Here is a 60,047-nt window from a genome sequence, read left to right as displayed (position 1 = left end):
TTTTATACGTGAAAGTGTCGCAGTTACTTCCCACATCTAAATTTAAATAAATTATAAAAGCCAGGCATTACAATTCTCTAGATAGCTACTTGCATTTCTAAATTGAGTCTGAGATGGGTTTGGTTTCTCAGATTGTCTTCAACTGGCAACAAGCACCAAAGATGTATCTCTTTGTAAGAGACATCTCGTATTTCATAAGAAAGTGTACTGCATTACATTTAGAAAAACAGCTCTAAAAGATCATTATTAGCATAATTTAACTGCAACAAAACCATCAGAGCACTTAAGGCTTCCCATAAATGAGCACCGTTTTATTTACCCCATTCTGAATATAAGGATGAATTACTTCAGCCTGCATTATTAATATTACAATCATGAAGGAACACTGTGGACCATACAGTGTAAAGCATAGTAAAAACACATCAGCACTGTTTGGAAAATACATATGTGCACACATGTGTATATGTGAATTCACAGATATGACACATTAGGTAGAATGCATTACATTTTTGTACATGATTGAGAAAACAATCATTTTGCACATGATTGAGAAAACGAAGCTGAAACAGTGTGTCCAAATAAATTGGAGATTTAATGGCTCCAGTGAAGGAAACAAGTCAATGGTGGACCGCATCCACATTTCCAGGCACAGAACAAAGCCACCTTCTTAATTTTAACTGTCATCTCACCTGCAGCCCTGTGAAAAGAGTAGAGGCTGGCACATACCTGGCACCTGTTTTAAACCTTGACATAGACATCTCAGAAATAACCCAAGGCAATTTGTATAGTGAGGAAGTTAGCATCCCCCTGCACCTCCCTTTTGGTCATGTTTGTCAGGTGAGGATTTTAACCTTCAGCTCCAAAAAGGCTAATCTGGCACACTGCATTGAGCATTAGACTGCAAGAGTTGTCTTCATTCCTGTTAAAACTGAAAAAGAAGACCTACAGCAAAACAACGAAACCCCAAGCCTCAACATCTCTCCCGAAGTTCAAAAGCATGAAAAAGTGTTCAGCATCACTCTGTCTCTTATAGTGGACTGGTTATTATGGGAAAGCTGAAACCTGTAGAGCTAAGCACATGGTACGCTTAGTAGCCCAGAATCTAAGGATTCTTCCAAACATTAATATCCCAGAGTGTAATATAAAGGTCAATAATGCATTAGGTGGCAAATGCCTAAAAAAATGCCTTGAGGCAAAACAAGAATACGCTTTCCACAAAACATGGGTGCCCACATTAGCACAATACAGGATCAGGCTTTTATTTGCTCCCCATCTACAGCTCAACAGATCTTGTGTTAAATATTTCACTCACAGAACATTAAATTTTTTCAAATTGCAAGAAGGTAGGTGATGGGGATTTGAATCTACATGAAAAAACATCATTTGAACATAGGTTTCTCACATCACAAATGAGTGCTTTTACTCAAAGCCCTGTAAGGCTGCTGCTTTAGCCATTTCAGAATAAACCACTGCTATTGCTGCCACCTTGCCTGCAGTGCCCTGCATGGGAAGCATTTCAGCTTGACCTGCTGAAACTTCCTTGGTTAGGTTAGGCATCTCAGGAACTCTTTACAAGAGAGTGGTTTTGGATTTGGGCATCTACTCTCTGGTGAAATTCACTACAGGCACTTCAAATCTCATTGAAATTCGTCTTATAGCACAGCTGAATTCTGAAGCAAAGATGTAAGTTTAAAAAAAAAAAATCAGTAACAGGTTTTTATTCTTCCCTTATCATAAAGCTTATTGATTATTCTATCATCAGTGCTTGTCCTGCTTAAGGAGACAGGAACTTCTCCCTTAACCAGGCCAAGGAGACCATAAAAATGACTTGGAAAGCTGAAGCTAACCTGTGACCCGGCAGAATGCAGGACACGGGCAGTGCTCCCCTATGTTCCCACAGGAAATCTGTACCATGCTTTCTAAGACACAGAGTCAAGCTTGACTTCCATGCAAAATATAACTCAAAATGCAGCTAGAGGAGGCATACAGTGTCAGCCTTCTGAGAGCTAACTCCATGATGAAAAGACTTGTGCAGAACCAGAGAGACCAAAGTTCAGTGTCCTCCTCCAAACTTTATGGGAAGCAACCTTCAGACGGAAAACAGAAGAACACTTCCCTGTTTCTCTGTAACTTCTCCTGGTTATTGGATAACAAAGTCCTTACCGTTTTCTGAGCCAATAAATATCAAAATAAAAAAAAAAAAAAAAAAAAAAAAAGGGGTAACTAAGTGCAACTAGTAGAACTATGTCAGAAAGGCTGGAGAATACAGAGCTTCATGACTCCACATTACTAATAACAACAGAGCTCCTGGAAGAAAGAGATGAGCGAACATGTTTTGACTAGATCAGGTGCAGAAGGGAACTGAAACCAATCTCTTCTTTCTGCCATGGCTGCTTTATTTCAAGAAAAAAGAGGTAAGAGATTAAAACCTGTTTGCCTGTGCATGGGAGTGTATAGGCAAGTGTAATATGCCTTCCAATAGCCATGTTTTAAAAGAAAATGACAAGCCATTCTCAGTTCTTCCCCCCAAAAAATCACTTATTCTCATAAGTGAGGTTCATTGCGGGGAGTTCAAGCTGACACTGTCCTGCAAAATGACAAGCGAAACTATAGCCAAGTTTTGCCCATGTGTCTTATCTGCCTCAGACAACAGGTATAAGCATTTCTTTGCCTCAGAGATGTTCCCTCAGGCAGTGGTATTTTGGATTGCATTCACTCCTAACTCTCCCTGGGCAATGGATACAGGGCTTAAATGTCTACCTCAGGACTCTGGGTTCCTCTGAAAAGGCAAGTACTTCCAGGTCTGATGCACCGCCCAAGCTCTTAACTGGATCCAACCCTGTAATTTTTTCCATAATAGGATGACCCAGCAGGATTATTTACGGCATAGCATGAAAGCAAATGCCAAAGTGAAAATGCAGCAGTACGAAGTTGCTGTATTGATTGTATAAATTGCCTCATTCAACAGCTTCAGGCTGACTATGAATATTTCAGTGTTGTACATCTCTCCAGTTTCACATCTAATGTGTTTCTTGAGTAAACAAGTGATGCTTGGAAAAGCCTTCCTCCCTTATAAACCAAATAAGACATGGGTTCCCAAAGAAAGCTCAGCAGCAATCAGAGATTTTAAAATGAACTGAGGTATAATGGAAGACTCTTAAAAAAAAACACCCTCAAAATAATTCTGTAATGGGTTTATTACACTGAATTTAAAGCTTGATGGGTTTATTACATTGAATTTAAAGGAGGTGGGTTTTTTCTTAACTATAATGCCACCAGTAAATGGAAAAAAAAACCAAAAAAAGTTACTGAAACTCCTGTGAAACTGAAAGAAAATGAAGCTTCCAAATGGCAGTGTTCAGACAGCACCAGGATTTTGTTGTTTTACTACTCTGCCCAAACGATCAACAACAGGTTCCAGAAAAGCTGTGGCAAAGTGATGCTGGATGTTTCAGCATGTTTCTCTATCACTTTTAATATTGTCCAATGGCGTCACATAGTTTTGAAAGCTAATTACTAGCAAGGACCTCTTTCACAGCTTGTGACTGGGGTAACAAGCAGGTGCCCACCCTAACAGCTCACTGGAGGAACAAAGTCTTGGGCAAGATGTGTATAACATGCTATCCATGTGTGTGCCTATCAGCCGTGACAGCATCTCTGCCATACAAATAGACTTCTCAGAACTTTAACACAACTTTTCGCATATTCAGATCAGCCGAGGATATGCAATGTGCAGAACTACTGGACAGTGTGACCGTAAGACAAAGTGCAACCTGGAGAAACTTACCAGGAACAAAACATTTTTAACAAACCTCCGTTTCAGGCTTGTTTTGTGAGAAACGATGAGAGCACAGATTATACATCCCAATATTCAGAAACCATTTCTGGAAATGTTTAACTGAAAAATTTCTATCTACCTCTGTCCACAGAACGGGCCTGACAATACTTAAAGAAAATCTTAAACCTTGTAGTCAAAAGCACACTATATAACCACCAGCTATTATCATGGGCGTGTCTGAAGCTGGTTTTACACTGTATGAACAGCAGATTACACACTGTCAAAAAAAAAACCAACCCAAAACTTCCCGAAGACAACATTCAACCCTGTCAGGAAAAGAGACAAGCTAGCTTCCTGCCACCTACAGGTGGAACACTAAAATCCTCATGGTCTATCAGCTACCTACAGCTCAGGCTCCAGGGTTTGGAAAACAAATTGCCCCAGAACTGACATAAACCAGCACTGGGATTCCAAACTTCGTGAAACTGATGGGATATTTTCTGGTTTTATTTTAAAAGTTTTGGGTTTTATAATCAGTCCACTTAACAAGGCTTTGTTTGGTTGTTTTTTTATGAAGAATACCTGAAAGATCTCTTTTGGGTTTTTTCCCCCTAGTCCCATGCCATGCTTCTGCTAATAGCCACTGATTAACAGCTTGCTAATTAACCCTGAGAAGATAGCTATCAGTTTGGCAGCACTGCATGTCATCCAAAAAGTAGGGAGAATTTATTTAGGTTCAGACAATTAGCAAGGGGCTGGCAGTGCTACCAACTGCCTAAAAGCTGTGTTCCACAATGGCTGAGATAAATAATTTAATCAATTAAAACACCTGATTTGATAACTGTAAGTATATTTAAAGCTAGCAAACAAGCTTGAACAGAAAACTTGTGGGAGGAGAGAGAGAGAATTTTCTGGGAAGTTTCTGAGTGGTGTGTTTGGGCTTTTTTAAGCTGCTGGAGTTTGTTCAGTTCTATTCTGCCATTAACTAGACCTACAAATTTAGACTTGGCTTAGGGTAAGATATAAAATGACTTTCCTTCCAAAATGGTTAATTTTTCTAAAAGGCAAAGAGGTTGTTATTGCTAATGCTATAATTGCAATAGTAACAATTGGTGGGCAGCAGCTTTTCTCTTTTTTTACATTCAGCTGTCCCTGTCATGTTGGGCAGAACCTTATCTATGGGCTGGCTTTCCTTGGAGTTCCTGCACTTATTCTTCTGATTGTTGGCTATGCGCTGAATAACCAGACTTGGAGGCTGGTTACAGGCAAAAGGTCTCTTGAGGGACAGACTAGACCAAACCAATCACTGCAATGCAAACTGGTCTGCTTTGTCTTATGCAGCATCACTGGGAGAGCACTGGTTGCTCCAGTAACCTGGCTGGCAGTCACCCTGATAAATGGTTCTTATTATGTGTGTGCTGTGAGTGAGTATGTCCCTGTGCATTATTATGAAGCTAATCCTAATATTACTGCCAGTGAACGTAGAAGGATACTGGCTGCATTTCCATGCAGTCAGTTAGTTTCTCCAGAGCTGACCCGGGCAAGAGATGAAGTTATTCTCCTACTCCGATACCAGTCACAGGTGAGTAATTCATGTTGCTTCTGTTGTTTGTATCTCTCATGATGAGAACTAGACTTAATCCAGCAGATAAAGTGTTAGAATAAAACAGGATCAGTATCCTCTGGAGTGCCAAATCTGTGTTTCAAAGCCTGCTTTGTTCCTGTAAGTGGAACTGAACTTTAGGCGTCTAAATTACTATGTTTGTTTGTCCTGGTTGTTATCTGCTACTGCAGAATATTTTTTTTTTTCATAGTATCTTGAAAAGTATGATTAAGTAAGACAAATACAAGTTCAAAAGCCAGGGAGGGTATGAAGTTTTTTATTCAAGGGTAAGAAACACATGATTAAGGTGCCTGCAAGAGCTCCACATAAACCAAACTTACCAGGCTTCTGTGTTGTTAACCTTATTCAGAAAAAACAAGTAAAGATCATCTTATGGATTTTCTGATTCTCAGAATTTACCACTGAGTATTTTCAGCTGTAACAGATTCCTTCTTCTTCTTTGTAAGGTGGCTGGCTGGCTTCTGATTGCTGTGGTAGTCATCACTGTCTTCCTGTCTTACTGCCTGGCAAGCTGCTTCTCCCCACTCAGCTTTCTACATTTCAGATACTGGAGCAGCTATGTCCACAATGAGCAGGAGCTCTTTGACGAAGCAACAGACCAGCACTCCAGGCTCTATGCCATGAAGCATGTAAGGAAGTTCTTTGGCTTTGCCCCAGGGAGTGAAAATGTAAAGGAAATCCGTATCCCATCTCTCAAGGAGTGGCAAGCCATTTCTGGACTAGCTTTTCTGAAACGAGTGGATGCAGAGCACTACGACTACAGTCTCCTCCACGACTGGGCACTCAAGGGGTCTGCAAATGGGAAATACTTGAAGACTGATGAAGACCCTGTGATCAGAACACAGGTCTGAGGGCCACACCTCCATGAACACCTTGCAGATAAGCAGGACATCAGCCAGATCTGATACTTTCCAGCGCCTTATTGCATTGCTATGTACAGTATGTGATCAAGTACATCTTGTTAATTTAGTCCTTTAGCACACACTTACAAATACCTTTCCTGATGGTGCCTAACTCCTGTGGGTCTGTTTGTCTAGATTAGGGTGGGCTGTTTAAAGCTGCAGCTCCCCGCCTTCTAATATTTGCACTAAAAGGATGTGTATGTACTAGGAGAGAAACTCATTCCTAAATGCTGCTTCTTTCCTACCATTAAAAAAAAATATATAAATTTTAAAAATTAATAGCTAGGCCCTGATTGAATCCTAGGAGTCAGTCCATTCTGTACAGAACAAAAGCAGTTATTCAGCGTTGTCTTAGTGCCCCCTAGCAGAAATGCCTTATTTTTTCTCTTCTGCATTTTTCTTGTATTGTGTGAATATACTGAGCTAACCAGAAGCAAAGCTTGTGCCTACAGCAACACAGAAGCAGGGGAAGCTTCTGCAATGAAGACTAAGCCTAGATACAGTGTTAAGCGAACTCCCAGTTCTGGTCAGGAGATAAAATGCCCACTAAGAAGCGCAGGATGAAGGAGTGTGACATATATCAGCTGTATGAACGCTTACATGTGGAAAATACAAGTTCAAATGTATTTCAGCTGAAAGCAGTAATAAGGTCAGCCTCCTAATCCTTCTAGATAGACTTGAAAACCTCTTTGGTACTTGTATACTTGCCTACTATACTAATAGCAAATCTGGATGGGATACAAATCTCACTCTCTGTGCAAGGTTTGCTTTGCCTGTGAAAAACTTGCAATGTAGTCACGCTACTGTGATTAAAACCTACTGAATTTAGCGAGAAGGTTTCATGATGTTCTGTTAATTCAGTATGGTATGATGTCATATTACTGCCTCTCATCTTCTTTCTAACTCCCTGTGCAGCTGTTTTGAACTCTAAAGGTGGAGGGGGGAAGGTGGAATCCATACACGGAGTTTTTCCTAATGCTTCCTGTGTTGCCTTGCCATGTGCACGTGTGTGCTACAAAGCCATATGCTAGACTGTATGATGCTATCTGCTGTTAATAAATGACTCAAGTACTCAAGTGCAAAAATAGAATTATTTACTACATCTTAGTAAAAAATGAAGAAGCCAAAGTATGTTAAATTGTAGATCTTGGTAAATGTGTTTAGTCATGAAGAATTAAACTTCTAAACAAAAACAAACACTAGCAATTGCAAATGATGTATGTACTGAATAATGAGAATGATGCATATTTTACATCACTAAAATTGTTACAAATTCCCACATATGTATTTCACGTGAATCCTAAACTTTCACGTATGTGGTGGGTTGATCCTTGCAGTAGAGCAGTTTATATGAACTCCATAGGAAGCAAAGTACCTTGGTTAGTAGACACAATCTCTAAGTTTTAAAATCCTTTGTGATTTTTTTATTCAAAATGGAAGACTGTGTATCTGGAAGACACGCAACTGATTTGTGTATCTGAACATTTGGCAAAAAAAAAACTATGCTGATGTCCAGATGCAAATGACAAATGACTGTCTTTATATGGGTTTGGGTTCTTTTCACTTCTTCCCTTATTTTCCAGGTGCAACATACCTGGATTTTTTTAAATTAAAATTACCCCTATAAAATGGTGCAATATTTTGCAGCTAAGAGTGAGCTGTCAAATTGTTTTAACTACTTTCTAAACAAATTAACTTTCAAATTCAACTTCATATTTTCCAATTTTGTCCCAATTACTATTTTCCCTGTGGCTTTTGTTGCTTTGTTTGGTTTTTTGTTGGTTTTTTTTGTGTGTGTGTGTGTTTGTTTGATTTCACTTAAAATGCTGACTGGAAGTACTGGCTGTTACCTATCATTTTGAAATCAACCTGCCAGCATACAAATAGCCTATCACCCTGTTAGCATATATTAATCTACTAAATAAAGCTGAGTATTGTAGGTGATTTGTTGTATTTCCCTTCACTCCCCTGCTCCCTGAAACATGCCATGGATTGAAAGTGATGGCACTGCTTTCAAAGGAATTTGTGATTACAGAAAAATCAATGAGTTGGTACTGAACAGTCTAACTGTGCCTGCTAAAACCTGAGTCATCTTACCCAAAATCAATTCAGAATTGCGGTCTGCTCACTTGAAGTGAAAATGATTATGTCCATGGTAAAAGTTTTCTGGAAACTCTGGCCTTGCAAAATGCACCTGAGGGAAAAGTGCTGGCCATATGCCCAGGGAACTGATGTACCTTAGAATTACTCTGTGTACCAAGCACCCATCAGCATCTGCTGTTGCTTAACCCTCACAACAGTCTTAAATTCATCCTTGTGGGTAATCTCCAAGTATGGGGGCTCCCACTATTGCTAGCCTTGATGACTTGGGTTCTGCTCAACCACCAACGCTGCTTATGCAGCAGAGACTTCAGAAATCACTGGGAACATTTCCTGGGAATATTTCCTGATTAAAAGCAGGTGTTTTTAACTCCAAGCTGTACCCTCAACTGTTTTTTTTCCCAGCTATGTTGACTTCAAATTTCAGGCTAAAACCACGTTCAGCTGCCTCCATGGCACGCTTACGCTATTTCTAGCGCAACGCTTTTGAATCCCCTTCAGGCTGCTAACCCCTATTAATTTTCTGTGAAACAATGGCAAAGAGCGAAGACCTGCCCGCCAGCAACGCACTTTTTACAGCAGCGCTGAAGCCTGTCTCTTCAGGCGGGAGCCCGCCCACCTCACCTACTGGAACCCCCGCTATTTCCACCAGGCGGCGGAAGCCCAGGGCACCCGTGGCGCAGGCGATGGAGGCAGGATGTTTGGGACACGCCACGTGCAAGCGGGTGAACACATCGAGCCCGCTCTGCCCACAGCTGAACCCAAGCAGCACGTACTGGAATCCGCTGACCAGAGAGAGGTCAACCTAAAAGCGGTAAAGACAACTGCCTAGACCCTCACGACAACCCTTCTCCTTTCACCTCACGCAAACACAACTCAACACCTCCTTCCTTCCTTTCAGCCCAAAGCCATCCACCACCGATCGAGCGGGACGGCGCGGCCAGACATGTCCAGCCGATGGCGGAGAGAAGTGCGCATGCGCGGCACCGGGGGGGCGGGTGTCGTTTCGCGGTGCGGACGGCCTATGGCCGGCGGCGGCAGGCGACGATGACCGACTACAGCGAGGAGCAGCGTAACGAGTTGGAGGCTTTGGAGTCCATCTATCCGGACTCGTTCACGGGTGAGCTGCGGCGGGGCCCGCGCCACGCGGAGCCCGCATGAGGGAGAAGTGGGAGGCCCCGCCGGGCGACAGCCGCTCCGTGCCTGCCTGGGCTACCCCCCTTGGGTGTCCACCGGCTTTTAGCTGCACGGGTCGAGTGGTTTGTGTTTTGGTTTTGCTTGCTTTCCGCTTCCTGTGCCGGTCTGAGCGGCTGCTGTGTGCGGTGCCCGAGGTGTGGCAGCCCGGCATTGGCACCCGTTCCGGTGTGCCGGCGCCGCTGCGGCTGGGGGAAGGATGCTCTTCGGACAAGCCTTTCAAAAGATGCGGCCCTAAGTGGGATTTGGGCTTGTGTGTCGGCCAGTTTCCCTCTCTGGTAGCAGCTTCTCACAGCCGTGACGCACCCGGTGTTTTGGGGTGCTTGGGGATGGTTTTCTCTTTTAAGTGCATTGCCAGTATCTGGCTTGTTCTGTTGCACATCTATGGTAGGACAAAGTCGAGCTCTAATTCCTAGGTGCAGTATGCTTTATTGCTAAAACTTCAAACTGATGGATATGTTTGGTCATTAGGTTTTCAGAGCTTCCTAGTCACTGTCACACAATTAGGAGTATCCACCATGCAAACTAATTCAAAGTGATTTGGGGTGCTCAACATGCAAGAATCTTAACAGTGACAAAATCTGTGTGTTTTTTGTTTCCTTCCTGTACTGTATCCACTGTGCATGAAGTCCCACAGTGTCTTGGTTAGCAATAACTTCATCACACAGATATTTGTCTATTGCTTTAATCTGAAAATCTTTTAGGTTCTTCAGTTTTATCTCAAAGGTATATGATTTGATCTTTGGTAGCTGGGGATGCTGCATCACTGATACTGATGTGGAAATAATATACTTTCATGTAGCCTCTGATGCTTACTCTATGTTACTATTTGTTCACATAATATTCTTATGTCTAAAAGAAGAGGGAGAAAAAATGTGGGACTAGTAGCAGTATATTAGCAATTAGGCAAAACTCAGTTAATACTGAGAGAGCATGTATACTTGAGTGGACGTATGTTGTAACAGTGATACAGAGCAGTCCTTATTTGAGGATGTGATCGGCAACCCACCATTGTGCAGTGAGGTTTCTGGTCTGAAACTTTAGATCACAAGACTTGCACTTTGAGTGTCTCTATAGAGCTGCTTGTTATCTGTCTTCTGGCTGCCTCATTCATGCAATTTCATGTAGTACATTCTTGAAAGGAAGCATTATGTATTCACTCTTTGTTTTAAATATAGAAGTAGGTGCAGGCATACTGTCAAAATAGTCCAGGGTTAAGAGTGCAGTGGATCCTCATCACACATATTATTAGCGCAGTAAAGCAAACTGGCTTGGGAGCTTTCTGCAGACATTGAGTGCACTAACATAGGTCTTTTGATGGTAAGTAAGTAGATTTGCACTTCTTGGAAAATTAAACTTCCAAAAGAGAACTTTCCAAACCAGGAACTTTACGGTATCATTATATGGTATCACTCAAAGAGCTCTCCAAACTCACACCATGTGAAAGATAACTGTTAATTAGAAAGTATTTATTAATAGAGTAAAAAGGCTGTTAACACTTTATCAGGAGCTTCCTTGCTTCATTAGTCCTTCAGAAGTTCAGGTTTAATGATGTGAAGAAGTAGTTGTCTGATTCAAGCAATCTGTCTTTTTTTTTTTTCTTCAAACAGTATTGTCAGAAAATCCAACAACTTTCACGATCACTGTGACATCTGAAGCAGGAGAAAATGGTGAAAGTAAGTTGACCATGTCTTAAATGTCTATAGGAGGGTTTCTGTGTAAGCCTAGTTCTATTGCCAGCAATAGGTATACCTCTGCAAGCACTCAGAAAATGTAGTTCAAGGATTCCAGCAGTCTGTGTTTAGTTTACAGGAAGGTTGTGCTCTCTCACTAGGGCTACTTTCTGACATGCTGAATCTCAAATGTTTTGTAAAGCTTTGTAAAGTGTGGGTTGTCATCATCCGCATAGCAGCTTACAGTCATGTTGTGAGGTGATTGTTGGGGTTTTTTCTTAGCAACTGTATGTATATCAGCTACATTGAATAGTTGAGTCTGTGTCCTGTGAATATGAAGCCCTTAAGGAAAAGTTCCAAAGCGAAGACCCAAAGGTCCCAAGTCCTGGTGTATTTGTTGGGTGTCAGTGGTTGTGTGGGCTCGTTGTAAGCAAGCCTTGCTTCAAGTAAGTTTGCAAGGTGCTGGTCTGTATCAGAAGGAAGAAACTGGTGTCATCTCCTTCAGTTTTAAAGGAGCAGGTTGTGCTCAGAGCAGGTGTCTGTGTTGAAGGGACTGCTGGCTCTCAGAATTGTGAGTCTAAAAGTAAAGGAAGAATACTCCATGATAGTCTGTCAGGATGCATGAAAGGACTTGGTTCTGTTTTGCCTTGTTTCCATGTTATCCTGGCTCTGAGAGTCTTCAGATTGAATGTGTTCTATTTAGGCAGTTCTCTGCTTAATAACTTATGCTGGACGTTGTCCTTGTCATATAGTTTATGTGGAGCCCTGGTTCTCAACACAGAGGTTGATAGTCCAGTCAGGTACACAGAATTTAAAGAATTAATATGTTGAGATTCTCTCTAGATCTCTTATTAGGACTCTTCCTTGTTTTCTCCAGCTTTAAGTGGAATATGAGGGGAGAAAGAAGATTACTGCTTTAGTACTTACCATACCACTGAAGGTTTTCCAGTCTTCAGAAAGACTTTTCAGACATTAATAGCCTGCAATAGCTTTATAAGGGTAAACTTTGTCTTAATTTCTCAGAACTCTTGCATTATGTTTGAATCTGTTCATGTAGCTTTAACATATCTGTAAGAGGATTGTTCCTTTAAGACAGGGGTATTTTATGTTTAAAAACATTTAAGCTGCTAATGCAGTAGCAAAATACACAAAGTTATATAGAGTTATCACCTTAAGAATGTGTTTTTTTTTTTATTTTGTAGCTGTCCAAACAACCCTTAAATTTACCTATAGAGAGAAATACCCTGATGAAACTCCGCTTTATGAAATAGTCTCACAGGAGAATCTTGATGATAATGATGTCACGGACATAATAAAACTACTACAGCAACAGGTAAGGAAAATGGAATATCTCAATCCAGCTTGGCATCATTGAAAACTTTGGCCTGAATTTCTCTACAAATTAGTTGTTTCCTGAGGTATGTGCTATTGATTTGAAACCTGTTCCTTCCTGTAGGGACTAACTTTGAGTTTGGTAAATGACATTATTGAGGTAAATTATTTTAACAGGCTAATATATAGGGCTAATTCAGTGTCTACAGGTGTGATAATGAAATGAAAATTCTCTAAGGTTTTCCTTCTTCTGCAGTTCTAGCTTAAGGTGAATTTGTTTAACTGTGTATATATATATTTGTATTAACAAGCCAGTATAATTTTACTTGGAAAGATTAAAAAATGCTGAATTGGCTCTTGATTCTTTTCAATAACATAATTACTTGGGGGAACTCTTCAGCCTTTGGGATCAGTGAGAGTGCATTGTGAAGGAATGAGAAGGAAACACTTACTTGGTTTCAGTAATCCTTGACAAGTCATCCCTGCATTAAAATTTCCATAGTATGTTCAATAAGCATTCTTTCTTTACGGTTTAATTCTTATGACCTTCCTTCCATCAAGTGATGGTTTTGGTTTTGTTTTTTTTTTTTTTTTCATGGGTAACTGTCCCGCTTCAAAGGGTCATATAATGGGATTAAGGAATAAATAAGCCATTGCAGGAGAGGAGAAGTTCTGAGTGACTGTTGTCTCTTGTGATTTTTGATAATCAAATCTTGAAGCCGTATTCTTACAATGGGCTTTGCCTTATTAGTGGAAAGGTGTTCCAGATGTCTGTAATATGTTTTCAACATATTATAGACAGGTGTTGTTCATTGGTGTTTTACTTCACACCCATTTCAGGGGTAACTTTAACTGGAGTAACTGACCAATTGATTTGAGTTTTACAGCAGGCTTTGAAGGCTGGTGCTGAGTGTCTCAGCTGTGTTATCTGCATTTGCACATCATACTGCTTCCTAAACATGTGTTCAACTGCTGAAGGTTTGAGGTTCTCCTATTTGAAGTTGCCTTCTTTGTGTTGTAGGTAGAAGAAAATTTAGGAATGGTAATGATCTTCACTCTAGTCTCAGCAGTACAGGAGAAATTAAATGAAATAGTGGATCAAATAAAAACACGAAGAGAAGAGGAAAAGAAACAGAAAGAAAGAGAAGCAGAAGAAGAAGAGAAAGTATGTAAAATAATGTTTTCAACTAAAAATTTCCTGCTTTTTTTGAATGTGGGTTTTGATGCAGGAGCAGTTTTCAGTTGCAGTGGGAGGGGAACATCAAAGTTGATATAGTTAAAACTTAAGGACTGAAAGATTCTTTAGTCCACTTAAGTTATTCCTTCTCCCCCATTTTCTAAAGCAGTCTTCTTGGAGATGTACTGAATGTCCACAATTCCTTCTAGCATTACTCTGTAAGGCAGGGGCAGGGATTTTTTGCAAATGAAATCAAAGTTGCTGTTGCCAGTTTTTTGAAGAGGCACAAGGGGATGTGGAGCAATAAAAGCCGGAATATGGCATGCTGCACACAGGCAGCAGGGTCTGAGGAAGTCTCTCTTTCTTGGTAGACTGAGTGGGCAAGGTGGAAGTGGGACCCGTTTGTCTTCCTTACACATGTCTTTTCTACCAGCCACTGTGGAATAATTTTTCCATTCATGGAATGTGCTGTAGTAAGACCAGCTACTGAGTCTTCACTTTCTTCCTCAGAAATAGGTAGAGGGTGGTGGGACTTGGAAAGTTCAGTATTTCTGAAAATGGCAGAAAAATAGCTGGAAAACAAAAATACTCCTTTCTGTCTCAGCAACACAGAAGGGGTAATGTACTTTAATGGAAAGTATTTCGGTGTAAATTGCAGTGAAGAGCTGGTAAGAAATGCTGCTTATGGGTAATCTGTATTAGTAGTATGTTGCTAACTGTGGCACTGTAGGTCCGAAAGTAGTACTTGGGTTTTTTCTGTGAGAATTTCTACCTCAGTACAGCTCTCTGAAGGGAGAGTCCTATGACAAAAACCAACAAGAATGTGTTCTTTGTGTATTCTCAGGGTTAGGATTAATTTCTCAGAATACTTCACAGCAAGCAGTGCTTCTGGAGTGTTGTAATTTAAATAATTAAGAGAATGCTCATCTTCATTCACAGCTTTGCAAATTATGTTTGCAGCCTTGTTTTCTGTTTGGTTTATTTTTCAGCAACGTTTTCATGGCACTCCTGTTACCATTGAGAATTTCCTAAACTGGAAAGCAAAGTTTGATGCAGAACTCCTAGAAATAAAAAGGAAAAAAATGAAAGAAGAGGAACAAGCAGGCAAAAATAAATTAAGCGGTATGATTTTAACTCTTCCTGAAACTGAACTGTCCAGGTAGGACAGAGCCTTGGGTGACATGGTTTAGTGGGAGGTGTCCCTGCCCATGGCAGGTGTGTTGGAACTAGATGATCTTAAGGTCCTTTCCAACCCTAACTATTCTGTGATTCTATGAACTTTTTGTAGTGTTACTGGACTAGAGTGACAAGCCTAGAAGTAACTTTTACATAGAAAGATGGTGGTAGTAAATAAACTCTTAATGTAATATTTTATTCTTGTCCCAGATGTCACATGAAGCCTTTCTGAGAGCTGGGTTTGGGCAAAATAAAAAGTTAATAGATTGAGAATTTCTGCTGGACTCATTACGGTTCCCAAAGCGTGTTTAAGCTGCTTTGGTTCTGTTCCAAACAGAACATACCACTTAGAGCTGCTACTGACAAACGTTGTTCTGGCAGAAATATCTGGTTTTTTTTAAGGAACAGGAAGAATCTGCATCAGTTTAGTGACTTGGCCTTTATTGCACCGAATTGTACAGTGACTGCAGAACTGCAGGTGAATCTAATAGTTAGGGATGCTGTTGCTGGACTGAAGCAACACAGAAGCTTGCTGCTGCATGTGATAAGCTTACGATGGCTCTGATATTTGGAGAATAATATAGCAGTGGTTTCAGGCTTTGTGTTTTGGCTATCACAGTTTGTCCAGCAGAAAGCAAACTCTCTAGCTAGCGGGGAAAATGTGGAGGAAATTATTAGGTAAGAATTAAATCTTGGGCATCCTCCTCCACACTCTCCACAGCTTAGCTTTGGACTAGTTCTCCTGTGATGTTGCATTTACTTTTTAACCTGATGTCCTCATGTTCTGTCACTGTTATCTTTTCTCCTTCCTTCTGAAAACTGAATCTTCTGGCTAATTTTGACTGAAATTTGACAGATGGAATTTATTGGTGGCAAGTTTAATGAAAAGCTGTACAGGGCAGGGGACATGCTGGATTCCCCTTTGAAGGGAATGTGTTTGGGAATCTGCAGAGATGAGAGAGTAGAAATTGGGGTTCTTCCAGTTTTCTTGGTCCTAAAAATATTGTTAGTGTGCTGTGCCTGTTTTCCTCTGTACAAGCCTAGTTTATTGAAACTCCCCTTTACAAAACTAAAACAAGGCTTCTTCTTGGACGCCAAGGGCATAACCCCAGTAGAAGTTAAAGATGTCTTAAAAGTTTTACGATGAACACTAGGCAGTCTGGTTAGCAGAAGACTGCATAAGCAACGCAAATATAGGTGGAAGATGAGTGGTTTATGTGGAAAAAGTCCTGAGCTTTTCTTTCCCTACGTCTAATTGGAAATGCTTTGCCTTGTGTGATGTTTCCTTCACACAGATGTGTGTGTAGGAGCTGGTGTCTTGTTTGTAGATCCAAGTTGTTTGTTGAATGGGGAGGATGTATGGACAAAGATGGAGGCAGCGAATTTCCTTTCCAGTTTCCACAGAGTCTTCCTTGTGGAATCAAGATGAGGACTAAAGCAGTAAGGACTGAGTAGAGGCTGTAGGGCAGTACTCTCTCCAATCCCAATTATTAAAGCCTTAGTAACATTAGAGTGACTAAGAAACTGACCCATTTCACATGTAGGAGGAGAAGCCTTTTGGCATGAAAGAATCCTGGATGAATAGTCAAAATATCAGAATGGGGAATTTACAGAAATGAGCAGCTTAAAAAAAAAGAAGAGACTACTTGTATTGGTTAAGTTGAAAAGCCTAAAATATATGTGCTAACTATTGTTGCCTTAGTTGATAGTTATTTCAGAATTTAACTTGCTTATATAGTATTTTGTCTTTTATTTCTAGGTAAACAGCTGTTTGAAATGGATCACAACCTTGACACTTCTGACATCCAGTTTTTGGAGGAAGGTAAATTTCTGTTTGTTTCCACAACTGAAAGACAGGGGCTTAAAAGAGGTCAAAATTCCTAAGCAAAATCTTTATTTCTGACTTAACATCTTACTTCAGTATCACTTTTACTTTGGAGCAACTCATAAGAAGTAGTTTTGCAGATTGAACAGACATGATTTTAACTTCTTTCAAAAACAAACGAACCATTTTCAAGATGCTAAAATGTATTCATTTGTGGTTTTGAGCTTTAGTTGATCTTATTTCTGTTGCTTCTATTCAGGTGTTTATAGACTGGAAGCAAAATCAAAAATAAGCAAAACAAAATAAAATAAACCACAACCAAACTGTGCTTTTTCTCTTTTTCCTAGTAGCCAGTCTTCTTACCCTAATTCTTAAGCACAGATCTTAAAGTTCTGTCTCCTTCTCTCTGAACCTTCACACCAGTAGTAAACATCTTGCTGGTCAGTTTGCTTCTATGCAACCCAGTTCTTCTTCATGCAGATTTGTCTATTATCTTACTGTGAATATCTGCTCTGGTGCCAGCTGAAAATTTATAAGCCTGTGCCAAAAGATGTTAAACTTGGAAAATCTATTGGAGATAAATAAATCTACTTGCAGTCATGTATTTGTTTAATTTTCTGTACTGAATCTTAGTTATCTTAGTTTAAAAGCCTGATTTTTTTATTTTTTTACTTAAGAGAATTCTTTAATGTAGCTGCATTATCTAATGCAGAAGAGAGTCAAGAATTTTCTGTGCAAGTAGCTTCTTTTTTATTAAAATGTTGTTTATGAACATCAGACCAGTGAGTATAAAGTTGAAATGGCAGTAATGGGGGAGTCGAGTTTCTTTTGGTTAGAAAGCATAACTTAACCTTGTCTTCCTTCAAAACGCATAAAGTGAAGAAGGGTTGTTGATGGAACATTTGGCTGTCACAGGGAGGAGCAGACTTTTATTTGGGTTCTTTGTCCAAACGTCTTGAGGTTAATGTGTTAACTTTCAATCCTGTTGCTATCTGTGATTAAAGCTCCTGTCCTTATTGCTGTTTGCATTTTATCATAAATGCAACAATTTACTAACTGCAATTTAATATTATGGTACAATGTAATAAGTAATACTAATTTTCACGTCTTAAATAGGATAATGTCATTATCTTTTAGATGGAAACGGTTATAAAGGCTCTTTCAAATCCAGTGGAAAAAATAGATACTTACCCAGTGGCCAGAAGATGTCGCTGCTGATGCACATAAATAAAACAGTGGTAGTTCCCAATTTTTATCCTTAGGTTAGCATCATCTCTTTCAGAAGGAAATGTGAAAGCATGCAAAGCTTCACCTTGCTTTTAAAATTGAAATCTGAAAGCAAATGTGTGTATGTAGGCATATAAATGGTGTGCACAGTTTGGTTTTTTTATAAACCCTATGTGTTCTTGTGGCTGATAGTTGCACATGTTCCAGCTGTGAGGTCCTGAGCTCCTACTTTGACAATACCTGGGAGAAAGGACCTCTGCTTCTGGGAATTGTAATTGTTAATTTCATTCTTCCAGTGCATTCTGAGGTCCTGTGTGACATTTCTCTTGTCTGGGTTTTGGTATGGGAAAAAAGCTGTGCTTTAGCTGTAAAGAGATAAAATGTGCTGTTTCCTTTTCTATATCCATTTGATATATAAAAGCCCAAGTAAGTTAATAGTTACTGACATTGCAGTCTGAGTATGAAAAAAACGTGTATTTTGTTGTTAAGGTGCTGTTTTCCTACTTGCATTAAAATAAATTATTTTTCTGTTCTTTGCAGCTGGAAACAGCGTGGAGGTTGATGAATCTTTATTCCAAGAAATGGATGATCTAGAGTTGGAGGATGAAGAGGATGACCCTGACTACAACCCTGTTAATTTAGATAGTGATTAGACTTTTCTGAACTGGCTCTGTCATCAGTATGGACATACGTAAGGAGAGAGGGGCAGGCAGGAAAACCACAGCATCTGTGGATTTAGTAATGTGGATCGGTTTTCTTTTTGTTTACTTTTTTTTCAAAGAAAAAAAATATTTTAAACCCAGAAGAATGGTCTTCTGATGACTCTCATCGTAAATAAATTTATAGTAATATTTCAAATGAGAACTTTGAGGGACATTGACATTTCTGAAAATGCTATCCTATTTTCCTGTATCTTTTCCTTCCCACTTCTGTACTTATCGTTTGAAGAGATTTGACAACAAGCAAGATAGAAAGATGTTATAGCAAGCACTAAACACACGTGCATCTGAAGGCTGAGCAGCTGTTCTGCTGTCTTCCACCCTGGGATATACATGGACAGCTTTGATGAATAAAAAGGGATTGCATACTATGCAGTTATTTTTTTTTTCTTTTTTTTTTTCTTCTGTGAAATTTTATAGAACTTACTTAAGTTCTGGTGCCCTCACCTATCAGCTGTAGCTAGGCAGCAGTAGTCACCGTTTAATAAGACATAGCCTTTAAAGTTTAATGGAAACTGTTTCCATACTACTAAAGTAAAATCTTTTGCCATAGTTGAGAGTAATAGTTTCAAAATGCTTAAGTTTAAAATGCTAACTTTAAGTCTGTAGGGGGGGGGGGGGAACCAGAATGAGATTAAGTCCTCTTATTGAGATTTTTGAACTTGTGCATCAGTGAACTTCATGGTGGGGCGAAATGCCTTAGGAAAGTTGATTTGCTTTTGGTAACAGACTGTGTTAAAATACCCGTTAGTGGAGTGCAGATTATGGTACCAGGATTTATGGGGTGCTTATAGATTTGAATGTAATGGATGTTTTAAAAGCATCTTGTTGTGCTAATCTTTACAGGTTGCCAATGTACAGTGAGGGTACTAAACAATTCAGCAATGTTAACCATCCTACTGAGTTGCTTATGGAGCTACTAGCTTGTTGTTAGACTCCTCCTCCCATCCCACGTCCAAAAAAACCCCCCAAACACTGCGAGAATTGTGTGTTTAAATGCTGTGTTTGAGGCTGCATCAGGTAGAAGGATTACGGCATGGATGAGGGTTTCAGAAGACAGCTTTCCATACAGAGAAGGACCACGCACCTCAATGATTAAACACTGTGCGCTGAATTTAAAATACTGTTTGTAGACTGCCTTAACTATGCCAGCTTCAACCATTGAAGAGGGTTGCACTAAAGTATCACAGTGCTTAGGGGAATAATAAATTTATGAACTTTAATATTTGGGAATTCCATATTCAAAACAAGGAATATTATTCTGGAAATAATGGTGTATAAGATCCTCTGCTCAGATAGCTGGAGAACACCCGTTTCGGATGATCTTCAACATGTTTCAGTAGTCTTTTCTCTTTGTATTCTAGTAGAGAGAAATAAATGTTAAAGTACCCTGTAAATACTTTTATAAATTAACCATGTGCCTTTGTTCCTACTGTCCTCTATTTTATCTTTTTAATTTTGGCTATGAAGAACTCTAGACAAGCATCTAGATTTCAGTGATAATGAATGTTTCAAAGCAATAAGCAGGATCTGTGTTCCAGCAGAGTTACCAAATATATTAAAATGTGAGCTAATGTGGTATTAAATCTGACTTTTCCAAAGATACAGTTGGTTTGAAAGCTTCATAGTGACTACATCCAGCTTCCTGTGTAATTGCTAGAATGCTTTAAAATGCTCTTCAGCACTGAAATTAATTTACTTCTGGTATGTCTCAATTCAGCTGCATAAAAAACATTCAGCTCCCAAGGCTGCTTTCCATTTTCAGCTATGTATGTTTAAAACTGGCATTTTTTTATAAAAAGGGTAAACTGATTCTCTTTATATCTAGACTGAATCCAAGAATGCTGTGTAATCTGTGCAAAATGTGATAATCTGAGAATATTTTTTGAGTGGGTCACGGACAAGAATCATCTATTTATGAAAGAAATTTTCTTGTTAATGGTATTTCTAGATTAATGAGATTTTTCTAGTCTGTTTTCACACTAACATATTTATTGAGTTTCATGCAGAGGATGTATAGCTTAAAACTTAAAATTACGTCAAACAAGTTAAAATCTGAAACTACGTTTTCACTGTTACATCTTGTATTTCAAAGCAGAGGAAATAACGGTTGAAGTGACAAAAAAAGATAAAAATGGGTAAACTCCATTCCTCCAAGTCTTTGGAAAAAGTTTCAATGACTGAATCTGAGCTTCAGATTTGTTTAGCTTTGTTAGCAATTAACATCTGTGAAATAAAAGTGAATTTAACTGAGAGTAAACTTGGCTGTAGTTGCGTGTTTTCGTTTGCTGTAGTGGACTGAGGGTTTTTGGTGGAAGAAGTTTAGGTGAAATATGTAAAGTTTACTCATGCACTTTGGATTAAAGTCAAATTCGTATTAATAAAATTACATTGATAATCTTTGATTGAATTTTAGTAATTCAAAATCATGATGCTGACAACTTTGCTTCTATCTTGCTTTTAACTCCCTGAGTCCAAAGCCTACGCTAGGGAGACTGTTTTGAGTTGCGACACTGCACTATGAGCAGAGCTTAGTTTTTGATCATGCTGAACTTTTGAATAGTCTGTGCCTAAACTCTACTAAATCCAGAGGATGGTGCCCATCATGTCAAGATGCTGTAGGAATACAATGTCAGGCATGCTGCAAAGCCTAGGATTTTACATCCAAATTAAGATTGCATTATGATCTGCTTTAAAAAAAGAAAACCTAAAGGTTATGTGCCTGATTTTGCTTTTTCCTTCCCTTCAGGTCTCTGGTCCCCTTGTGGGAAGTTATATAAGCCTTATGGGCTAAGTTACGTAAGTTATATAAGCACTGGTTATATAAGCCACATACGACAGGGGGGAAGGAGGGAATGGGGGATTGTAGCTTATTTTCTTGGTATGGGAGATGCATAGTTCCAAAAGGAAAGATGATCTGGCTGTATCGTTGAAGGACATGGAAACATTCTTACAGGCTAATCATATGAGATCACCTTTGCCTAATACAAGCAGCTAACTGTGCAATGCATGAAGTAATTCTGTCAAGGAAAAAAGCAAAATGTATCAGAAGGCTAAAATAGGTGGATTGACAATAAGGAAGAGCTGGCCCCTTAGGATCAGTGAAAGAAGCAAACAAGTTATGTTAACTGGAATGATACTTTACCCAATAAAAAATAAAAATGGGAAAGCCAAGGTTAGATGCCTTTTGTGAAATCAAAATGATTGTTTGAAACGTTTTTAAGTTAGGCATCATATCCTGCTGTGGCTGGTTGTAGGACACTGATTCAATACCAATCAAAAGTATTCAGTCTCACCATGGTTTGATCATGTAGACTACATAGCAGGAAACAGGGACAAGGGTTTAAAACTCACCTTCACCTTTCAGGAAAGTGCATTCAGTCCCTTTCAGAGCTGGAGAGTGCAGTGAAATCCACTGTCATATAGCCCAAGAGAATAATTAGCATGTGTTAAGACTTTCTGTGAGAAAAACCTAGGGTCACCAGAATACACATTTTTCACTGGAACCTTCAACTAAGAACATTTATAAAGCAATATGAATTAGAATTAAACACTAGAATTACTAGAATATGACTAGCATACTAGAAGTAGATGGATGACTTCAACAATGTTCACATTATAGTCCTTGTAAGTTAATATCATGGTATATATAAAAAAAGTATTTTGATAAATCACATATAAGTTAAATTGAATATAAATAGAAAAACAAAAGTGAAATATTTTATCCCTCAAATTTGAATTTACACAGCTGTGACACTGTTCCAAAGGAGAAATGAACACATTTTCAGAATCATGGTAGAACAGTTACGGCTTCTGGCAAACCCAAGTTTATTATTATCACAATAATCACCGGAAGCTTTTATCAGAGTTAATCCACATAAAGAATAAACTGCATCAGCACTCGCTATATAGCAGAATCAGAAGCTTTTCATTCATCAGTTTGTGCTCTGCCTTGTGTAGGGCTGCAGACACTCTTGCACTGTTTTCAGAAAATACAGCTTGCAGCTGAACACGAGCAGCTAGGAGCCCCAGCAATGACAAGTCTGTGATTTACTTCTGATTAGAAGTGTATTGCTCCTTCTCTTGGCCTGCCTGCTAGGAAGTCGATCAAAGTCCATCTTGGAATTTCATTACCACAGTCAGTGTCTTCACCCCTCAGTTAATCAAATATTCAGGATTTTGGGAATAGATCCAAACAGCATCCTGTTGTTTCTCTGACAAAGATTATGAAAAGTTCAGCTTCTGTGAACCCGGTCTGACAAGAGGCAACAGTTAATTTAGTTAGCATCAAGTCTAAATGCAATCTTGCTCAGGGCAAACTTTTGGTAGCAATGGAAGCGAAGTTCTGGGTCTCTTTCAGGTTATTTTGATGTTTCATTACCCTACTGCTTTCTTTCCAGTGGTGCCCAGCTGATGTTTGAAAGCTACCCCACTACCCTGCACCAGCTGCAATGCCCTAAAAGGGCTATTGCTTGTTATACCATGATTACCTTGGGTGTTTGGACCTTTACATGGCATTCCTGGGGTCAAGCTGAAAGAATAGAGACTCCATGAACTGACCTTTATAAATGTGTAATTAGGCCTGTGTTGCTCTGACACTCCCAAAGCACTTGTTAAGCAAATAAAACACAACAACCCACCAACCAACCAAAAAACATAAAACAAAAAGGAAAAAAAAAACCACAATAAAATTTATTAGGATTTTGGCATAAAGTCATGCTTACACAAAGAACCAAATATCTCAAGTGGTTGGTTTCTGTCCAGTAGGTGCCAGGAACTGCCATCACAACAGACCTTGTAATGGCATCTTCAGCTGGATCAAACAAGATTGTCACTCTCCTGCTCACTTACAGTCTACCTGCTCTGCGGTGATTACATAGGAATCAAACAGCATGCACAAGCCAGTACAAAGAGATTATTTCAAATTTGGCACATTATGGCATTTCATTGAAACACCAGCTAAGTCCCAATGGCAGGCTGTGAAGTGCTGAAATGAAGAGCTGGTGCTGAGCTACAATTCCTGCTTCTTAAGGCTTAAATATCTGGGCACAGTGTGAGATTAGTAAAGAGCACGCTTGGTATGGAATTAGCAGAGCCTTAGCCAGGTACAGACTCAGCCCCAGTCACAGGGGAGGTGAAGGAACAGTACAGAGAAGACTGAAGTCTATCTGCAAGACGTTAAATGATCACATGGCTGCCAAACTTGACATGGCCTAAGAACATATGCACATAGAGCAGGGCTAATATGGCAGCTAATGGTCCCCCAATTCCCAGAAACTATATTCCTAGTCTCAGCTCCTCTAGTGTTCTGAATATTTAATTCTTTCACAGGTTAAAGGCCACTTTTACATATCTACTGAAATTAATCCACTTTCATATTTTAATTTTTTCTTTCATGCATGTTTCAGAAAAATTGCTGATTTATGGGCTGTAATATCTTTATATGTTCATGTGTTTCATACTTTCAAAAACTACTGGTTCTTATTGCCAGATTATATTAAACATGGCAGAAGCAGGTTAATGGTAAGATTCCTACACCTACACCTAGATGTTAACATGCAAGAGTCTAAATGAAAAGGTAAGTATCTAAGCTCTAGTTACAGTAAACAGATGCTATGGCATGATTCAGTTGCTTACACAAAGGCATCCTGTACTATCTGCAACAGACTCAACCATCCTTCCCAGCCTCCAGCTGCCCTGCTGGTGAGGGATGATGCTTACAATCTGCCAGAGCAGCATGTCTTAGATATAGCAGGGTGCCTCAAATGCCCAAGATACTTGTTTCAGCAGATAGCTGCAGTCTCTTAAATGGCATTAACCCTGCACAATGAAGACCCTACTTGACAATCAGTTCACACATCCTTTTGAGATGTCCCTGAGACCTAGGGGGATGTACATTATAAAACATAAACCCAGAAATTAAAAAAGGATACTATACCCCACTATACCTCAGTGGATTGCCTTGTGCAGCCCCTAAAGCACATGTACCCCACATTTTGGACACCACTACCTTAGACCTCACAGCCAATGCGAACACTGATCCACCCCATAAGCACACATTCATGTTTACATGTGACACATGTATGCAGAGGAACCAGCTAACTAACTGAAAAGAAGTTCAGTAGCAAAGTAATCCTTTGTGGAACGTATTGTATTGTGAAATCTCTAAACTGTCTCTGTACTTGCAAATAGCTGCAGGAGAATTTGCTGAGGCATAATAGATATTTGTTGATCAAATTTGGTTAAGAAATAGAGCACTGGCCACAGAAGCAGCATAAATATATTTACAGAGGTAAACCACGACCTAGCACTCCAATAAAGTAGTTCCACAGTATCTACCCACTGCTTACTGGCAGTTACCTGTGGTGCATAGTCTGCTATGGAATGGTAGGTGTTGCTTGGTAATTTAAGCAACAAAGAAAATACCAAATTTTCTTTTAAGACAAGCAGTATTATACTTCAGAGTTACAGAGTCATCAAGAGGGCAGAGCTTTGACTGCAGATCAAAACAACAGGTCTGCTCCAGTGCTGTGCTTCTCCAGAGCCCCCAGGCATTTATGGAGACATAGTTTAAGTCTAAAATCATGGAGATAGGGTCACAGTCCAGAAGTTTCATGTTTTGCATCCAGCAAATTGCAGAAATACGTAATAAAGGCATCCTTTAAGGAATCTTCTCTGATGTTAAGACCTGAGAAGCATGGCAGCGGGCCTAAAAAAAGGTGGAAAGAGAATAGTTTAATGAACAGAAATACCGCTTTAAAGAACATTTTCCAAATTTTGTAAGCTTAACTAATATAAGAGGTTATATTTCATCATAATTAAATGGGAGCTTTCAAGACAAAATTCCAAAGAACTGATATTTTTAAATATAAATCAAATCTTTGAAAAGAGGAAAACACCAAAAACCAAACACCACCACCCCCACCCCCAAATCCCATACAATACTCTTCTTTTTATTGTTTTCTGAATTTTAAAGCTTTTGCCAATAGAAGGAAGAGAGGATGGTTGTGTTTAACTGATATTCCTTACATGTTCAGGACCAGAAAACACTTAATACCTCATTTTAATATACAGACATTAAATACAGTTGAGTAGGTAACACAGTCATCAGTTACTTCACAGTTTAAACAGACGTCCATCCTGAAGCTAGTGCTAAAATATGATGAATAGTGCTGAGAAGACACCACAGAACTGGAACATGGGTCCTCAGTATCAATTTGTTAGTGTAAGAAAGAGAAAGCTTAAGAAACAAAAATTATATCTGATATTCATCTGAAGACTTCCAAAGTCTTAAAAAGCTATGATGCCCAAATTGAAACATGTGGATAAGACTTATTAAAATGCCAACAGCTCAAACATATAAGTTGCTCAGATCTGTGTTCTGAATATATAAATATCTAAGTACTTTCAGAAAGTAGAATGCACTAGTTATAGTGTCCAAGCTGAGGAGACGTGGGATGGTTAAGCCTCAGTTTCTGTGAGCCTCACTCTTCAACTATCAAAGGCTGACAGACACCCCATAGCTTTAACAAAGTCACAGTAAAATCCCCTGAACATAATTCTGGACTATGAGTACTCTGGAAATACCTTCTATGTTCACAATAAGTTATTCAGAAGAAAACCCTGTAACAAAAATGAAAGAAAAACCTAATTTACATCTGCAAACATCTGCAAGCCACATAAAAGACTTTGAAGTTGTCAGTTACATCAAAGTGGCATGCATTTACATGAAAAACAATTTTTGGTTTTGATAGCCTGTGATTACTCAATTCACAAATAAGTAGAAAGTGGCAAAGAACAAGGAAAGTGAAGAGATAAAAAAATACCACCATGAAACCATATATGCATATTAAAGAAGAGATGCAGATTCTTCTCCATTTTCTTAGATAGAAACCATTTTCTGAAATACTTACAGCCTTCTCTTCCAAGGCAAGTACACCATCTACAGCCACTATCTGATACTGTTTTTCTTTTAAGCTACCCAGGTATTTCCGAAGTAGTTTGAGACTAGTATCACTGTTTTGTTCTAGCAGTTTCTGCATTTCTTGGGAAGGACATCCCGGATCAAACAGTAGCAAACATAAGGTTTTATTCTTCTTCTCTTCTATTCCAACAACAGTACGACTATGACCTAATTACAAAATATCAAGACTCAGTATTTTGAAAACACATACATCCCATTTTCTTCTTCATAGCATACTACTTATTTTCAGATCAAAAAAGACATTACTTGAAATTTAATAAGATCATTATAAGTAAACAGCAGATGTCAAAAAAGTTGAGATCCCAATTACATCCAGCTCTTTCATCCTATAAAAATACAAGCACTAATGTTGTTCTTACTAAGTAAAATTAAAAAAAAAGGAAATAAAGTCATGCCTTCAATTAAATGTTGCTCTGATTTGCAGCACATATAAAAAAAGATACAGAATAGGAAGAAACCAGTGTATTGTGATACTGACCTTCATGTTGCAAGTAGATGGGTGGCTTGGAAGTACACACTACCTTTGCACCACTTCCATTATCTGCAGAATAGTAATGCAAAACCCATTCAAATAAACGAGGGTGTGTACCTGTAGGGCCTGTTGGTTTGTGAAAGTCAATGATTTGACACCTACAGAGCATTTAGAAGGAAAGCAACAATAAGATTTCAAGTAGGTTGTTTGTTAAAACCATTACTCGCCTCTCAATTCCTTCTGCACCAAGAATGTTTTCCAAACACAGCAATTCCAGCCATCAAGTGGCTGTTAACACTTTTCCCCTTTTTTCTTTTTAAATACAGAAGCAGGGGACACAGAATTACAAAGTGATGCAATATATACTGTTCAAACCTGGAATATTTATTTCATAACAAAAAAATATTGTGATACACATACGCTACAGAATCCAATTAACGGCTTTCAAAATTATATTAATGAATAGCTGAAATTCAGATTCTTCTAGAGAAATAAAGTTTTTAAACATGTTTGATTTTATGCATGTGGTGTAAGTCTTCACCAAGTTTCAAAGATCTAAGTAGTTATTCAGTTTATGTACCTGCATAAGCAGTTACACAGCTTTACGTTGTGCAAAATCAGATCTGTTTATAGGTTGCTTAAATTTAAAGCCATAAAGTTGGCTTTGTAATCCCACAGTTGGCAATTCTGACCTTACTTACTTTATCCTTAGACTGGTTAACAGTGAATAAATTTCACATGCTCCTATCCATGCTTTTGAACCATGTAATCTGTTGTTGAAGTGAGATGCCCCATGAGGATCAAAGCCTTCTCTCCAGGCATCTTCAATCATGGACTGAATCTTCGGTATACTAGGAATTGCTGTAGTATCTGGAACAGAAAAGGTTTTGAATGGTGGTTACAGTTACTGAAATAGTCTATTAAAAACCTTCAGCTTCTTTTATAAGAGGCAGTTGATGTTACAAAGATGCGCCTAAACAAACCTAAAGCTAAAACTTCAACCACATCATGCCTTGCCAGTATTCACGCCTCTGAATCTTTCCACAGGAAGCTACAGCTGTATAACAAGCATTTAATAGGTATCATTGACCTAGTATGCCTTGCTGTGTAAATGAAATGGCAAAACATCAATCAGTAGGTTGTCATCCAGTGCACATGAAACGAGTAGGCAGCATTTTGTTTAATACCTCTCAAGCAGTCATTATACAAGCTGTTTTGCAACAGCGAGGAAAGGAGCATTTGGAAATTCCTGTAACCACAACCCCAGCCTCTGTCGCCCAAAGATGAGTGGAAGTGATCTACTCTTGCTGAAAGCCATACACGCCTCACATCTTTGTTTTCATTCTGATAGTACTTGCACAATGCTTCAATGATTCCTAAAAGAAGATGAAATACAAAGTTTATCTGTAAAATGAACTACAAAGTTTGCCATGAAAACATTTTTCCCCAGCTTGGAACAGCTATAGGTTAAGACAATTTCAAAATTTCTAAGTGATCTTACATTATATCTAGAATCCAAATCTCAAAACCTGTGGACATTACATCTATTTCATTTTGATGGTCTTTATTTTGATGAATTCATGCACTATAAAGCTTTCAAAATTCAAGTTACTTTTTCACTGCTCTTATACAATGAATATTTTAAACTAAACAGCTTGGACTACATTATAAGCTGTGATACACATAGGAACTATTACAGTGAAATAGGAAAAATAACATCACCAATAGAGCATTCCTATGCTGCTGCCACCTCCAATGCAAGCTCCTCTTAAAACCATGGAAATACTCATGCATACTATGTAATTCTTATACTTCCCACAAACTTGGAGAAACTTTCTTGAAGAAACTAAGGCACGAAAAAATGGTAGAGAATTTGAGAATTACTGCAAATATCGTTTTTAAAATCCACTTGCAGAATATTCCAAATCCTCTTGTGTTACGTGAAAGAACACACCTGGGAATGCTTTCTCCAATTTGTAAATGTAAATTCTCAAAAGCCCTTTATTGCCATGCTACTGTGAAGACAATTGTTTCACAGCCACAGGTTGTTTTCTGAATTCCTCTCTGAAGTCTAAATCACTGCCAAGAATGAAAGCTTTAAATCTATTATTTCCACTCAATACATTTTATAGAGGAAATTTTATTTTACCTGTCAAGAACCAGATGGGTATTTTGTAAGCTAGAACAACCAGCAATACGCTAAAAGACATCTGAACTGTGGTCTTGGTTAAGTAAAGACAAGCAAGCCTTTTGAAAGGGACCAAGAAATCCATTGGCTCTGTATATTTGTACCAATTATAAAACATTTCAAGGAAGATGTATCAAGTAGATACCTACTCCTCCCAGTGGTCTCCTGGACTTTGTAATCAAACACTGTGTTTACCTGGGACCCACCAACATGTTACTACAATTAAATGAAATAAGACAAAAAGCAACTGTAAATTTTAACCGCAACATTAAGTCAGGGACCAGTGAGCAGCAAGTAGAAAACAAGCATACACTCAAGGACAACCAACTTGTAATAAGACATTTGCATCTTTTGGTACTTTTTGTATTTGCGCTCTTAACCAAACAACATAGTTCCAAGGTTCCACAGGAAAAAGAAGACGAAAAAAGTCTTCATATTAGAATAAAAATTAGAAATACACTAAGCTTCAACTTCCTTATTAGTTTATGACTAAGATAGTATAGATTGATCTAGAAAATCAGGATTAGAACTAGGATACAACTAATATTAAACATTCAATTATATGCTTTCTTTAAGGCAAGTTTGGCCACTACAACCAAGGTCTAAAAAGTACAGTCTTAATTGTACAATTCCAGCATTTTTACCTGAGGTTTTTGTTTTCCCATCATCTATACCAAAAGCCAAACTTTCCATCATGTCAGCTTTCCTCTTGTGATAATCAAAAGGTTGCATTCTTCCTCTATCAACTTCTCTTTCCATATTCTTTAGGAATTGCTGCTTGTAGCCTCCAGAATTATCTAACCCGTACTGTCTCTGTTAGGGACAGAATGTGCATGATTTAAATCACATTTTTTTAAATGAGCCTTTACTGATTTTGAAAAGCTGTGTGAACAATCAGTAACTTTGAAAAGCAGTGAACAGTGAGACACAGAAACTTCAGATTTATGTTTTAGAGCTTGCCAGGCTTTGGTCCTGAACAGGAATGTGGGAATAGGAAAGCCACACCTAGAGGAACATCCCTCTGCTCCATTGGCACAGAGGCAGTGAATGGCCAGGAGGTAGCGAGACTGGGGAATGAGCTATAAAGGCTGTCAGGTGGGATAGAGGAAAGCAAGACCTAGCAGGGAATGGTCACTGGAGCAGGTGATGGTATCCAGAAGAGCACGCTGAGGGCTTTCAAGCGCTCTGCCAGGCAACATGCTCCAGGCTGCCCTGCAAGGCAGAGTACAGTATGAGGCAGCAGGCCTGCTGAGGCCCTCAGTGGGAGCAGTACACCATGCCCTATGCGCATCCAACCCCATCCCAAGCCATCATCACTCAAAGCAGTAAACTCAAGTAGCTCAAGGCAAGCATCAGCATTGCTGAGAAGCTTATATCTGCCTGTAGCCAGACCTGCGTCACTACTTCAACATAGCCTGTCTGACTGCACAGGTCTGACCTGGCATGACAATTCCTGGTCATTACAGCTCCAACATAGGCACATCAGCTTCTAATGGCACAACTGTTCACCAGTTTACCATTTAAAAACATGACTGTACCTGCAGCTTTTTAAATTCTTCCCTCTCTTGCTTCTCTTCTTCTGATTTCTGCCATTTATCTTCTTCAGTTTGGAGCTGCTGAGCCAGTTCTAGATCTCTCATGTTTCCACCTAGCCAGGAATAACATTCCAAAGAGAGAGGACCTGACTGGGAGGTTAACAACACTTTGGTAGATTTTCTTTAATTTTTTTTTAAGATTCTTTTCTAAGCGGACATACATAAACACAACTGGGCATTAAATTTAAGAGATGTATCCCACATTAATCTGAGCTATTAGCAACAAGCATTAAACAGGACTGACTGCATTCAGTTTACCAAGACTAAGAATCTTGACTTGGATGCAGTTCATGCAGTTACAGGAGCAATTACTTGGCAAGTAATGCCTGTACCTCTACTAATAAAAAAGCAGCTTTTGTTTGCTATGTTTCACTTCACTGTTAGCAAGAAGTCCCAGCTTCTTGAATACACCTTTATTAGCTTCTAGGATCACTACCAGCACTCCTGTAACAAAACCAAATTTAGGATCAGAGAACCAGATAGGGAATCTGCAGCATTTTATCAGCCATGCTAATAAATAATTTTGATTCCTTTCCTTAGTGCTATACCTAACGAATCAGCACAATCATTTAGAGAAAAAATTGGAAAAATATATGAAGTTTTCATAAGCTACAGATTTGCAGCTCATCCCACTGGAATGTGCCACATTCCGTTTATGTAAAACTATGTGTATGTAAAACTTCTATAGAATTAGAAGAAAATATAATATGGCCGTCTTAAACATTCTTCACTCTTGAGTTTTAGTTTTTGGCTAACATACAGTGACTTTATTTAACAACCATGCACAGACAAGTGTTTCTTTTAGCACGTATAAGTAGGTAGAAACTTGGGCAAGTGAACTGCTATTAACTATGTTAACTTCATCATACATGTGTCAGTTTCTTTTTACGTAAGGTAATATTTAGTTTAACTTTTGTCCCACATTCTATACTATATCATGCAAATATTTGTAAATGCTTTCAAGTATTAACAAGACTGCATCCTTTCACATACCTTCCAAAAAGCTGTTTTCCTCTAAGTGTAAATCCACGTGCTCTTCAAGAATCTGAATGTTTGTACAGGTAAGACTACACATTGGGCATTCGTAAAGCTGTTCACCATTTCCTGCATTTCAAGAAGAAATACAGTTTCTTGATTAATGCAATTCCTAGGGTGGGTTTTCTTTTTTTGTTTTTTTGTGTCTTTTTTTTGAGAATCATCCCCTAATTGATACAGTCTAAGATAAATAAGTTTCTTAAATAGTTACTAACTTTGGACAGTTAGAATAAGATTCTAGCTATGCTTAGAATAAGATACAGTATTCAAATAAATAATGATTTTCCTTACTCCAACTTCATTCACCAAAATATCCTTGTGGTCTCCAAACCAGTGTTTAGCACTTCATAACACATGAGTGCTGGAGCTTTCCTAAGTCCCTACCTCAAACCAAAAGCTACCTTTCCCTAACATGTCCTGCAACTGCTCTATGGGATCTACGGGAAAATTTTTCACAATGAGAACAGCCATCAGAATAATCTCCACAGAAAAGTAGTGGATTGACCAACACTGAACACTTTTAAGATTCAGCTAGACAAGGTGCTAAGACACCTACTCTAGGTCATGTTTTGCCAAGAAAGGCTGGACCAGATGATCCTTGATGTCCCTTCCAAACTGGTATTCTATGATCCTGTCTAGAATGAGACTTCAAGGGACAAGTCAAACTTTTGTGAGCAAAGTTATATGCCAAATAGGTAACAACCACCTCCCTATCACATGAAAGCATTACAATTTACTTTCGTTGATACAGACAGCATATTTTGGGAACGCAGAACACTACAGGTTCGTCAGCATTACAGCTCTAGAGCAGATTTCAGCTCTAGAGCAGATTTCAGCTCTAGAGCAGATTTCAGCTCTAGAGCAGATTTCAGCTCTAGAGCAGATTTCAGCTCTAGAGCAGATTTTTCGAGCGACGCCTGCATTGCCTTCACGCACTATCACGTTCTAAGTGACTTCTCCCGACCGCCTTCAGTCAAGGCCCCTAATCCGCACCCGCAACACTCTCTGGATTCTCCAGCCACATCCTCCAGGGCGACAACGTGGCTGAAGGAACACTCAGGCAGCTCCCCAACACGGCGGAATCACCCGGGCGGTGAGGCCCTGGCACAACCCCAACCTCCGCGGCAATCAGGCGCGATCTCCAAACCGCCGCCGCTCACCTGGGCCCAGGTCCCCCAGCACGTGCCCGTGCCGAGCCCAGAGATGCGCCTCCAGCTCCCGTCCCGCTGCCTCCCCACAGAAGGGGCATTCGGGCAGCCCCTCGGGGGACGGCGGGCGGCGGGCTGCCGGCGACCCCAGCTCCGCCGTGTCGGTGTGGCGGCGGCGCTCCTCGCAGCGCGGCCGGCCGCCGGTGGCGCCGCAGAGCGGGCAGCAGAGACGGAGGTCGAGATTTGCTGGCCAGGGGTGGCGGCAGCGATTCCCCGCCGCCGCCGCCTCAGGAGACAGCGCCCGCCCGCACAAACCACACAGCAACATCACATCCCCTACACCTAGCCGCACTGCGTCACGTCCTTTCTGCCTAGGGGCGGGGGCCTGCTCGCGGAGCATGCCGGGAACGGATGGGCCCGCCCTCCCGGCCTGTGCGGAGCGCGGCGGGTGGCGCACGCCATCTTGAATTGCGAACGGGTGCCGGCGCTGAGCTGAGCAGGGTTTGCTCGCTTGGAGCAGGCGGGCGTCTCTGCTTCCATGGGTAAGAGCCCTGAGAGCCGGTGGGAAGGGGTAGGGGGCTGTATTTCTTCCGAGGATGGGTGCGGTGCCTCTAGCTGTAAGCTCTTCAGCGCAGGCCGGTCTCTCGCAGGCAGCAGCGGGGCGTTGTCGAGCGCGGCAGCTCGGTCCCAGTCAGTGGGACAGTCGGTGGTGGGACGGGGTCTTCCCACTCTGTTCGCCGCTTTCTCAGATACAGAGCTGCCAAGCCACAGCTTTCCGGCCCTGCTGCTGGCGGGGTTTCACCCCCTCTTCGCAGGATGTGGATGAAGCTCTTCGCCAGTCGCTTTTCGTGGCTGGGGTGGGTGTCCGGCGAGGGGCTTGCGGTCTGACTTGGCTGGTGCCATGCAGGCAGTGCCTGGCCTCCCTCGGCGCTGCAAGTCTGGGAAGGGACGCTGGTACAGTGCAGCGCGGCATTTAGGGAACCTTGTGTAGGCAGGGAGGAAAGAAATGCTAGTAGGATAAGACTTATGTCTAGGCACAACAAGTGGACGAGATGCAGGATGTGGTGGGTGGAGGGATTTAGTGTTAAAACGAGCGTAATTTGCAGAGAAGTGTGGACTTTCTTGGATCTAGATGCAGAAGGCGTGAAGCTTTAATGCATCAGGGGCTGCTAGTCTTCTTGCCCTTGTGATGTCTATACCGAAATCCTTGTGGGGAGAATGAAGCTATAAAATCATCAGCTTTTCTTATTGAATACAGCTCTGAAGAAAGCTTCCTTCCGGTTGAGCTTTTATAACTCTTTATAGAGGTGGAGACCTAAACTGGGTGACTTTGAGTGCACACATACCTTGTTTGTTTCATTGCTTGGCCTCGCAGTTCTACTTCCACAGCTGAACTGGTAAGATGCGAGTGATTAAGGAAGTGATGATGTTCTGGGACTAGTTAAGCCAGTACTGTTATTGGGAAAATGATCTTAAATAGTACCTTAAAAGTTACATGACAACTAGGAGAAAATTGCTTTAGACGGTGGCACACTTATCTCCGTGGTCCAGAGATGGCAGTAGTTTACTAAGCTTCTTGTGAAGCAAACGTGTTTGGGTGAAACAGGCTGCTGAGTCCTCAGAGCGTCTTGTTGATATCAGAGTACATCTGTGGATTCCTTTTCTCTCGCAGCTTATGTTTATTGCTCAACAGTCCGTGGTACTGCTGATACATTAAAAAATGGAAGGAAAGAAAAAAAGGTCCCAGCATGGAAGTTTATAGAGATTTGTGTACATTTCAGGAGCTGTAGTTTAGATGCTTTCTTCTTGTGGAAGAATTCCAGACAAGAGTTCCTGTGGAGTTTTAAATCATATTTTTGACAGTTATTTCTCAGATGAAGGTTACAATCTTAGTTTAAAAGCTAGCACCATGCTATTAACAGCCTTTTTCAGTCAGTTTGATCTTTTCTGTGACAGAATCATATTTTATCACTTTTATCTTTTCCCAACTGATATGCCTGAAATGACAGCTTCTAATCCTCTAATCCATCAAAAGAGCTGTTAATTAGAATGAATCAATCATCCCATTAGTTTAAAATGGGAAAGAATATGCTTGTCTGGTGCTACTGGCCCTTAATTTGTTCTTCTGTACACAGTTTAGAAGGAAATTAAGCACAACTTTTAGGTCCTCTGTTATGTTTGCAAGATAAGCATAAAAAAAAAAAAAAGAAACAATGCAGTAGTATATTGAATGAAGCAGTAATTACTGCAGGTTTTCTTCTTTGATTTGTCCTTATCTTCTAATACATTTAAGGTCTCCTTTAGGAGAGGAGGAAGCAAATTACTTGTGACGATAAAAAATTAACATAATTTTGCTTTTAATTTCTCAGTTTGCTTATAAAACCCATAATTTCTTTTTGCAGGGGATTATGCCCTTTAATGGAAAATCTGATCTGTGAGATGAACTGAAGTTTAATCTGCAGTTTAGAAATGCCTGTCTAGGCAAAGCTTTTTCTCTTGATTTCTACCTTAAGAGGTTTTATTGATGAACTGGGTATTGCAGGCAGCTACAGGAATATATAGCTGCTGCTCTAGGTACTGTTATATTAAAAGAGATACCATGTTTGCCTTGCAAGGTTTTGGAGTAATTTTTACTTTTTTTTTTTTTTATTTTTTAATAGACAACATGGCGAGCCCAGGTAAAGATAATTTCAGAATGAAAAGCTACAAGAATAACGCACTTAATCCCCAAGAAATGCGAAGACGAAGAGAGGAGGAGGGAATCCAGCTTCGGAAACAGAAAAGGGAAGAGCAAGTGAGTATCTTGGTGAGCTGTTAAGTGCTTATGAAGCTGGATGCAGACACATGAAAGGATTTGAGCAGAATCCAGAGCACCAGATTGACTGTCTGTTTCCTGTGCAGTCTTGAGGAGCACCAGGCATCTCTCAGAAAAGTCAACAGGAGCACTTAAGTCACTAGGGCACACAGAGGAGAGAGCTGTGTCTTAAATTTAATCCTTAGTCTTGGTTTATACATGTAAGACTGGTCTGAAAGGATACTTTTTTTTTCCACTAAGAAGCAAAAACCTTACATTCTCTTCCAGAGTTTGGGCCAAAGTTGTATTGTTAGAAGGTTGAGAATTATTTTCATCTTTGAAGCCATAATTCAAATGCCCAGGAGCTTTTCCACGGTAATTTAGTAAGTTGGCTGGCAGTTAGTGATCTCTGGACATATATCCCTGGATATATATAATTTGCAGTTCTCCTTATTGAATTTTTAGTGATTGGAATACATGGGGCACTGTGTAATTCAGTGGTTAGTGTTAGTTCTTTTACCCCAAATGTTTAGTAGTTTCTTGCCAGGAAATTAAGGAATGTAGTTTGTTTTTCTCTTTGGTCTGAAGTGACTGAATTTGTCTCCCGCAACCTAGGGAGTGTCCCAGGCACTGATCTACACTCTTCTCTGAGGTGGGAATGCTTACCCTTCTCCTGGGAAAGTGGTGTTACTGCATGGAAAAGAACTTAAATTAGATAGGCCAGAGAGGTAAGAGTAAGAAGTCATATGATACTGGAACATTTACCTGTGAATGGGTAACTGCAATGGGTAACAGCTGAAGGTTTTGGTTGTAGTAAATGTTCCCTAGGTAAATTATGAAAATAATGGGTGTTTTGTCTCCCATGCTAAGTGTCGTAACAATGAGAATGGTGTTATGTTCTCCTTGATCTTATGTTGGACTGGTGCTTTTTGACTCTTCCTGAGCTGGGGACAGCATATTTATGCAGCGAGATGAGACTGTTTTTGCTCCAGAAGAAATTATAACTGGTAGATAGACCATTATCCTAAACAATAACAGTTTATACATGTTAGTTGAGAGCTGCTGTCTCGTTATTGAGTGCTAGAAAGAATGACTGGAATGCTAGAAAGAAGGGCTGGTCTTCCTGAAGAGGAATGTTTTTTCTTCTGCCTTTGTGGGCTTAAATGGAATTAAACCTTGGTTACGTCCAGGATTCTGCAGTTGTTTTGTTCCCAGGATTGTGATCAGTCCGAAAGTGTGTTGAAGAAGGGAGAGAATGCCTTGATTTGAAATACGGGTAGATGTAAACTGGAGTTGCTTCTGCAGTTTTGGGTATGTACAACAGTAGAAATCTAGGTGTCTGTAGACACCCACAGGACAAAACCTTCAGGATTTAGTAGGAGGTTTCTTTATTGTGCTTACAGTGAAATCTTGGTAATGGGACTGAGATTCTAACATTTATTTTTAAAGATATCAGTGTTAATATTCTTGGAATTGTTAATTACAGTAGTTGTAAATGTAGTACTGTAAAAATTCAGGTTTGGTGTATAGAAGAAAACAGGCTAGTGTGAATATTTTGCTTTTATGCCAGAAAATGAAGAGGCATTCATAAAGCATAGCTGATTAAATACTAAAGTGCAGGTATGTATTTTGAGCATAGGCAGTCCAAGCAGCCAATGGATTTTTGGCTGCATGCACTGTAATTTTTGGACATAGGGAACGTTTAATGTAACATAATTTAAAAATTCACCTTGAAGCTACACTGCTTTTTTCTCCAACTATATTAAAATACTGTTTTTGTTTTAATCTTTCTGCAATTGTACCTGAAATATAGGCACTGTTTAATTGCCATTCAGAGAAAGCACATAGATCTTAAACCTTCTATTGCAGGGAGGAATGCAGTGTGCTGAAATACAAATGTTGGCTCTGTGTTGATGATTTTAACTTATAAACTAAAAACAGAGAAAGTAAGTTGTAGGATACTGTCTCCTGCTTAAAAATAAATGCTAATTATGAGGGATAAAAGACTAAAAGCACAAATATCTGTATCTTTTTCTTACATGTGGAATAAATATATGGATCTTTGCTAATTAAAAAGAATCTCAATTTTTAAGTGTCTCTCGTTGTGCTGTTTATCAAGATACAGATATAGTAGTGTTTTTCTCTTTTATGCTCGTTAAACTTTCATGTAGAATTCCATTTGCATGGATGAGTGGGAAGGTGAGTAAATGAAATACTTTGACTAGTATTGGTGAAAGCATTTCTTCAGGTGTATGTCATTAAAACTTACCACAGAGTGGGTACTGATGACTCCCAAAATTTCTTCTTTGTTTAGTTGTTTAAACGCAGAAATGTTTCTCTACCGGGAAATGAAGAATCTATGGTAGAAAGTCCAATTCAGGATCCTGATGTCAGCTCCACTGTACCTATTCCAGAGGTAATACTTTAGAGTGTGTTTAGAATGTTGTCTGTTAATGTGCATAGTACTAGATGTAAGAAATCCTCCTTTCACTTTTAGGAAGAAGTTATTACAGTAGACATGGTGCAGATGATTTTCTCGGATGATCCTGATCAGCAACTCACAGCAACTCAGAAATTCAGAAAATTGCTATCTAAAGGTACATAAACATTCCCTGATTATTTTTGTTGTTGTTGTTGTGCCTTTTGTGTTACTTTAGTCATAGTCAGTTAACCTTTAGTTTTGTTTTACTTTAAAATAGAGCTTGCTGAAGCTTCTAGTTCTGTTTGTGGAGAAACTATGCCAAATCTGTTCCGACCTAATGGCTGAATACAGAAAGCTTCATTATTCTAATGTTAAGTCTTTCAGGCAAAGTAACAAAAGCAAGGATATTTTGATTGAAGCGTCCAGGACAGTAACTAACTACACATTAACATTACTTGCAGTACTTGTTGCAGTGATTCAATTCCTGATTCTCATTCTGTAATTGAGGGGAGAATTATATAGTGCCAGAGAACAGTTGCAACTTGTTTTTGTTGAGACTGTAAGACATGCAGTCTGAAATTAATGCTAGTATTTGTATAGCATGATGGGTAAAGGTATGTGTGGTCATTTAAAATAGTATCTAAACATAATTGCTCTTCCTCTGACCTGAGGTGCTGATTGAAGGAACAGTGTTTTGTAACGCGTTACTAGTGTGCCAATGGATAATAGTACATGTTAGTATTACTATACATAATAGGGTGTTTATGGAGATGATACAGCAGTCTTCTGAAGTCAAGAGTTTAGCACCTTCATTTGAGATTAAAATGATTGAATGATAAAAATGATGATAAAAACTGAGAATTATGTTTATGTTTTGTGTCATACTGAAAAAGTAACTAATTTCTGTTTTGTCTGGTTTGTTATTTTTTGTTGTTTTGTTTTTTGTTTGCTTTTATTCCTTAGAGCCTAATCCACCTATAGATGAAGTTATACAAAAACCAGGAGTAGTACAGAGATTTGTGAAATTTCTAGAGAGGAATGAGAATTACACTCTGCAAGTGAGTTTGGTTTGTACTCATTGGGGGTTTGGAACGGGATGTGTTTTTTTTTTTTTTTTAATAACCATGTTTTATTATTTTTAACCACTGAAGCTATAAATTTTTTTAGTTGTTTGAAATGTCAGCTATTGTCACTGAAACTGTGATTGAACTCGTGTCAATTTCAAAGTAGTCTTTAGGGTTATGTATTCACCTGCTCAAATACTTGGGTTTTGAAAGCAGAATGTGTTTGGGAGGGTTTCCACAGTGGTATGTTAAGATCATTGACACTGATGTGTAAGCAGAATCTGTTTTGTTTGTGTTGAGTCTATTGTAGTACTTTTCAGTGAAAATTTTAGAAAAGAAGGAAAAAAAAATACAGGGAACAGAAAGGCTTTACAAAACCCTTTTAGAAAACCCTTGAAGAATAGCTAATTAAAATACAAGTAACTAGTTCTGTCTACTTGTGGAACTTAGGCCCTGTGTACATTCATGCTAGAAGAATTAAATTTAATATAGAGTAAATAGAAGGGATTTGTACTAGTTCATAGAGATTTGTAATCTTCCTTACAGTTCGTGCTGCAAGCCAAAACCTAAAGTTAACTTCACTACTGATAGTTCTTATTAAGTAGAGATTTTGTCAATGCCAATTATTCTATTGTATAGAAAGTACAATAATAGTAATAATTGCATTTCAGTAGAAAGAGAAGAAAGCTGGAAGATTGACCTCTGCAACTCTTGCATCAAACTGTTTTTCATTAATTTAAGTTTTACTGCTCAGTGGTTTAACGTGGTCTTCTTTGTGCTAAACAGTTTGAAGCAGCTTGGGCTTTGACAAACATAGCCTCTGGAACTTTTCTACACACCAAAGTTGTGATTGAAACTGGAGCTGTTCCAATTTTTATTAAGTTGCTTGGTTCAGAACATGAAGATGTACAGGAGCAGGTAACTGTTTTATAACTACTTAAAATTAATTTATAAATTCAGGGGGATGTTCTTAGAGAGGCCTTGAGGCCCCATTTGCCTACTAGCCCATCCATCTGGCATCAAGAATTAAAAAACTTACCTTTGGTGTTTCTTTCAACCTGTGTTTTATCTCATGTTGTGAGTAATTTAAAGAAAACATTTAACTTCTCTTGTGTTTTGGTTTGGTTTTGGTGAGGAGGGGTTGTTATTATTGAGAGACTGTAATTTACTGGCTTTTATTCAGCATGCTTCAGAGTTTGTATGGTGGAAGCTTGTGGTGTGACTTTTTTTATTCCTTTTATGTTGTTTGCAACTTTTGAGTTTTATTCCATCTATTACACATAGTGACACATGTAACTATTGAAAAGAGTATGTACTTTTTATGTAAAAAAAAAAAAAACGAACAACAACAAAAAAAAAACCAGCAAAAAAACAAACAACCCATGTGAATCAACATATTTTCATAACAGAAGACTTGAACAGATGACTTCGGAATAGGTAATTGACTTTGTGCAAGTTCACAAAAAATGAAATATAAAAATCGGTAGTCTTCTGAAATGCTATATTTGGAATGATACCTTTTTCTTAAATTCTATAATATTTGCTGTAAAATATCTAGATATGATCTATATAAATCTGTTTAAATTCACTTGAGTGCTTGCTTTTTAAGGCAGTGTGGGCTCTTGGTAACATTGCTGGTGATAATGCAGAATGCAGAGACTTTGTTTTGAACTGTGGAATACTACCACCCCTCTTGGAGTAAGTATTGAAAATTAGTACTGTAATATGAAATTAATAATAAATTAGTATCAACATAGATAACTGTAAACTTCAATTTAAAATTTATTTAAAAGAATATAAACCTTTTGCTAAATTGAGAATGTTTCTCATTTATTATATTACTACGAATCTGATGATTTTGTATTACCTGAGCTTCATGCTTATCTTTAGTTAGGTAGTCCATGACTGCAAACTTTCCAATGTTTGCAAAAAGAGAGAAGTGTTATTTCACTGTTACAGCAATTTCTGTATTGTGCAGAACTCTGTGTTGGCAGAAATCTGGATATGTGGGGTGGGACAGATGATTTATTTCACATGTGCATTTGTGTGATTCTAACTGGCTGGGCAGTAGACTGGTTTCTCCACCTTTGTCCAGTAGCTCCAAGATCCAGTGTTGCTATTGTCCATTTGCTTGGTTGGGGTGACCTGACAGAGCAGCTGTTACATGAACTGTGTTCCACCAGAAAATTTCTCTCTGCTAGGAATATCATTCCAGCATTTACTATACACTTTCAATAGGAGGTAAATGTACTTTATCAGAGAAAATGCCTTAGAAATTTGTAAAATAGCTTAAAATAATAGAGGAGACCGTGATTACCGTCCTGGAGGATTTTGAGGATTAACAGCTTTAGATATTTTGGTATGTATCTCAAAGTGAACTTCATTTTTCAGGGGCTGAATCTTTTACATTCTGTTCAGCAACAATAGTAAAGGTTGGGGTGTTGGGTTTTTGTGGGTTTTTTTTTTGTTTGTATGCATTTGGTTTTGGTGGGTTTTGTTTGGGTTTTTTTTAAGATCTCTTAAGTTTTAATTTTTTATGAAACTATTTTTCTTATTATTAATGCACTCTCTGAATGAAAACATTGAAATTAATTCAGGGGAGGGTTCCATCTTCTAGTCCCTTCTGAAAACCCTCAGAAAAGATTAATTGAATGATTTTTCATATGAATAGTAATTTATATACATATACCTGATTTGGTAATGAGTTGTCCACACAAAATAATCTATTCAGATTCACTTGATTCTAAAAAAAAAAATGTTTTGCAGCATGCAAGCTATGAAGAGAAATAAATTGAAATTGGGACACAGTATTAGGATTTCTTTTCCAAATTTGAGGTACTGTTAGTAATAATAGACAAAAACACCTTTTCAATAAGAAATGATTATTTCTATTATTATTGTCTCTTTGACAGACTGTTAACAAATTCAAATCGTCTTACAACAACCAGAAATGCAGTCTGGGCTCTCTCAAATCTCTGTAGAGGAAAGAACCCACCTCCAGACTTCAGTAAGGTATAATAAAATAATTCATTTTTACAAATCAGAAAGCCGAAGACGACCTATGCTTGTAACATGTTGTAACACACTCTTTGAATCTGGAGACAGACTCAAGTTATCTTTTTAATGTAACACAGTGTTCTCCAAGTATGTGGTTATAAAGACAGGAAGACTTTAGAGGCTAGTAGGAGTATTAGCTTCTCATTTTCATTTTAATTAATTTCTCATAAGGTTAATGGCATTAAAAAGATTTAAAGAACTTAACACTGAATGTTCTGGTTGAAGAGACTGAACTTAAATGATTGTTAAAGAGAATTCGGAGAGAATTTGCATGTCTTGACACCTCTTGAAGTAGTAATTACTGTCATTGCTACATAATTCTTTGAGAGATACTAGCAAAAATGGTGAGTTTCTGATGTCAATTCATCAATCACCTCACAGTTGCTTTAAGTTGTATCTTTCAGTAGTGTTTTGTTCTGGTAGTAAAAAAAGAAAAAGGCAAGACTTTTTGCTGCTTAAATGCTTAAAGCATCAGTGGAAAAGGATGCCCTGTAGGCAGCTACTAATAAGAACAGCTCCTTTGCTTTTTGCCCTTTCCAGTAGCACCAGGACTGCTAAAGGAGGCTGAATTGCATAACTGATGTAAGGTAAAGAATTAAGCTCTAACAAAGAATATGAAATTCCCAAGCTATACAGATGAAACCTGTCATGTTCCAGATGGTGTTAAGATGCTCTAGTTCATTTGGCTCTTGTCTGTGTGGAACCTGTAGGAGATTAAGGCCAGAGACTACAGTTATAGTGAGAACCCAAGTCAGCTGTTGTTTCTTTGATTTAGTTCAGTGAATGCTAAGTTGTCTGTGAATGACTCTTCAGTTTCTTTGTGGTAAAGCAATTGTAAATTGGTTATTACAAATAACATCCAGCACTCCTACAAAACATTAATATCAAAAAATGTTATTACTTTGAAATTGTGTTCACTGAGCGAGTCAAAAAAGCATCAGTAATTCCTGATCATCTAGTTATCTGTAAAAGCAGATTTTTTTTTGATGAACAATTATATACCTAATGTAGTATATCTAAATAAGTAGGCTGTAAATCAGAATTTATCCAGTTTGCCTGTTTGAATTGGATATCTAGTTTAATTGGGAAGTGTTCCACTTAGGTCCTGATTCATTAATAAGCTCATGTGCTTTGGCAGGAAAGTTTTTCACCCTTATGCCTTTGCAGAATGTTCTCTGAAACTTGAAAAATACAAACCACTTAATTTTATGCAACATTTTTCTTTAATCTAGGTTGCTCCTTGCTTGAATGTTTTATCAAGACTGTTGTTTAGCAGTGACCCAGACGTTTTGGCAGATGCTTGCTGGGCCCTCTCTTACCTTTCAGATGGTCCCAATGATAAAATTCAAGCTGTTATTGATTCTGGAGTGTGTCGAAGACTGGTAGAGTTGCTTATGTAAGTCTTTACCAAATAAATGTCTTTACAGTACTGTTAGTATTAGATTCAGATTGCACTGTCTTTTCTCACCTTAAGTCTGAATTTTTATGTGGAGTGATGAATATGTATTTATCTGAAACCTTTTAAGTTGCTTGATAGGTTACTTGGCTCCTGGCTTTTTTTTCCTGAGATTGACAGTGAAAAAAGTTTTCTCCAATGTATTCATTTATATTGCTTAAAATTTAATGTAGGATTTCATTTACATAGAGGAATAGAAAGGTGAAGACTGAAGACGCAGTTTGAATTGTAAATTAATTTCTCATCTCATCTATTAACTTTTTAAATTTCACTGTTGTATTTTATTTTCTTACCTTTCTAGGAGATGTAGTTGCAATACAGACAGTTCTTGGCCTTGGGAAGTCCAGAAGCAGGCTTATGCCACTTTTAAACTGTTCCTGTGTATTTGGTTTATGGTTCATTATTTTCCTACAAAGGGAGACTAAATCCCTGTGTTCACATGAGGACTGCAGAATGTGTCAGGGATAGCAGTTCTCAGCACTGACAGCTCAGCACAGTTCCCTGTGGAAAGCTCGCTAGTATACCTGTCCGGATACAGTGAGGTTGCTTTCTGTAGAATTTTTAGAACAGGTTTCCCTTTCCCACACCTCAGATGGTTGAATATGGGCTTCATGTACTGGCTTACTGACTTAGAATAAAAATTACTGACTTGGAATAAAAGAGGGGGGTTCACTTAAAAAGGGGAGCTGCAAAATTTTAGTGTGGCCCTAGTAACACCCCTTCTGTTGCCTTGGCTATTGAATGGTGCAGGTTCCAGTTTTGTACTGAATAATACTTGAGCTGGGTGAAATGAATTTGCTGGACAGATAGATTGCTTTAAGTTGTGCTGTTCCATAGAGATGCCCTTTGCTTGGGCAATTCAGCTGTGGGCTTGCAGTTGGCAAATTTGGCTAAGCAGGGGGGTGAGAGAAGTAATACAGTGTTTTTTATAACTAAAAATTTAGCACCTGAAGTGAACCTTGTTCACTGAAAATGAAAGACTATAACACTTAGTAATACTAAGCAATTTAATATTTGTCTCCAGGCATAATGATTACAAAGTGGTATCCCCTGCATTAAGAGCAGTCGGAAATATTGTTACTGGGGATGATATCCAAACACAGGTAAGACTACTTGATTTAAGAAAAAATAATTGGCAGGACAGAATTTTGTAAAAATAGTGACACAATGTGTCCAGTACAGGTATCTGCATACATCAGTTAAAGGGGCTCTGTATAATTCTGTGTTGTTAATTTGACAGTATGGGCTGCTATTTTAAATGTTAAGTTACTGCAAGAATGAACATTGTTTTACAGTATTAAATGTAGAGGATTGCTTCATTCCCATATGGTAATTTAAGTGTTGCTTCTCCCTTCCCCCCTCCCCCCCTTTCTTTTTCCTAACCCTAAGTCTTCAAATGCTTACAAGTGAAAACTTTGACTTCAGCAGTTGTACTTATTTGTCCATAAATTGATGTGTGGTAGTTTTACTGATGCCATTTGTTCTAAAGATTTATATTTTAATTTTAGGCAATGGAATTGAGTTTGAAGAAATGCAGGAAATACTAAGTCAATTTGTGCTTTAAAGAAAATGGTGTCTAAAAGGCTAAGAGATGTAGTCTAAAGGGAAAATAAGGAAATCGGTTAATAACATTATTTGTTGTGAGCCTATAGGAGAGTGTTGTGGCTTAAGCCCAGCTGAAAACTAAGTACCATGAAGCTGTTTGTTCATGCCCTTTCATCCCCACTCCCCCAGGTGAAATGGGGACGAGAATTGGAAGAAGGTAAAACACATGGGTTGAGATAAGAACAGTTTAATAATTGAAATGAAGTAAAATGTAATAGTAATAGAAATAGTTACAGTAATAATAATAGGGAACAAGAAAGACAGGAGAAGTAAAAATTCAGAAAACACAATTGATGTGCAGTACAATTGCTCACTACGTGCTGACTGATACCCAGCCCAACCTGAGCAGCGAACAGCCCTTCCCAACCAGTTCCCCCCCATTTTATATACTGGGCATGACGTGCTGTGGTATTGAATACCCCTTTGGCTACTTTGGGTCTCTACTTCCTCCTGGCTTCTTGTGCCCCTCATCACTGCCAGAACATGAGAAACTAAAAAGTCCCTGATTTAGAATAAGCACTACTTGGCAACAACTTAAACATTGATGTGTTATCAGCGTTATTCTTAGACTAAAGCCAAAAGACAGCACTGCACCAGCTACTGGGAGGAAAATTAACTGTCCCAGCCAAAACCAGGACAGAGAGGATTTTGCTGAGGAATTTAACAGAAAACATCTGCTCTGCAAAAAGCCAAATTAATACATAACTATACAAATTAGATTTATACTCTCAGTTATTCATATTCTTAACCTTAGGGAGCCTTATTTAGACTTGCTGTTGTCAGTCTTCTGGTCTGAACTTACATGAGGGCAGATTCTTTCAAATTGCTGGATTGTCTGTTCATACACTACAGCATGAAACACTTCTATTTTGAAGGATGTTATCTGTGATACTTTGTATAATATAGATGAGTTGCAAATTATTCTTTAGAAAGTGTTTTTCTCACATATGTATATTGCATAAGCCTATGTGTGTATATATACGTGTATTCTACAACCTAATTTTAAATTCTCAATTTTTTTTAGGTGATTCTGAACTGCTCTGCATTACCCTGTCTCTTGCACTTACTTAGTAGTCCCAAGGAATCTATTCGAAAAGAAGCATGCTGGACTGTTTCTAATATTACTGCAGGAAACAGAGCTCAGATTCAGGTAAAGCCTGTATATTCATTATTTGGGTTTGTTTTCATTTTACTAGTCCACTTGGTTCTCCTTCATAAGTAGATACTACATCTCCTTCATTAGTAGATACTACATTGATTCTGCATTATTTATTTTATTAACTGTATTATTTTACCTAATGTAAATGTTTTCCTCTAAATTTTTCCTCTGAATTTCCTATAAATCTCCTCTAATTTTTTTTATAATTTGAGTAAAATGATTAAAGCATCATATTACTTTATGATACTTTAAAGTATCATGATACTTTTAAAGTATCATAGAATAATACTTTAAAAATAGCTGTCGTGATTTGTACTAGAGGAGCTGATTAATTTCTCTCAAAGGTATATGGTTGATGCTTGAAATGAAAGGATACTTATGTCTGCGATCAATAGTTGTTATTTTTCCCTGTGGGAAAATTCTCTTTAATTTTATTTTGCATTGTAATATGTATGTTAAAGTAATAAGTATTTTTTCTTTAAAAAAAGTTAAAACATTTTCCACAAAGTCCAGGGAAAAGTGGACAGTTCTACCAATTTGGTAATGTTGAACATGCTTGGATAAAAAACTTGCATGATGGTTGATTTGCATCCTTGTGGAAACTACTAAATCCTGACTGTTGCTCCAGGTGTCTAGAGCTACCTGAGAAAAAGTTTCTGGTCAATAAAAATGAGAATTCTGAATCAGAGTACATGCTTCAGTATGACTTTTTTTTTTTTTTTTCTTCTCCATACTTCACTCAGAGATGAAAATGTTACTACTACTTGATGTCTCCAATTGTAGATACAATGCTTCTGTGGATTCCACAAACCTGAATAAAATGGGCAAAGTGAAGTTTTGTTCTGAGGCTTGATCTCCAGTTCAGAAACTCAGCTTTAGTGCTGATGTCATAGAACTTTGTAAATGTGCCTGTTCAATAAGCAGTATTCTGTCCACCAGAGACAAAGAAATCAAAGATACTCAGATGGCTGCTGCAGTGCAATGTTGGAATAGTTCTGAATTTCAGTTTGATGTTTCTAGTTTGTGTGGTGATTTCTAAGAAAACATTGATACCAACAGACATTGTTGACTCTTGTAATGAAGTGTATTAGTGTTCTTTGTGTATACTAAATCTTCAATAATAAATATTACCATTTAATCACTTAGGCTGTTATAGATGCAAATATTTTTCCAATATTGATTGAAATTCTTCAAAAAGCTGAATTTCGCACTAGAAAAGAAGCAGCATGGGCCATAACTAATGCCACGTCAGGAGGAACCCATGAACAGATTAGGTAAGTTCTTACTATTGTCTCTGCCTGAGTATCTTCTCTAAGGCATTTTTATTTCTGGATTTGAATCTTCTCAAACAGCAACAAAATCCTAACCACAACTATAATTCCTTAAAATGGTCTGTACAGGGACTAAAAATGTAGAAATTAAAAAAAAAAAAAGTGAAATATATGCAGTAGACTTAATAATAAATTGACTGATACTACTTTGTTTCAGTAGTCTTACACATAAAGGTTTCACAGGGTTATCTTCCAGAGTTGAGAACATGCACAACTGGAACAGTTAATGAACAGTGTCAGTGTTGAAAAGTGAGAACTCTGTGAGAGTTGTTTAGAAAACTTTTGCAATGGGATTGTATCTTTGTAGAGAGACTTCAGGAATCTTAGTGGTTTCTTCATATATTTTAAACTTGCTTATCAGTACTATTTTAAAGCAGGCATCTAAACTTTTTCAAAATGGAATTTGATTAAAATTTTACTGTCAGTAGCTGTGTATGTGCTTCAGAGACTGGACTTCTTGAATTACTAATATAAAATACTTTCTAATTTCCCTGAATACTGTCAGAGTAGTGATCAGGTTTGAATCAGCAGTCAATAAACGGATTTATAAATGTCAGTGGAAGCCAGAACTGAAAGTGATATCGTAGCATATGGGAAATCTGTTGCTATAAATGCATGCTTATTTGTTTTAAATGTAAACAGTTCTGGGTTTTTTTTTTTAAACCATTAATGGTTATCAGAGGTGAGGAAAGTTTGCTGGTGGGTTGTTTGTTTTTTTTTTTGCTATTACTTTGTGCGTATAATGTAACATCTTAAAATTTAGCATATTTTAAACAAATTTTAATGTGTTTGTAACATGGTAAAAGTAAATTCTTGCTACAAAATACAGATATATTATCTGTGTCACAAAGTTTTAGTCTTTTTTTGTGTCCTCAAGGTACTACTGTCTAACTTCAGGATGATTTAAAACCACTAAATAAACTGCATTTAAGCAACCTTTTGATGCAGGTGAACATTACTGTCTTCATTTTTCTTACTAGAAACAAAGACACAGATTCTGAGTTCCAAAAGTTCATACACAATTTTGCGCAAAGTAGAAAAAGGAATAGAATACTCACAGTCCAAATATTCTTTTTTTTTTTAATACTTATATGTCCTCTTTATAACAGGCAGTGCTAGTATCTTAGTGAGCTGACAGTGTGGACTATACTAGCACAGAGCAGCGTCCAGTGTTCTTATCAAGTAAACACATAACAGACATATTTCTGCCACTACCAAATTTTGGATGTCTGAGAAAGAACTTCCTACCAAAATGAACTTTTTCTCTTACGTTCAGTTAGACCCATCTGAATATCATAAGTGAAAAGGAGTTGAAAAGACTCCAAATTCCACATCCAGTTAGGAATATGCACATTACATTTTCTCATTAGGATAAATTAGAATATTCATTAAAATTCAGACTAAGCTTATTTTTTGTGTGGTGTTACATGTTCTAGAATTTTTTTTGCTTCAGTCACTTTTTTAAAGCAAAATTAAGGACCAGTAATGATAGAATGGCATGTCAGTATATGTGTGCTGGATTATCAGTCCTCCTTTTTTCTCCCACACCTCTGTTTTTCTGCTGTTATAAAGGTATTTGGTAGCACTAGGTTGTACCAAGCCTCTGTGTGACCTCCTGACTGTGATGGATTCAAAAATAGTACAGGTGGCTTTAAATGGACTTGAAAATATTCTGCGCCTTGGAGAACAAGAGTCTAAGCAAAATGGAATGGGTGTTAATCCTTATTGTGCCCTTATAGAGGAAGCATATGGTAAGAAATTACTTTTTATAATCCATGTATCTGAACTTCATTATTTCAGGCTGTAAAAAACAAAACCATTATGAACTGTTTTGAAATTTGTAGGTAAGCTTAATATAAGAATTACTTCGAGGGTGATATGATTTAGCGTAAGGTGTCCCTGCCCATGGCAGGGGGGTTGGAACTAGATGATCTTAAGGTCCTTTCCAACCCTAATTATTCTATATGGGGACATTAAAGTATCATAAGTAATCTAACTTGGTGGGAAAGTGGTTAAATGCAGAAAACCTGTGAATGTTTATCTGTGGTCATTTTATGAAATGTACCTCAGGAGACATGGTAGGCATGGCGTATTTCTTTGTAGGTATTGGAACTGCTGCCTTCTCCTCCTCCTTAGTTTACCTGATATTCTTTTAGCGTAGTTTTAAAATTAGCTTGGACAGCAGAAATAGAAGACTAGAAATACATGGGTTCAGAAGTGAATTCAATACTATTGAATTAATTTAACTTTGAATTCATCATTCATTTTAAGCAACTAGATTTTGAAAATGTTTTGTTTTAAATTCAGGACTTGATAAAATTGAATTTCTCCAGAGGCATGAAAACCAAGAGATCTACCAAAAGGCTTTTGAACTCATAGAACATTACTTTGGTGTTGAAGAAGAGGACTCCAGTATTGCACCTCAGGTGGATGAAAGTCAGCAGCAGTTTCTGTTTCAACAGCAGGAGGCTCCGATGGAGGGGTTTCAGCTGTAAACTACTGAAGGCAAGCATAAAATGTAAATACTTGTAGGGTTTTGGGTTGGGTGTTTGGTTTTGGGTTTTTTTTCTTCCTCAGAGGTCTTTTCTTTATGGCCAAAGTTAGAGGAAAAGTTGAGTATGTTTTGCAGAAATAGATGAAGAAAGAGCTCATGCACTTTTATATATTGTGTTAGATACAACTGTTCTTTGTTTTGTATTTGTGTTTTTCATTATCTCTTAATGTACAGAAAACAACTGTGAGTAATAATGTCTAAAAGAATTAAATGTGATTTAACAAGAACTGTTAAGCTAAGACTTTGTAGAATTTTAGGTAGTGGTTCTGAAATTTTCATGTAGTCTCAAACTGCATATCAGCAATACAGTTACTGATGGTTGCATTTTTAGCAGTAGGCTTGACTTGCCCAGTCTCTATCAAATCTACCTCTTGTACTGAAGCAAAAACATTGCTTCAGAACTAAGGCATGAATTAAAGATGAGCTTGCAAGAAGCTGAATTGGAATGTGAAAAATATTTATTTAAATTGTGGAACTTTTATGCATTACTTACTTTACCACACACTGTTGGAATTTATTTATAAAAAGTATTTAAAGACATAATAGATATACATATATAATGCTAATTACCTAATATAATATTGAGTATATGAAAAAACTTTTTCTGAATTATGTGGAATGAGAACTATTTCAGAAGTTTTCCAATTGGAATCAGCAGAGAGCTTGCTGGTCATTTGGTGTTGACTCTGTAATTAAAGCTGCTAAATGGCATTAAAAGTCAGCCACAAGTACAGTACTTTGCAGTGGAAGCAGTTGCTGTAGTTACCACAAGAATGCCGCGATTATGAGTGACAAGAGATGCTGATTTGCACAAATCACCAAGCAGATGGCTTACAGCTGTCTCCTGTCAAAGTGTGGTAGCACCACTTAGTTCAAGAAACATTGCAATGTTTGCCTTTCTAGTACAGTAGGTTCTTGAAAGTTTAGACAGTAGGTGTTGTCTTTTTGACCAAATACACTACCATCATTTGAATTGCTCTTTAAGTTGACTAATTTGGTTTTCTTTTGGTAAGACAATAGAAATACTGCAGTGAAGAATGAATAGTGAATTACTGTTTTTCAGTTGAAGGAAAAGTTTGTTGTACTGTAAATAGCATTAAGTATGTGGACACCAAAACTAACTAGAAGTTAATGTCATCTAAATATTTAGGCTCTATAATATACAGTATTTGCTGTTAAACACTAAAAGAAATAGAATTCTGGTATTTACCTTAACAATTTTGAATAACAGAAAAATGTGTGCTCTGCTTTGACTTGCATATAAGTAGTATTTCTGGTGTATTAGTAGTATATCTTATTTGGAGAAATCAGTACTTTGGGTTAACTGAAGTATGATTATTTTTATTACCTGTATTAATATCAAACGCCTGGGTTAAGTGAAATCCTTGACATACAACAGCATTTCATGCTTCATGAAAAGCTGCAGTTTCAACTTAAATTACTTACCCCATGGCACTGTGCTTATCACTAAACGATGTTATAATGCACTGAAAAATACAGGTTAAAGGCGGCATCATTTGCAGTACCATTTTATAGTTATAATTTTTTTTACCATGCAAGTTAAGATTCTAAGATGTTTCATTTTGATGTTACAGCAATATATACTATATTGTAATTGAATGTGCGACTTAAAGTGGATTTTCTAAGATTAATGGTCAGTTTTGACTAAGATATAACTGGGAGGGAAGAAACCTCTTCAGTGTTTTTAGTGAAAGATTAGAAGTGTATATAGAAGTGCTGTTACTTTATGAACTCTGAATAATGAGATATTTTAGCAAATGACACTTTAAACCTAGATTTGTACAGCATACAACAGTTTTGAATAGTGTGATAATCTTGAGTACAGCTGCCAAATTTTCATATAATGCTAGATGATTGTATTTATGCCCTTTTTACTCTCATAGTTTTAGGTTTTCATATACTGAGCTTCCTTCTTTCCTGTGTGCCCCCCCCCCCCCCCATCTGTTCAAAGTACAGGGTAACAATAATGGAAATCTACCAGGATGACTAGTAAATGCTGAATTTCAATGTTCTTCTAATGTAAGAAAAATATTCAGGTAACAGGGTATTTTGTTGTTTCTAACAACCTTGTTTTGATAACATAACCAGCTGTGCCTGCTTTTTATTTGAAGAACCCTGTAAAAACTGCATTTATAAGCCTCTCTAATTTAAACCAAATCTGAGCTATAAAAATCTTTACATAAAGACTTGAAAATGAAGAAAAGAGGGGACATTTAAAGTATTACATTTGTTTTGAAAGAATGTCTTCAGTTGCGTGGATATATTATTCTATATGTGTGAACAGTTAGTGGCTGCACTTTACGCATTTAGATAAACTGTATTTCATGCCTCTGATACATTTAAGTGTAATGGTTTAAAAGGGAACTAAAAATGATGAATTTGGCTAATAGAAATCATTATTTAAGCTCAACATGATTTACCCTAAAATTGTTAATGAAAGCTCTTTAAAGGTTAAATGTACAGGATGGCCTCTCCTGTATTATCACTGGGGTTACATCCCACTTTGTTAAAAAGCACATACATAAACAATGAAAAAAACAGAGATAATGACTTAAGGCCAACTCTGGTGTAGTCATTTGCAGGCAGGGGTGTGAATAGGATGGTGAAACCAGGGTACAGAAAAAAAAACCCACAACTGTGAGAGGAAAATCTTTTAAGTTTGGCTCTAGATACGGACTCTGAAGTGCCCCATCAGTTGCAAAGTCTTTAAAAATACAGGGGTTTGGGGTTTTGGCTTTAATTAAAAGGGTACCATTTGTTCTGCTTAAATGTGAATATTAACTAGCTAATCTATGCAACTAGGCAGAGCATGAGATTATTTTTTTTAGTTCCCTACTCTTGACACACTGAATCATACCTAATTTTTTCATTGTTGCACTTTTGTCTGAGGACTGGTTCATACAGCTTTTTAATTTCCTAGTATTTGCTTTAAACACTGTTGCTAGCAACAATCAGAAAATAGTAATAATGTTGACACAGAAATAAGCTAGCTGTAGAACACATTTTCAACTGGAAAATATTTATTGTTGGGTCTGTCTTTTTAAAAATAGAAAAGATGCACTATTGCCTATCCTCTACAGGTAATGCTCGGTTTAAATTTCCTAAATTGTACAACTGAGGATTTTTGTAATAGATCTGCCAATTGATACCTGAAGTTTAACTGTGACCTCAGGAGTTCACTGAAATCTGGAATGAGAAATTTCATTTAGTTACGGCACAATATGTTCATGTAATGTGTGGGAACTAAATTTGCCTATATGAACTTCAGATAGTAATAATGCATCTTTAAATCCAGGCCAAAGGCCCATTACTGTAACAGAACACATGAATAGTATGCAATATTATGGAATGTTAAATCTCCAAATACCGTACAGAAACCAATAAAACCTATTTTACAGATGTTTGTTGTATTTATTTAGTGGTTGAATAAGTGTGGCTGCTTAAACTAGAAAATGCATCTGCCTTTTTGAATACCGCACTGAGGCAAATGAATTCGAAGTGGCTGATTTGTGCATTTTAAAACTGCACTATCACTAGACAAAGTTTTTGGGGTTTAAATATGTTTTGCAAATATTTAACCAAACATACCTGTCATTCTTAAGAAACTACCTCTTCTCCTTTAAAAGCAAATTTCAATCATATGCAAAACACTTTAAGATTAATTATATGCAACAAGGACATTGAGCGTCTCTAAGAGACCCTCCAGTTCTTTTTGTGATCTTGTAAGTACTTTTATTGGCTCCTGGATGTACAGTGCTACAACTGTCTGGTTACTGGGGATATTCGCTTATCACTCTCAGCAACCATTAATTTTGCTCCCACAAGGACATTCAGCATTGTGTGTGAAGTTACTTGGTCTTTGCCTCCGCTGCTAGCGCAGCCTCCTTCCGCCACTTGGCCTTCTTTGCCAAGTTCCAGCTTGTTAAGGACTCATGACGTGCAGCAGCCTGCAGAAGTAGAACATCCACTTCAGAGTAGCGCAGTAGGAATAATGGTGCACCCTAGGGACCCCTCTCAAGAACAGCCAGCAGCTACTTACATGTTAGGGGCAGTGGAATCGTGAGTTAGCTACAATGAGGACAGGTGTAAGCTGTTGCTGTTTATTTAGGTTGTCTGCTTTCCACAGAACTCCATCATGGTAATTAGCTAGTGCTGTACTCACCTTCTTAGCTGAGGCAATCACTGCAAAACAGGCAACGATGGAGAGTCCAATCATGATGTAACAAGCTTTAACTCGAGCTTTGTTTCTTGCCTTATCTAACATCTCTGGCCTGCAATTAAAATTACTGAATCATTACAAAACTGAAGTATCTCTTCTTCAAAGCATTGCAGACTTAACAACACAATGGAAAAGTAACAGTTTCTAAAAGATGCATCTCCAGCTTGCTGTGACGGGGTTATGGACCACCCAACGACTTGGCATTTTCTGACCCTAACCCATTTCCAGTGGAAAATCAACATCTAATGGATTTGAAATTCTTTCTTTCTTAAGCTGGGGAGAAAAAAAAAAAAACAACCCAAAACAGAACTCCTGCAATAAATATTTGTATTCAAATATTTGGGATAAATTTACCACAAATCATTCCTTTAGCTCTGTTTAAACATAGTGGAAGTAAAATGGGGTTTATCTGTTTTAAACAGCTGGAGACATATATATGGTGTCAATCAGATGTGGTAAAAGCAAGTTCCTTTTATTCAAAATTAACTTTAGTAATTAATGTCACATCTGTTTAGATAGTGTCCCATATAATACTGGTTAGGAACTTCACGTATGTGCGTAGGTGATTAAAACAGAGCTTGATCTGCTACAAATGAAGAGTTTTTAGTTCTTTAGAAAAACAGCCGCTTTATGCAAAGTGGGCAGCTGGTGTCAGCCTCCTCTCTGTTACAGGATCACGTAACCAAACAAGAACAATCTACATGATTACTTTTGCTGTCATCTAAGGTAAAAGTAATGAAAACTCCTGACCTGCATCTGGCACGAGTTGCTGCAAAAGTACAACCCAGTGAGCCACCCTAGGACAGGCTCCCCTTTCTACCCTCCATCATTCCAGGCAGGCTGCATGCTGCTGTGAACTGGTGGTACAGGAAATGCCCACATCACTAAAATGGTCTCAAAACTTTCAGCAAGTCTTCAAACATTGTACTTGGGAGTACAGTTTTTTAGATGTTCATTCCTCTCCTACAGGGAGACCTAGTACCTAAAAGGGGGCCTACGGTAAATCTGGGGAGGAACTTTTTACAAGGTCATGTAGTAACAGAACAAGGGGGAATGGCTTTAAACTGACAGATATTAGGAAGAAATTCTTTATTGTGACGGTGCTGAGGCATTGGCACAGGTTGCCCAAAGTAGTTGTGGATGCCCCATCCCTAGTACTGTTCAAGGCCAGGCTGAACACAGCTATGAGCAACCTGGTCCAGGGGAAGGTGTCCCTGCCCATGGCGGGGGGACACACACTAGATGGATTTCTAATGTCCCTTCCAAGCCCAACCATTCTATGATTCTAATACTTGCTGTGCACTTACTTTCCTTTCGTAAGTCACATGAGAATGGTTTATATATAAATACAAAGGGTCATAAGATAAAGAATATACATAATATATAGATAGGCAAAAGGATATATAGACATAATTGATTTCATATTGTGAGCAAGATCTTGTAATAATCTCTTTCCCCAAAAATACCTTTAGCTTTACTTCAAAGAGGATGGGCGGTGGGATGGGGCAGAGCTGAGGTTTCTGCAGTAGAAGTTCTGCACACAGATTTGTACCAAGGCTGAAGGCTGCCATGCTGCTCTCCAAGGCTTAATGCCACAGAAGAGGGCAAGCCTGACGAGCAGCTGGGCCACACTACCCCCTTCTCTGCCAACACACACAACGCAAGCATGTGTTGCACCTCCTGTGTTTCTTCCAGGTGACTGACAAGGCCTGGAGTAACTGCTTTTGTTTTCTGCAATGGTAAAAATCATCTTTAAAGCAAACTGCACATCAGACCAGCACATAAAATCATTAATCCACTAATCCATTTGTAGTAACAAAAGCAAAACCATAAATGTTATTAGGGTGGCTTATTAACCTAATTATATTTCACAACACAGTAATTGAAACTCTTCTGAAGCAGATTTTCACTTTCTCCCTGCTTTCTGCCTCTGCTTTAAGTAACACAGACCTGATTATGTTCTTTCCTAATTGCACATTAGGGCTTCTGCTACTTAATCCTTAATGAAGACTCTGGGTAAACCCAGCTGCAGTCAGTAACAGCTTTTTCTTAAAAACAGATCAAAACACCTCACAAAACCAAACGAGAACCACCTTGAATAGCAGACTTGACCCTTAGTACAGCAGCTATATTGTGTTTGCAGGTAAGAACAGTTTGCAGTTATGTCTTTTTTAATTGTTAAAGCAGCAACACAGTTCAGCTTTAATGTCTCACAACTTCTAGTAAGTCACTAGTTATGATCTTACAGCTCCAAAAAAGACTTTGCTCACCCAGAAAGCACAAAGTGGTGACACTCACTTTGTTCAGCCAGCTACCGCACAGAAATTTGTGTATGTGTGTATGGACTGGCAAATGTATGTCTCATTATAAACACCTCCCGAAGACCTGAACAGCTTTACGAGATTCTGAGACCTGTCTGAACCTTTCTCTAGGGGACAGTGGTGAAACTAACACAGTGCAAGAAAGGCTGGACCATTTGGAAAGCCACTGTCTAGCCCAGCAACCACCAGTAAAACCATCAGGAGAAGGCAGAGGGGGTACCTTGCTGCCTGACGCAGATCTGCATGCTGCTTATAGAATCATAGAATGGTTTGGGTTGGAAAGGACCTTAAAATCACCTAGTTCCAACCTCCCTGCCATGGGCAGGGATGCCTCAACCTAGACCATGTTGCACAAGGCCCTGCCCTACCTGGCCTTGAGCACTTCCAGGGATGGAGCATTTACCACTTCTTTGGGCAACCCATTCCAGTGCCTCACCACCCTCACAGTAAAGAACTTCTTCCTTATATCTAACCTAAACCTCCTCTGCTTAACTTTAATCCCATTCCCCCTTGTCCTATTGCTGCAGTCCCTGATGAAGAGAACACACCACCCAAGACAGGGACCACGGTCATCCTGTGATGATAAATGTTGCGCCCTGTAGAGAGACCTCCAAGATGTTTTCCAACATCTTAAGAAAAAGGCAGCAGTTGGCATTGAAGTGGGTTTGTGTGTTCGGTGACTGACTCTCCTCGGGGATGCTAACTTCCAGTGAATCAGAGAGCCACACAATCAATGCGATTTGGGTCTGAAGGGACCTTCAAAGATCATCTAGTCCAGCAGGTCAGCAAGAACGGGAGGCTAAGGCCAATTAAGTACTTGGCTTTCCTTGGTGGGGTATGTTTCTCTCATACCTCCCTTCCCTATTTTTCCTCAAATTCTATAATAAATTATAATTTATTGGATGTAAATTATACAGTGACAGTCATCTCCCTTAGACTGGGAGCTATATCAGTTTACCAATAACATCCTTCTCCAACTGCGTGTTAGGAATAAGCAAAACAAACAAGCCAGTACGTAAGTGTAACCAAGGCTATCTACTGAGATGGATCCAGCTTTTAACCCCAGGCTCTGGGGACTCCAGTAAGGAACATTTTTTCATCTTAACCTCTAACCAGGACAGGAAACTCTTCTGCCCTCTCATTTGTTTCCAAGTTTTCAGTGTTGAAAATCTGACTGGTTCAAGCTCTGTGGAAACGCTCGGTATGAGGATCACGCCACCACTTTCCCTTCAACTCCATGTTCCCCTTGGACAAAGGCAGCGCACTTACGGGATCCTCTGAGGAATATCTTCTTCTGTCTTGAAACGCCCAGTCCAGACGAGGATTTTTTTGTCAAACTTCGAAGGCTTGTAACTTGCAACCACCCTGTGAGCTTGCTCGGCTTCAAGAATGAGAAAAAAAAGCACTCCGTCACGCTTTGCACTAGGACTGAATGATGGGTGGTAGGAAGGGTGGAAGCGAAAACCCTGCCCGTACCGCTCTCTGCAAGAGGAGCTCACGGAGTAAACTTCGAGGTGTCCGCCCCGCAGATATCACCACGCTGTCCCTCGAATAGCCCCTCACGCAGTGGCAGCAACTCCCCGCGGCCCGCTGGTACCCAAGCTCGCAGGGAAAGCCGCGACCACCCGAGCCGGGGCAGCCCCGGCCCCAGCCCCGCTCCCGCCCGGTCCCCACCAACCCTCCCCGACAGCCCCGAGCCGCTGCCGGCGCCGCGGAGCCGTGTCCGTGTGCCCGTCCCTCTCCCGCCGCCGTCCCTACCGCGGGTGGTGCCCGGCATCCGGGCGGGCTCCCCGGCGGCGGCTCCCCGCGGCGCGGGCAGGCGGAGCGGCGAGGCGGACAGGAGCCGCCCTGGGTGGAGGCGCGCCGGCAGCATGGCGAGGAGCAGCGGGACCCTCCGATGCGGTGGGACTAGTCCCGCTCCTGGTCTCGGTCCTGGCCCCTATCCTGGTCCTGGTCCTGGTCCTGGTCCCGCCCCTCGGACCCCTCCAGCCACGCCCGGAGGCTAGGCGGGACGAGGCGGAGCAGCCGCCGGCAAGGAGGGGTCTAGCCCTCCTTAGAGGCCATCGTGCTCACCTAAGGCACTGCTGGGCTGCAGCTTTGGCATTGGCACCTCAGCGGTCCAGGCAAAGCTCGGTTAAAGGAACCACCGAGGTGCTTCAGAGTCATGATTTAGACTCAGGCAGGCTCTATGCAACCAACACAGACCTGCCCATATCAATGCTTCTGTTGTTTTAACACTGATTCTCATCGCATGTTTTTCTGTTTATTTCAATTACATGCAGTTCTGTTTACTTAAGTTCAACAGAGACAAGTGTAAGGTCTTACACCTGGGAAAACACGATCCAAGAGTGCAGCGCAGACTGGGATCTGCCTGGCTGTGGAGCAGTTCTGTGTAGAGGGACCTGTGGATCCTGGTGGACGATAAGCTCAGTATGAGTGAAGTGTCCAGCTACGGCAAAGAAAGCCAACAGGATGCTGGGTTACGACAGTAAGGGTATCACCAGCCGAGATAAAGATGTCATTGTCTCACTCTACTCAGCATTTGTCAGCCCATGCCTGAAATCCTGTGTTCAGTTTTTGTTCCCGCTATACAAAAAAAAAAGAAGTGGACAGGCTGGAGAGGGTCCAGAAAAGTGTCACAAAGATGATCAGAGGACTGGGAAACTTGCAATGTGAGGAAAAGCTGAGAGAACTGTTTCTGTTCTGCCTTGAGAAAAGGCAGCTCAGAGAAGACCTCACCACCATGCTCCAGTATTTAAAAGGTGGCTACAAAGATGGGGACTCCTGTTTTACAAGGAGTCACATGGAAAAACGCGAGGAGTAATGGGCACAAGTTACACTGGGGCACATTCCAACTGGGCACAAGAGGAAAATTTCTGACAATGAGAACAATCA

At 38.9% G+C, this 60,047-nt stretch overlaps 5 protein-coding genes and 1 long non-coding RNA gene across 13 annotated transcripts; 3 read left to right on the top strand and 3 right to left on the bottom strand.

Annotated features, from left to right (window-relative positions):
* Positions 1-4,703: 4,703 nt before the first annotated feature.
* CALHM4 (calcium homeostasis modulator family member 4) lies at positions 4,704-6,268 on the top strand. Its single transcript, XM_061460073.1, has 2 exons — positions 4,704-5,360; positions 5,849-6,268. Exons 1-2 carry the CDS (start codon positions 4,806-4,808, stop codon positions 6,251-6,253), a joined length of 960 nt encoding a protein of 319 aa, XP_061316057.1. The 5' UTR covers positions 4,704-4,805; the 3' UTR covers positions 6,254-6,268.
* A 3,108-nt stretch (positions 6,269-9,376) lies between these two features.
* Positions 9,377-20,987, top strand: RWDD1 (RWD domain containing 1). The gene is made up of 7 exons (XM_061460058.1): positions 9,377-9,524; positions 11,209-11,274; positions 12,474-12,604; positions 13,625-13,768; positions 14,770-14,902; positions 16,716-16,778; positions 18,549-20,987. The coding sequence occupies exons 1-7, from the start codon at positions 9,452-9,454 to the stop codon at positions 18,659-18,661; spliced, it is 723 nt and encodes a 240-aa protein (XP_061316042.1). The 5' UTR covers positions 9,377-9,451; the 3' UTR covers positions 18,662-20,987.
* Positions 14,751-15,624, bottom strand: LOC133272667 (uncharacterized). Its single transcript, XR_009744508.1, has 2 exons — positions 15,060-15,624; positions 14,751-14,926 (listed from the first exon to the last, which is right to left on the bottom strand). It is a non-coding gene; the product is annotated as an uncharacterized LOC133272667 (long non-coding RNA).
* Positions 20,988-23,396: 2,409 nt separating the features above from the next.
* ZUP1 (zinc finger containing ubiquitin peptidase 1) lies at positions 23,397-33,477 on the bottom strand. 3 transcript variants are annotated; one of them, XM_061460069.1, is made up of 9 exons: positions 33,162-33,477; positions 31,960-32,070; positions 30,910-31,019; positions 30,016-30,184; positions 28,371-28,559; positions 27,885-28,053; positions 27,190-27,341; positions 26,641-26,858; positions 23,397-25,436 (listed from the first exon to the last, which is right to left on the bottom strand). In XM_061460069.1, the coding sequence occupies exons 1-9, from the start codon at positions 33,475-33,477 to the stop codon at positions 25,389-25,391; spliced, it is 1,482 nt and encodes a 493-aa protein (XP_061316053.1). In that variant the 3' UTR covers positions 23,397-25,388. The 3 variants fall into 3 exon arrangements, with proteins under 3 accessions (XP_061316053.1, XP_061316054.1, XP_061316055.1); XM_061460070.1 differs by having other exon boundaries at positions 27,301-27,341; XM_061460071.1 differs by lacking the exon at positions 33,162-33,477 and adding an exon at positions 32,739-32,761.
* A 197-nt stretch (positions 33,478-33,674) lies between these two features.
* On the top strand, positions 33,675-54,011 carry KPNA5 (karyopherin subunit alpha 5). Of its 6 annotated transcripts, none has more exons than XM_061460064.1 (14): positions 33,675-33,691; positions 35,810-35,943; positions 38,258-38,359; positions 38,441-38,540; positions 39,329-39,423; positions 40,216-40,347; positions 41,039-41,127; positions 42,342-42,436; positions 43,813-43,882; positions 44,967-45,045; positions 46,572-46,697; positions 47,853-47,980; positions 49,610-49,788; positions 50,345-54,011. In XM_061460064.1, exons 1-14 carry the CDS (start codon positions 33,688-33,690, stop codon positions 50,530-50,532), a joined length of 1,521 nt encoding a protein of 506 aa, XP_061316048.1. In that variant the 5' UTR covers positions 33,675-33,687; the 3' UTR covers positions 50,533-54,011. The 6 variants fall into 6 exon arrangements, with proteins under 6 accessions (XP_061316048.1, XP_061316047.1, XP_061316049.1 ...); XM_061460063.1 differs by having other exon boundaries at positions 42,342-42,441; positions 43,719-43,882; XM_061460065.1 differs by lacking the exon at positions 38,258-38,359 and having other exon boundaries at positions 42,342-42,441; positions 43,719-43,882.
* Positions 54,012-54,324: 313 nt separating this feature from the next.
* Positions 54,325-59,073, bottom strand: FAM162B (family with sequence similarity 162 member B). The gene is made up of 4 exons (XM_061460077.1): positions 58,911-59,073; positions 58,422-58,533; positions 54,775-54,883; positions 54,325-54,559 (listed from the first exon to the last, which is right to left on the bottom strand). Exons 1-4 carry the CDS (start codon positions 59,023-59,025, stop codon positions 54,461-54,463), a joined length of 435 nt encoding a protein of 144 aa, XP_061316061.1. The 5' UTR covers positions 59,026-59,073; the 3' UTR covers positions 54,325-54,460.
* Positions 59,074-60,047: the final 974 nt, after the last annotated feature.

The sequence above is a fragment of the Pezoporus flaviventris genome, unplaced genomic scaffold, assembly GCF_033815535.1.
Source record: "Pezoporus flaviventris isolate CSIRO_AGI_PZ_B2104156 unplaced genomic scaffold, CSIRO_AGI_Pfla_v1 ptg000031l, whole genome shotgun sequence".
Lineage (NCBI taxonomy): Eukaryota > Metazoa > Chordata > Aves > Psittaciformes > Psittacidae > Pezoporus > Pezoporus flaviventris.
The sequence above is the reverse complement of the archived record's forward strand: the minus strand, read 5'-3'. Positions and strand labels throughout refer to the sequence as shown.

Coding starts and splice junctions, on each gene's coding strand:
- FAM162B (XM_061460077.1), bottom strand. CDS start 59,025: ATGCTGCCGGCGCGCCTCCACCCAGGGCGGCTCCTGTCCGCCTCGCCG. Junction 58,534..58,910: donor GATGCCGGGCACCACCCGCG/GTAGGGACGGCG, acceptor TCATTCTTGAAG/CCGAGCAAGCTCACAGGGTG. Junction 54,560..54,774: donor TGATTGCCTCAGCTAAGAAG/GTGAGTACAGCA, acceptor CTACTTCTGCAG/GCTGCTGCACGTCATGAGTC.
- RWDD1 (XM_061460058.1), top strand. CDS start 9,452: ATGACCGACTACAGCGAGGAGCAGCGTAACGAGTTGGAGGCTTTGGAG. Junction 9,525..11,208: donor CTATCCGGACTCGTTCACGG/GTGAGCTGCGGC, acceptor TTCTTCAAACAG/TATTGTCAGAAAATCCAACA. Junction 11,275..12,473: donor AGCAGGAGAAAATGGTGAAA/GTAAGTTGACCA, acceptor TTTATTTTGTAG/CTGTCCAAACAACCCTTAAA.
- ZUP1 (XM_061460069.1), bottom strand. CDS start 33,477: ATGTTGCTGTGTGGTTTGTGCGGGCGGGCGCTGTCTCCTGAGGCGGCG. Junction 32,071..33,161: donor GCTGGGGGACCTGGGCCCAG/GTGAGCGGCGGC, acceptor CTTGAAATGCAG/GAAATGGTGAACAGCTTTAC. Junction 28,560..30,015: donor TGGGAAAACAAAAACCTCAG/GTAAAAATGCTG, acceptor ATCTTCTTTTAG/GAATCATTGAAGCATTGTGC.
- KPNA5 (XM_061460063.1), top strand. Junction 40,348..41,038: donor ATGAAGATGTACAGGAGCAG/GTAACTGTTTTA, acceptor TTGCTTTTTAAG/GCAGTGTGGGCTCTTGGTAA. Junction 42,442..43,718: donor CACCTCCAGACTTCAGTAAG/GTATAATAAAAT, acceptor TCTTTAATCTAG/GTTGCTCCTTGCTTGAATGT.
- CALHM4 (XM_061460073.1), top strand. CDS start 4,806: ATGACTTTCCTTCCAAAATGGTTAATTTTTCTAAAAGGCAAAGAGGTT. Junction 5,361..5,848: donor TACTCCGATACCAGTCACAG/GTGAGTAATTCA, acceptor CTTCTTTGTAAG/GTGGCTGGCTGGCTTCTGAT.